Source organism: Anopheles funestus, chromosome 3RL, assembly GCF_943734845.2.
Source record: "Anopheles funestus chromosome 3RL, idAnoFuneDA-416_04, whole genome shotgun sequence".
Taxonomy (NCBI): Eukaryota; Metazoa; Arthropoda; class Insecta; order Diptera; family Culicidae; genus Anopheles; species Anopheles funestus.
In genome coordinates, this window is record NC_064599.1 from 4,347,200 (window position 1) to 4,419,288 (window position 72,089).

Below are 72,089 nucleotides of genomic sequence, written 5' to 3' on the forward strand. Positions count from 1 at the left end.
CGCGATAACGTTGTGCATACTTTTGTTTTGTATTCTAACTGCACCTATTTCGCCCACATGCTTCGTTTTTCGCTTTGCTTTTGTTGTGATATAGTAGTATTATATTTTTTTGTTCACTGTTTGTTGTGCTGCTATGCACCCCGACAGGAACTCTAATTGCAGTATTGCTGCTGCGATAATTGTTGATTTTTAGCGAAGGATTAATTAATATTTATTAGAGTTCGTTTGTGTTGCGTTGTTTTTTTTCTCCCTGTTTCGAGCTTTGTTCTCATCCCCCTTTCGAAAGTCACACCTAATTCGCGAATCGTTGCGGTTCAATGCTGACGTGTGCTGATGTGATTGTGTGCAAGTTGGTGTGCATTGCATGCATTCAACTGCGTTTGCAACCATGATGTGTTGCAGTTTGCCATGGTAAGCAAAAAAAAAAGGATTGTGCTAAGAGCTGGTACTATGATATGGGCCAATTAATGGGAAAAAATGGCGAACTGTTTTTACATCGTGTAATCGCAGTCATTATGAGGCTTAGTGATTTTTTACAAATATTTTTTTAATGATTTTTTTTATTATTTTGTTCATTTTTAATAAGTTTTTAAATAAAAAATATTTAAACAACATACAAGATATAACAAATTATGACAAAGCATTACCTATCGCTAAATTGAATAAAACACTCAATTATTCCACATCACAAACCTCAATATATTGCTTTGAAATTTTTTGTTGTTGTACAATCGTTTTAAAAACACGGCTGTATTCATTTTGTATCATGAATAGAAGGTAAAACAACAACAGCGCTCTGCATTCATCTGACCGCGATGAAGCGATGATAGCATTTATGCAAATAGCATAGCTTATAGAAGCTTTAGTACAGAGCGCTGTTGATGGTGGATTATTCTGACAGCCAGTGCACATCACAGTGTTGGGGGGCACCGTTCCATCCAATGGATGGGAGCTGAAACTATCTATTAACGAGAAAACTGATATGTCATGACAATGGAAAACAACGGCGAGAAAAAAAAGTAACTCAAACAACAGCATGAATGAAAGTGAACAGGTAGTAGCAATGTTAGAAAAAAAACCTCCCAAACATACATAAATAAAGGAAAACAATGCAAAAAAAAAGTAAGAATAGAAGTACGCTAACACATTGTTTCCATAATTTATAACGTGCTAGACTGACTGGACTGTGTGGAGATGACGCTTTATCGACACACAGGAGAAGGCTTCACTCTGCGGGTAATCTGTCGACACGCGGTGACATAGAAGATTTCATAACGTGTGGACTGCTTCAGAGCTGAAATCAATTGTAAAACCACTTCTGAACACGTTTCTAACTGACGTGCACCGGAAGTGTACTAAATACGGTGTTTAGTACATCTCAAAGCCTATACTTTTTTTATTGGCTGTAATGTGTTTTTGAGAATGATGAAACTGCAATCGAAACGATTTAGAAAAGGGAAAATGCTCATTCTGGTTATATGAAAAAAAAAAATGAAGAATGTTGGTTGATAAAATAAATATGGGTCTTAGTAGTTTAAGATGCTCAAGGAATTTTCAAATATTAATGATTGCATGGTTATCAATCAAATTAAATAATATTTCTTAAGAAAATTGCGCATATTTGGTAGCAAAATATTTTAAAAAAACCTAACAGGTGTAAGACCGAAATTAATTCAAACTTCTTGTAGTATGTATTTACCGAACTCCCGTACAGGAAAGCTTAAACTGCATCAAGTAATTTATGTTTCTTATCAAAATTGAAGCATCTGTGCAGCGGAGAGTAGCAGCGTATGTGTGATTTTTCAACAATGAGAGCACGTTACAGTTGTTGGTTTTTTTCTTGCCTTTACCTCGATATGATTTAAGATGTTCACAGCTTTCCTGTGAGCCTGCACTCGTTGGACGGAGCCGATTTGATCTACAACAATTTCAGCCACCTTGTCTCTGTGCTCCCTTTGTGGTGCTTGTGCAGGGAAAATTATGCTTTCTTTGCTTCGTTCCCTCCGCGCTTCCTCCATTTATGCTTTTGAGGTTGAATTGAAGGCAATGCAAACCAATCCTCGCGATGTAATATTCTGACCAAGGTAAAGAAAAGCGTCAGAAATTGTAAAAGCGCTGAAACATCTGACGCACAGCCAGCGCACAGCGTACGGCACTATTGCTGGCGCAGAGGTCTATTTTAGTTTTTCCCGTTTCCCTGCCCTTTTTTTATACGTTTGTGTCTGGCCAAGCGCACTGGCTTAATCTACCATTAATTCGAATACCCCGCGGATGGGCCACGGGTCATGGAACGGAACGGAGGGCAAAAGGAAACGCGACCGCTACTGGCGGGAAAAGGGCGATATTCGAAGCGAACAAATTACCATATACATCGACTGTACACGATCAATTGAATCTACTTTTACGCACCACGTACGGTATGAAATGTGTGATGAGAATATGTGTGAAGGTTGTACTTTTTTCTTGTTGTTGTTCTCCTACTGGAACTCTTCACTTCGCTCGCTCAAAACGCAAAACGCGAAGGAAATGAAAATAAAATCTCCATTCGTTTGGAAGCCGTACGCTGAAGCGCGTTAATATGGTGAGCAGAGAAACAAAAACTTCCCTACCGCACAAAAAGCTGCGATATCGAATTAAGAAAATAAAAAAAACGCTAGCGTAAGCGACGAACGCATACGCTTCGATTAATGCGTAAGGTACGCAAGAGTGGCAAAAAATGCAAACACACACACCAAGAGAACTACACAATCATACAGCCGGGTTTATAAGGTTTGGTCCGAAAAGATCAATGGCCGGAAAATGCTTTCGGGCCGCAAATATGTACCGGGCCCGAAAGAAAACCCAACCCAAACTGTGCAGAGAGGGAAATTGAGTGCAATGAAATGAGAAGAAAACGCAAAAAAACATCATTTGCATGACAGACGAGGAGATCAAACTGCCATGAGTGTGTTCAGAGTTTTTTTTTGTTCTTGTTTCGAGCATTAACAGTTGGAGGACAATGAAGAGAAATGAAAAAAATTGTCAGTTTAATACCAAAAAAAAAAATTCGTTTGAAAGAACCCCTACACGGAAGGAAAGTGTAAAGGGATCCTTTCAAACAGTTCCAGATGCAAATCAAACGTGTACCGTACTGAGCAAATTAATCACAAAAAAAGAGTATGAAGAAAAAAATGTATTGTCAAACGATTCTTTATCACATAAAAATATAAAAAAATTGACATATGAAAAAAAAACATGTCCTTTAAAATGGAATAGAGCATGGTAAACAAAAAAAAAGAGAATGCATTAACTCTGGGAAAACATCTTGCACTTCACCGACTAATGTTGCAGTGACACGCGAACAATTGCGCGTTAGTAGTTTTCCCCTTTTTTTGGGCTCTAACTGGTACAGGATTGGGTCTCCTGTTTCACATACACACATTGCTGTTGAGGAGCTCAGTTTTCTTTCATTTCTTTAACCAACGCTAACCGAAACTGATGAGTATTAAGCAGGGTCAGATTTGCGATACAGTAAACCGCATTAAAACGAGGATGGGTTTTTTTGGTTATTTGGTAACATAAAAGTTGTGTTTTGATACTTCCCTGGGAACCCTCACCACAACTTGGGCAAATGAAATTCGTTCTTTTGGTCTAAACAGCGGAGGAAATCATTTTATGGTAACTGTAGAATGTGTACAATTCACATACAAAATCCCTTACTAACAAACTTAATAACGTCACTTTTCAATCTCCAACTCTTCTTATTTGAGGTGCAAGTTATCAACTAAACAAATTATCTTTTCCCATTCCTCACTAAAATCCAAATTTGCTCAGTAGGTAATGAACTTATCCATCTAACTGATGCCTTACCATTGCATCGTCAACGAACGGATTCTTCTCAATACCAAATTTACTGTTCCATCGATAACTCCATCCATCATCAGCTTCACTCAAACGAGAAAAGCTACACACGAGACGATCAGCGCTCGTGTGTAGACCAGAGTTAATGAAGGCAAATATTGGACACCGGAACGAATCGTCACATACGAGTTTTATTCCATCCCAGGCACACTGTCTTCCTCGGCATAATGTCCTGTTCCATACTTTAACGTCCTTTTTTCCATACCGAAGAGGCTGGTCTTGCTTTGCCCCAAAAGAAGGAACAATTAAAAAAGTCTACTCAATGTATGCTTTCTCCACCGAAGCCCAACTTTTCCCCCCGAAGTATGAGGAACACTAAAATACGTGTACATGTACCTACGTTAGTGCGAGTCTTCACTCCAACAGATGGACAGATGGATGATTAATGTGCCCCAAGCTGGTCGACACTGAGATTCGTCTTTTCGAACTTCTCCGGGTTTTGTGGATCGAACCCGATGCTCATAAATCATGCCTCCGTCAACGAAGGCGCACGTTCACGCTTTAGTCTACCGGAGTGTCCCATCGAAATGCATCGCCCGGTTGTGGTGAACCAAAAAGAGGAGGCTGCAAATTGGTCCAAAATTTTTGGCAGATTTTTGAACAGGTTTACAAGAAGGTATGGCCGTTTCCTGCCGTTTGTTTCTGCTAAACGTAATTCATTACGCCCTTCGTAGATGGTGCCACAGATGCGAAATGTGCGAACAGCCCAGGTCCAGGCTGGGACTGAAGCTCGTAAAGAAAGGGGTTTTCAAGTGCTTTAAAATAGGCACCTATAATTGATGCTATCATGCAAAAGCGTTCAAGCCCCGAACGTTTGCCCCCGGGAAACCTCGTGCCCGCACGGAACTCCACTGTTTTAAGCGTACCATTACGAGGATAACCCCACTAATAAGAGCTAAAATGAGGGAGTAAAAACACCACGGGAAATGGAAACAAAACGAACCGAGCGACCTGGCACTTAGTTCAGCTTCCCTCCCATTTGCATAATGAGCCCAACAATCATCGCCTGATTCGTGTTGCGACGGGTGCATTTTTCCACTTTTGCACTTCCGCTGCAAGTTCCACAAGAATGCGCGCCAGTAAACCTGACAATCTTTTGGGCAGCGTTGCAAAGACCTGCGGTCACCAAAAACCTCCCACCCCACGGTTCTCCTTTCCGCCGGCAGTGGAAATGAATCGATGGAATAGAAAATTGTTTTGTCAAATTAGTGCCTTATGTGCCGGGGGATTCTTCCCGGCCACCCGGAACTGAGTGGGTGGTGCGTGTGACAATTTATAGCAATCTGGTCGTTGTACAGGGGTTTGCGAGTGGATCTGAGAAAGTTGAAAGGATATCTGGATACTTGGTTCAAGTTGTACTAAAATGTGATGAAGTACATAAATTTGAAATACTTCTGGAGTTTCTGGAGTATTGAAGATTTCATTGCAAAAGATTCCAAATCTACTTCAAAACTTCAAAATCAGCAATTTGAACTTGAAACCCCTGTAAGTTACTTGAGAAGGTACAGACCACTAACCCAATAATCAAGTACGTCAACCGGAGCAAGTTTTTAGTACAGACATGGGTAGTCATTTTGTAACTAGTACTTTTTCCCTTTGATAGTGAAACTGCTCTGTGGCTAATGTGTAGTTACATTGTGTTCTGTAATTCCTATTGGTTAATTCTAAATGAAGTCTGGTTTTTCAAAAATCTTTTCTTTTAATTTGTTTTATGAAATTCCTACAAAATTAAAATTGATTAAAATTGATGCACATTTGCTCCTCCCAAAATCTATGGAAGTGATGGTAATGAAAAGTTGATAATTTTTTATGCTAATCATTTGATGATCTTCGTAACATTTTGTTTGAATTATCGATACTTAATAAAAACTAATTATATTTTTCGTCATTACAGAATTCGTTTACTTATTAACCGCGAAGACCTATCTGTGGTGTATGCGTTTCATTAACTCATAACTTCAACGTACACCTTCATACGGTACGATACCGTTGCGAACGTGAATTCCTTGTTGCTTCCACATCCTGTAAAATGGCAGGATTCGTCATCAAGCTCCAAGTCATTCGGTTACCGGCGGTAATACGATGCTCATGGTTTACGTTCCGTTCTCTTAACCGAACAAATCGAATTTAAGTCTCCACACCTTCACGAACGTACACCGAGCGAACGTCCCTAAGCCCTCGAATGAGCCAGTATCCCGGTATGGTCGGTAATTGCTACTGTAAAATTAATAACATTATTTATCGACTACGTTCGCGGTCGGTAGCTGTAGCGACAAGCAGCGCAGCAGAAGCAACAGCACAGCTTCCCGAAAACTCGCTCAGTACGCTCAGCGATCAAGAAAACGATCCCGTGCACGGAAGGAGTAGTTGATGTCGCAAAAACCCACCACCACCACCCGGTACAGACAACCGGTGCAGTTCCTTGATGGTGGCAGTATCTCGCACCACTCTTGCACCAACTGCAGCAATTGCATTATGCACGGTGATTGTTATTTACGACTCGGTCCGATCTTTCCCATTTCATGTTCGGGATCGCTTTCGGGCGTGTTTGTTGGGTCGTAGGGTTTTTTGGAAGTTTTGCCCACTCCCGGGAGGGGATGTCAGAGTCTAGTGCGTCCAAAAAAAAAAAAAAAAAAAAAAAAAAAAAAAACAAAACAAAACAGAAAGAAAAAACAAAGAAAACACAACGGTCAACACTGATCGGTGCGATTACGCAAATTGGGAGAATTATACCAATTTGTGACCCCAAACTAAAGGTAAAACATGCTTGAGAAAGAAACTCGTTTTTCGGAAGAAAATGAGCTGCAACAGAAATATTCTTACACGAGTTCGATAAGTTGTACGTATGGTCAGATGTTAAGGTAATAATGAACCAAGTTAACCATTTCCTGGAATAGCTTAATAGGAAGTTCGAAATGGTTTGTACAATGCAAAAGATAAATTAAATGTTTCACTAACCTGAAGCTCTCTAAATGTGAGTATCATCTCGTTGAAAGCATTCGCGCTAAATATGTACAAACTTCCCATTCCAGCAAACCGAATCCTTGCCTTACAAATACTCTATTGAAATATAACATCTATTCATTGCAAACTCATGCATAATGTTCAATATTTTCACATTTGCAACACACAAAACGAACGCACGCAAAAAGATAAACCAGAATAGCATCGGTTTTGAATGAATTGTCCATCCTCTGGGTGGAAGTTCCCTCACAAACAACTGATAATGGGGTTGCTCGCATCAAACGTACATTTCAATGAATATTTACCATGGAAGTACACTTGGCCACGATATTGATGCATGAAAACTGGAGATCTCACAATGAAGCGAACGGTATGTGAGGTGTCTAATGAATAGTTTCAATAGGGTATGTCGGCTGATGTGCATTCTAGTTCGACCAAGGTTAGTTAATGGTGCTATGAATCCTTTCGATCGGTACCATTCAATGCTTTGATACAGTTGTACTATCAGCAAAAGGAGTTCACTCCCTGGGATGGTGGTGTAGATTGGTTTGCTGACTATTCATTTAACACGGCTAGTTAGTTAGTTGAACCATACAGAGCATGCAAGCATAAAGTTTAAATGAGAGCGAAAGGTACATCACACAATGTATTTAAAATATAAAATTGATTGAGACTTTAGCTGTAGCAGATGTGTTGAATATAAAAAAAAATCATGAACAGTAAATTACATTTTTATTTTAAATTACTGTTGTTTGAAACGCCTATTGGTAGTCAGAAATATTTAAAATTTATTATTTTGATTTGTAGTTTAAAGATACTTAAAAAGAATTCATTATTTGTACTAAAAACCTCAGATGTTCCGTGAGATATTCGATCTTTACTTTTCATTTTGTTTCCTCCATCTTTTTATTTATTGGAAGTTATTCATTGACGATTTATTGGAAGATCCAATAAACAAAATCTTCCAAACATTTATTTCGCCATCTAGAAGAATCCCTTTCAAAGTCTTTTTTAAAAGCCTTTCCAAACATACGATGCGTACAAGTGAGGTGTGCTTTCACTCTCACCGGAAAGGATTCCACGTTGGCCGATATCGCCGACACCAGCTACCAGCTCCCAACGTAAACGACGCACCGTTTCAATAAAGTGCACCGGAATTGCTTTATGATGATTTGATTAGCGTAAGAGGCTCGGCCTGATGCGTCGCATCGTTCGGTTCGGTACCATCTTCACCGGAATCGGCGGAAGTTGCTCCTGTGCGTATCCGGGTGTGTCCTTGCTGTGTGATGTGTATTCCATCCACAGCACGTACAGTACGCCTGAAATCAAACCCTCAGCCTATGGTTGCATAAATGATCATGATAAAACTGGCCCCCGGGTTGGGTACCGGTAATAGTCTCGGGTTTTGAGGATGGGAACTGTGATGAATGAATGCATGCGCTGCAGCTTGTTGCAGCAATTGCAAAACTGCCGAAATGTTTGGCTGAGCGGGCAAAGGAAGTGGCTATGCTTTTGCCCCAATGCGCATCGTGCTCATGATTCATTGAAATGAAAATTGAATCCGCTTTCGTTCCGGTCATACGATCCTGCTGCTGATAAACAATGCATGGTCTTTGTGGAGGCATTGGAGGACTTCATTCGATGCCTCGTTTGTGTTCGGTGTAGCTTAAACTAAAGGAGGGATTTGCAAACCACTCACAAAAGGATGTAGTACGCACTGTTTGAAGTAGGAGTATAATTTTGTTATAGACACACAGCCGCCCGGTTGCAGATAGTGTCAACGAGACGGACACCCAAGCGTTGCTTTCAGCATAGCTGCATCTTCCATCGGGTCATAGCAAAACAGGGTTATAAACGTTTTGGGTCAACTCAATTTGCAAATAAAAGCTAAGTAACTGTTCGGTAGAAATGTGCAAAGTGTATGATACAGCGTTGACTTTCCGATTCGTACAAAGTAACAGCATAACTACCCTGCACCTCCTCGGCCATTCTTCCATCCTCCGACCGGAACTGATTCCATCGCTAATTGTGGTCCTTTGCGATGTCTTCATTGTTTTCGGCAAAATAAAATAATAAAACATAATGATAAACTAAAACAAAACCACCACCAGTTAGTGCTGGCGAGTCGGGTCAGTTTTGTAACTGCAGCATCGGTGGTGGTGCAAATGCAGTGGCAGAGAAGATAATAACAGCCTACCGAGAAGGTTCCGGACATTGAGCAGAATTTCTACAATTGTAGCAATTCCACCGATGGTGGTGCAGACGCTTGCACCATGTATGTATGTGGCTTGGTTTGTATTTTGATGACGACCGGGGCCTGTGATCCCTGGGGCGCACGTGCATACACATATTACTTTGTTTGCCACATTGTAGCGTGGTCAGGTTTACCGTTACCTTGCGATGGGGTAGGATGTAAATCGGTTCATGATTCTACTGGGAAAATGGTGAGATGTGAAGTGAACTTTATGCTGTGGAAGCGTTGAAGTGAATTCTCTACAAATATTTGCCACAACTTAACATTAAGAAAGTATGCAATTATAGTGTGTAAGGATTGTTTGTTTCTAATATGACATAAAATTAAATTTCTTTTTTTTTCTTTTTATTTCAATTCACAGCTCCACATCTTTCAAACAACTCAGCTATGGAGAAGCAAACTCAATAGTAAGGTAAGACTGTTATTATATTTTTTATTTATGCATTTATGCAGTTTAGAGTAATCGACAGTTTTGAAAACGAATTGTTCATTTTTTAATAAAAAAAAATAATTGATACGTAGTCCTAGAAACTTCAAGCATCACCGACTCTGTACTCCAGTAATAGGACAGTAGTATATAGTAGAAGTTAATTGAAAAAAAAAAAAAATATTCGAATCAGACAAACCGCAGCGTAAGAGAATTTTAATTAATTCTAAGAATAAAAAATGGAAAAAATCACTAAAAACCACTATCACTACAAGAAGCTCAGTTGCAGTCGTTGACGCTGGGAATTCCTGAGATAGTGAAGAAATACAAACGACGAAACCGCTCAAACTTACTAACGAATAGCTTGCCGTGGCAATGCGTTTCCGTTTATGCTTGGAAGGGCGTTTGGTTACCGCATTTTGCAGTTGCATTTAACATTTGGTCTTTTGCCCATTTGGACAACGGACGGAAGACAAGTGGCACGCAAAAACGGAACAAAAAAACAATCGAAACGTTGGAAACATACATATTTCCCCTCCACGTTACGATGCCGGTCGATGGTTGCGGTTGATAAATGTTTGCTCATCTTTGAAACATTATGGTTCGCGATATTTGCTGCAGTTTGAAGCTGCTGTTTGATGATTGCAGAAGGAGCGGGAAATACATTCCGATAGCGCCAAATGATGCCGTGGGTGAAATACCGTTTCTTTTATCTCATTTCTGTGGCTGGTTTTTTGTTTGTTACTTCATTTCTTGAGGGCATTTCTTACTAACCCCTTTTTTGGGATGGATCCCCAGCTGGTTGTAGCAAGGGCAGCTTCTCCTTTTTTTTACCGTATCGGACAACGGAGTCCACATTCTTCAATATCAAACTGTCAAAAGACATTAAAACGTATCGCACCTACACGTTAGCTGACCGTGCACATTTATGGTGTGTTGCTTAAGCACTCGAGCACTTTCCAGCCATCGACACCCAAGCAACTCTCTAAAACGTCTATTTTATTAAGTTAACAAACACACTAGCTTTCAGCTAGGCTCACACTCGCCCTTCTTGCCGATGTGTTAATGTGAAGCGCTTTCGTAGCAGCCAAGACGCTACCATCGTCTCGTTGGAAAGCCATGCGACCGAAGCGTCTGCCTATGTAAAGAACCATCCGCGCACAGCAAACGGACAGAAAAAAGGTTGCCGAAGGTTCAACACTCAATCTTAGGCTGAGGCAAACACTTAACCGCTCCTAAGCGCTGCTGCTGCTGCTTCGGCTGCCGATGCTGATTATGTTCTCAGCAAAACTTTAACGACTGACTTTCATGATCGGTTTTTACGACCGATTACCAGCAAATAACGTTTTCCTCGCACGTTTCTTGCACCGGTTCGTACATTTGTTTGTTTGCTTTAAATGAGTCCCAACGAGCCCCCGTGCAAGTGCCCGGGAAATGGGTGTATGTTTTTCCTCCAGGCAGTTCTTTACACCCTGACCGCTTCTTCCACCTTCGCTGATCATCTTCTAACTAACGAACAAATATCTGTCCGTCGGTTTTTCCTTACACTTGGTGAGTTTTTTTGCCCCTTGCTCGCGGGCAATGTTACACTAATTCATCATTTAAAATAATTAAAGTCAGCCATCATGCCAGGCAACATACATCCCCTTTGTGACGGGTTGTGACGGTGTCAGCGAAGGTGCGGCGCATGGTCCGTGCTTCAAGGTCCGGTTGTGTTGAAAAATGGAAGTAATTAAAGCGCTTCCGTGGCCCAAATGCAGCTTCCCACTCGGTGCATCTCATTTGCGACTGCAATGCGAATGTGTCGAAGCGGAGAAATTGTCCACCCCGGGAAGGATCTTCGTTAACGTAATTTATCGTGTGATCGAGTGATCGCAAATGTCGACGACTTAGAGGAGATAGTGTGACGAAGGGGTGGTTATAGATGGGTTAGAGGGCAGGGAGTTGTTAGAGATGCAAAACTGGGCGGATGCTAATGATGGATGTTTTCGTTTCGTTCCACTAACAACGTGCTGAAGCAAAGATTGATTATTGTGGTGGATTGAAAGGATGAAAATAATGTTTTTGTTAGTTGATCGTTGACTAATTTCCTCAAAACAAACAAGCGATAAATATCTAAATGCTTTTAACAACGATATATTTATTTATTTTATATTGTTTAATTTCTTTGTAATACAACTTTTAAAAAAAACAGAGGAAATACTCTTTTTTTGTCTTCAAAATAAATTAAAGTCTTTTTCCTGCAGTTTAGGGCATTAAAAAAATTCTCTTTGTTAACTTAAAAGAACATTCCAAATAATTTAATGAGTCCGCTGGTTGGAGCGATATAAACCGCCATATATAATACTGAAGCAGGAATAAAAACTAATGACAAGAAGTGATCGCGATTCGAAACGAAATGAGAGCAGAAGCTGGTGAAGATAAAACAGGGAAAGCCGTAAATTATAGCACCAAATGTCCAGCTTACTAGCCACATTCTTTCAAGACGCTCCGTACGATAGTAGGGCAAAAAAAAACAACGACCACAAGCCATACACGCACTTTACTCATTCGATGAGATATTTCTTTCACCACTAACAGTTTTGAAATCCTTTCTTCTTGTTGTTGCTGCTACAGCACGACATGAAAGCACTCCGGTCATCTTATCATGGGTGGCTTCTTGGGACAGAAAAAAAAGGCAAAAACCCAGAGGCTAGTAAAACCCCATACGAAAAACCTCTTAGCAGCGAGCGATGATGAACTTTTAAATTGTTTATCTATCGAAGCGAACTATCGGCAATGATGAGTGTGGTCGGCACTAAGATACACGGGAAATGAAGCTTATATGTTGCGGCCACCAAAAAGCCAGTCCAGCGTACAATGCGTGCGATAAAAAGTCACAAAATTAATAGGTCGCTGAAAATCGGACATAAAACCGCTTTACGATCATGCGTACCTCCCTCCCCCTTTTTTAAAGGGAGGTTTTTGTGCTTTATTTTTCATCGGGTCGTGTTTTAATTACGGTTCGAGTTGAGGTTGGTCATCGGGATGGATTGAATGATCGTTTAGAATAACATTGAGATAGCCTTTTGCGGGAAAATAGAATTATTTTTTTGTAGTTTCGTGTAAGTTATTTGGGTTTTATGGCAATTCGTTCGTCGATAGTATTTATTTAAGAGGTGCTATAGTGATGTACTGGGAGTGGTATTTCTGCACCTTAGCAAATTCAATGTGTAAAATGGAAGAGGAATAATCGTACGACATTACGATTATTTCTCACTGCCATAAGCTAAACTTCCTTTAAAGAATGTCTGTAACAAATTGACGAGTTCCTAGTGCGTATGAAGCATAATATTCGTTTTCCTAGCGCTTTACGGTACGTTACTTATCTTTAACGATTCTTTAAATGCAACAGCACCACCAAAAGTGGCATTAGCTTGATAAATATTAATCAACACCCCCTCACCTTTTTGTTGAGTTTTTCCAGCAACTAGCAAACTGCATGCCGTTTATGTCGGTTTATGTTGCGTTGTTTATCAACTATTCACCATTGGATGTGAAAGTTTGAAGGCGCCTGGATGATGTACGCTCTGCGTAACCGAACGATCAAATAATGCTAATATACGGTTTATGATTTCCTGCAAAGGCGCCGGTTTACCCAAAAAAAAAGCCGGAAAATGCCAGAAATGAAGCTATATTCAACAGCTCCTGGGAATTGCATGAAGGGGGTGCTGCATTTGTGTTTTTTTTTTGGTGTTCGGTGCTTTAAACTATTCCATTTTCTCATATCTAATCCCAGCCCATTAACGGCCATTAGAAACAATGATCACGTACTTAGGCATAACCGCCGCTGGCCACTCGTTGGGAGCGTTAAAGGTTTTTGATGAATGTTCCCGTTGGAGTAAATGCGTTTGGGTTTTTATGATATGTTACCAGTATGCATAATCAAACAAACAACTGTGCTGGAGAGTTGTTTTTTTCTTCTTTCGTTTCTATTTCCTAATGTTTATACTTATGTAAAAAGAGAAGTATAAATTTTCTTCTTAGCATTTGGAATTATTTTTTTTAAATATTATTTTATTGACTTCGGTTATCTGGTTGCTTTATTTACTCTTTATGTGGGTACTTCAAGTAATTGGTTTTTGATTAAAATATTTAATTCTTATTTACATATTTGATCGATTTTCATTAATTTTTTTTCTTTTCCATTTTTGTTTAATAAGTTGTCTTTATTTCTCTTTTTCATATTTTACTCGTTCTGCGGCACCTATTATGTATTAGAATTATATCGGGGAATGTTTTTGTTTATTTTATTTTCCATTTTCCTAAATCTTGGAAATTAATTTAAAATTCATGGACAAAAAATCCTTGTTTTTAAATTAACTCCTGTAGTAATGAGCCATGAGAAGAATTTTTCTTCCGGTCACCAATTCCAAGCACAGAAGTGACTGTCTTTTTATTACATTGATCTAACTTTACTCAAGAAATCGCTCAAACGTTTCTGTTGGATAGCTTACATTTACATTATGCGAAAATAAAACACTTAGCCCAAGAGTCGATCCAAAAAAGGCAAAAATGGCGCCTTGAAATTAAAAAAAACCATTGAATGAATAAGAAGAGTTTAACAGGATTGTAAAATTAATCAAACAAACAAGATGAAAACGTGGAAAATGTGCACCCGTGGTGTTACTCACGTTAATCAGGCTACCAAACATGAACCCGACTCATAATACTACGTGTGCCCATTAATCAGGTGTCCCAAAAATTGTTCAATCTTAAACAAAAGAAGAAGAAAAAGAATATACACACACTCAAGCACAAAACAACAATTCCAGGTAGCTCCGAAGCCCACGGGAGAGGAACGTGGATTAGTTAATTGGTTTTATAGGGCTCCCAGCAGTGAACTCGGTAGCGGTCTAATCGGTTACGGGCCCTTTCCGAGTCTACGATCAGCATGACGCACATTATGGTGCAGCTAGCTGGGATGGAAGTTCGGGAGGGCAACAGCATAAGTATGCTACCGCTGTGCCGGTCCGTCGCCATTAGTAGTCAAATAATTTCCACCCCGGGCCGCTGTTCAGCATTTTTCGTTCCATTTTCTTCCCTGATTTCTTATCAAAACGTGCGGATCCGATGTATTATTTATATAGAGGAAGGAATGCGCTGCCAGTGTGGGCCCTGGTGGTTTTGCCACCGAGGTACACCCTGCGTTGGTACAAAAAGCCCCAAGCTGGTAAGTGTAAGCTTCGTTGCGTATTGTTCTTCCTGGTAGCATGTGGACCTTGCGGAGCAGCCGGAGCAGTCCGTCAAGAGTCGGAAGGGTGTGCAACACGGACGGTTAAGACAAAAGATTAATGTTTCGCCCCATTTTGCACACTCATTGGGCACTCGTTGTGTTTTGCTTTGTTTGGTTGCTGCTGCTGCTGCTGCTGCTAGTGGACGGTGTGAGGTTGTACATTTTAATTTATGTAAAACCGCCCATTCTATCCCACCGTAACACTGCCATGTGCGCACAGTTTCGTTCAGCTTTTCCATTTTTACACATTTTTCAAACCAACTTCTTCGACCGTACACTGTAAAAAGGGGTATATAAGATGGGCACGAGGGTGAGTGGAACCTTTTTGCTTATGATGAGCTTTTATTACTTTTATTTGAATTTCTGTTGCAGATGGTTTTGGTTTTTTATTTTAGTTCTCGTTGTTCTCTTGCTGTTCCTTGTGTACCCTTTTATTTTGCATCCCTGCCCACATCGATTGCACCAGTTTTTATCAGGCGATGATGATGGGGCTACGCATTACTGCCACTGCTTGCATATATAAATGTGTACTGTGGTTGGCTTGTAAGAGCAGCGATAAAAATCACCTTGTTTAACGGACGCGCTCGGGAAGCCGAACGAACCCCGACCTAAATGACACCGGAACCTCAAGAACCCAAGGGCCGGACTTTTCGATGGAAGGCAAATGACCAGAAACCCCCGTATTGGGCGAAGACAACCAGCACGGAAAGGACAATATTAAGCGAAAAAGTAAACCTTCTTCCATACATTCTTTTACCTTCCGGTGTTTAATAAAATAAAAAAGATCAAAAACATACTTTTTTGGTTCCGTCCCGTGGTGCTGGCCCGGGCCCGTTCACATCACGCTTTCTCAAGATTCCGGGCCAGGGATCGTTTCCAAGTTGGTTGTTTTGTTTATTCATTTTCATTACCTTTATGCCTACACCATCCAAGCGCCACCGTTTCAGTTACAAAACAGGTTCCATGTTAATGTTGGCAGTGCATATATGTAAATATCGTGTCGCAAGTATAACCATCATAATCACACTCGAACCAACCAACCAGCCAAGTCGGGGTCAGCCTACACAGGCCCTGTTCGGTGGCTGCAGCTTTGCATGAAGATTTTTTTTTTGCAATAATTTTCCTTTACCGCTTTCTTTCCTTCCCATCTCACCCGCACGTTCCTTTCGCATACCCCAAAATGTAGGTAAATAGGATACGAGAAGGTATCCATGTAGGTGATGACTTCATGTCGCGGAAGAAAATTGCATCGCTCCGCTGTACACGGTATACACCGTTTGGGAAGCGATTGTTTTGCACCAGAACTTGAGCGGACAGCAAAGACACTTACTGAATGGAGAGAAGAAAAAAAAGCTCTAGCAGGGGAGAACAACAACCACTCCATTAGAAGACATTGGCACTGGGCAACGAAGGAGAGGGGTTTGAAATTATATACCTCACAAATCTCGTGTTTATTGTTAATAAATTATACACCGTACATGTATCAAAAGTATTTTTCATAATATTGTTACACCACCGTTCCGCTTTCATGTCCTCTTCGGCTGCGGACACAGGGAGCTTCCCTGCCACCAATCGCCACACCCATTCGGTTGAATAGTTGGGGATTTTTTTTTTCGTTTCTGTTCCCGTTCCCCGTGCTCAGTGAGTTAAGGTTCGGTGAGTGAGTTAAGGTTTGTTTCTTAGTTCTTTTTTTCTGTGTGTGTAACCGTCTCCCGATCATGGCTAGAAGAGTGAGAAAAACGGGCGTTACAGTTTTTCACATGTGAGTTGTTGGCAAGATTCATGCTTGATATTGATTATCAAAATGCAGTTTTAATACTAATTCCATCAGTCATCCATTCGTTCAAATTGAGCAGCTATGCTCTTATTAGTTTGTAATGAATCGTGACTCTGACCATGAGCATGATATTTTTGATAGACATCTGAAATAGGGTTACAATAACAACATAACAAATCTCATTAAAATTCTCTCATTGTCTACCATCGGTTTGAAGTATGGAATTTCGATCAACATTGATTGGAAAATCATTTGTATTCTAATTATGTAGGAGTGTGTAACGGTTGTTACACGTTCACACTGAAAGACATGAATGAATTGAAATGAACAGCGAACCAAAATTATTGTTTTGCTATTTTCTATTGCATGCCAATTAAACAATGTAAATGATAAAAGCATTCATATATTCTAATATACAGTTAGAGCATGAGAATGTATATAATGCATCATTGGAATTATTGTAAAAGCAATCAAAATGAAAGAGAAATCTAATCAAACAAAACAAAAGCTTCGCGTATTCAAAACAAAACAAACAAATGAATATCTACTAATTTTTTTAACTAATACGAAGCTTGAAAGCATTTGTTTGTGGTATAGATTGTTTTAGTATTGCATGGTTCGCTATTTTTTTTAACATCGATCTAATCGTAATGGAGTCGCATGGTGTCGGATGGTATTTAGGACGGAAGTAAGAAGAGGCTATGAGGCTAAAACTTAAACATTTTTTTTTATCTAAACGGAGCTAAGTGAAATTAATTCAACTGTTTAATTTTTATTTAAAAAATGGAATTTTACACTTTAAATTAAAAAAAAAAAACAATTAGTTCCAAATTTTAGCACACTCCTTTTCGGAATATACGGTTTCAAATTTATTTAATAGGAAAGTCTAATTTCGGGAATTCTTTTCAAACTTCATTTAATCAAACAGCATTGTGGGCTACTCTTTCGAATCGTTTGAAATTGAATTCCTAACCCTTGATGCCACTCACCCGGATCTTGCGCCTCTATCATTCTTACATCACATGCCAACAGGTTAAGGTTATCGCCAAACCCGATTCGTAAGCGTTCCGCTACAACGCCTTTTCTATTTATAAAATATTTAGGCACCAAACTATTACGGACGGACACTCCCGTTTGTTAAGTGATTGGCATTGATGGCACACTGTGCTGCAAGGTCACCGAGCAACAATCCACTCGCGAAGGACTTGAAGTGGTACGATGGTCCAAAAGCACACAAAAGCCCACCGTAACCGGTTGTACTGAACGAAGGTATAAATAAACTTTGATGCTCTCGTGTGTTTTAAGAGAAAAGATGTTGGGGAACGGTCATTTTTACGGGTAAGGGAATAAGGGTGGATATATCAAACACTTTATATGCTGTGAAGTGTCGAAAAGCTGAAAAGTTTACCGCTTGAGGGGTTCGAAAAAGAATGGATGTGATCTTTAAGAGTATGGCAGGTTTTATTGAAATTGTGGTAAATGAATATACTGAAGTATTGTATCAAGCAACAAGATACATCTTTTTGATCGCGAATATGATCTTCTTTAAAGGCTTACTAAATAAAATTCACACAAAAACAGGAAAAAGTTCCTCTTTTAGTGTTTGAATTTTGAAATACCCAAATTTGTTTCATTGCCTTCCCATATTATCTTCCCAAATCCCACAGGTATTGATTCCTGCCCCAAAAAAATATCGATGAAACTGCTTCATTATCGTGCGACAACTTTCCGATCCACGACGAACGATCGTAAATGCACGAATGATGAAAAACCATTAACCGATTTATTTCGGTTCAATCCAATTAGATGAATTACCCCAAGGATGGGGTGATATCGGGAAGAGCGAGGCACAATTTGTGAGGCTTTTGTGATTCACAATTTTATATGTGTGATATCTCTGAATTGCATTCTACTTTAAATAGCAGGTTTTTGGTAATACTTTTTTTTTGTTTGATCGCGAATCAAATGGAAGTATCCAAAAATGGAATATTTTAACAACGATGCCATAAAGAATTCGTTCGCGAGGATCGTAAAAACACAAAGTGTTTTTTAACTGGAGAAGACATTCTTTGGAGTTTAATTTTGTATCGCTTTACTTTCCAAAATGCATCATGCGTTATCACCAGCAAGGTTTCAGCAAAAAGAAATCTAGCAAGGAAATAAAGCATTTAAAAGATAGTTTAAAACAAGAAATCGTTTTGTAGCGGAGAAAACGTAGTGTCCTTAATATTGAGTAGCTAAAATATTACAACAATCCTGCAGTCATACGGAGACTCCACGGTGTCCAATCTGATAGAACAGCATGGTTTTTGGTGTATGTTTCGTACGCGACATACAGAGTCGCCAAACAAACAATATCACCGAACTGTAGGCGCCCGTACCGTGGCTCGTTACCTAAATCATTTCCTGTACCACTAGCATATGGGCAAGAGCAGAATTAAACCAACCAAAAAAATTTGGTGAAACATCGTCTGAACAAAACCAAAAAAAGCAGGGAAAAAACATCGAGAAGGATAGCAATTCCAGCAAGCCAAGATTCAACAAGCACCTTCCTCAAGAAGGCTTCAAAGCAAGAAAACACGCTCACAATCTCTTCATCATATTTTATTTTATGTATCATTACTTTTTATCGTTATTTCCCTCTCAAACCCACCCGTAACGCCCGTCTTCTCTTCTACTTTATTGCCATTCCCCGGCTACCCGGTTCCATTTCCATCCAATCACACCATTCCCATCACCGATTAGGTCCCGATGCCCAGGCTTTCATTGGAAGAATTCACCACTACGGGCCATACTTCTTTTCTCCCATTTTCGCTGTCTTTTCACTGTGAAATTGATTAGCATCCACCAAACGGGAACATTGGTACGACACAAAAACCGACTCGGGGGCACACAGCGGTTGAACCCGGCAGAGCCGAAGCGCACGGAAAGCATTATTCGGGGCCCTCGGCTCGCCTCATTAACTATTTTAATATTTTCGAAATAAAATTATCATATTTTGCTAATAAATTTCCTATCGCCATCGACATCGTCGCACGTGAAAACATTTTCAAAAAAAAAAAAGCGATGCGGACCATGTCGGTGTGCTGGGAGTTGAGCCTGCCACGGAGTGTAGGAGAAAATCCGAAACCGCACAAGATAAGACACACACGGCTGAAGGCGCAACAGGCCATCATCATCATACGTGCGGAGATTCATGCTGCGTAGTCAATTCCGTGGACGTACAAAAAGATGGCCGCGCAAGGGATGAGGGTGGTTTCTGTTATGGAATAGGTAAAAAGGCGCATAGAATCGTACATGGTGATCGTGGTGCTTAACATACTGATTCCATAGTTGAGCTACCTTTTGCTTCTTTCACGTCGCTTTTGATCGTATGGCGGAATCGAAAAGAATAGAAAAGCTTTACGAGAAGTTTAGCTATTGTTGAGAAGCTTGTGGTTAATCGGATGATTAAACTTAACCCTTAAACAAGTTGATTGCTTTTTGCCTGGGAATGCTAAAATTAATATAAATGTGTGCATTAGAAAATGATCGGTTTTTGTTCGTTCGCTAGTGACAGCTTGATGAACGTGCAAGAAGAAAAAAACTGTCTGGGGCACGATCGATTATTGTCAAATTCGCCAATCCATCATCATCGGGCAGCGGTAACAAAAGGGAGGGGGGGATACCATAAAATAGCATATAAAATCAACAAAACTGTGATTGAACGATAATGAAAAGTCAGCAAAAATGAAAAAGGCAATTAAAACTATCAGTTTCACCATCAGCAATTCAAACACCTACATTTAATGATTTCTGAATGAATAACTCATACCGTACAAAATGGTTGAACTTTTTTTTTGTTTATTTATTCACTATTAAATGGATGGAAATTATTCCTGCTGACTTTTTGTGTTGTTCTCGGTTCCGTCGGTTCACCCAATCATTAACGCAACATGCGTTAAAACTATTCGGGACCTCATTAAAAGCAATCAAAATCAACCGAACAAATAGTTCACCAGAGAAGCAGATAGAGAGAGAGAAAGAGGGAATGCAAATAAAATTCTAAAAACACAGCACAGAAAAACAAAAAGCCCATCCAAATACGAACGTTTTGACAACGTACGTTCCGAGCGAGCATTAATTAGCATTCACTCAGTTTGAAAGCGTCGCACGGTCACATCAAAACCCCAACAGGGCTGCCGTTTTGCCAATCGCTATCTCCAAACCGTAGCCAATCCAATAAGCAACCCTGGCAACGGACACAAAAACACCCTGAAACACACTGACTGAAGTTTGCTCCCTCTGGCCATGATGGGAGGGCTGGTAACGGAGGGATGGAAAAGGGGGAAAGACGGGGAGAAAAAAAAAACAAGGGAAGCTTTGCAATGTGTATGTTTTACTCCCTTCTGGAAGGAAAGTCATTCCGGCATGATGATTGAAAGCTAAACATGTCATATTTTGATAATTAGTTTCTATTTTCAGCGTACAAGTCGTGATAGGGAGCAAGGTAGATGTAGGGGAGCATGTGAGGGTAGGTACCAGGGAGTTTAAAGGGAGTAAAGGAGTATAAACTGGTTTGTTTGTTGTTTTTTTCTTTTCTTCACAATCCCACAAATAGTGAGGAGATCGTTTGCGTTATCTGACCAGCCAGAACAACACACTTGTGGTTGTGAGGCTATGTGAATGCCAATAAACAAAAAAAAAACCTTGAACAGTTAGTACACTTAATCAATTTATTTTTTATTACTTCTATGCAACGAAACGCGCTGTAAAGAGGGGTAACACGTTATCAAAATGAAGCCTGATCAACGATCAGGTTTCGATTCGGGTCGCCATCCAAAAAAATGAGAAACGCACAAGGACTCCCAACCCAGGTCAATGCCACCGTCACCGGATGTGCCCATGATCAGTCACCACCATTAGTCAATGTGTGTGATTTCTTCTTTATCTATCGTTATTTATATTCGCCTATTAATCGTAACATTGATCCAAAAATAAAAACCTACCAAACGTGTGCTCCAACTATGGGCAGGACCTCTGGGCGCAACTATTCGAACCGGCCGATTAGGTTTTTTCTCCTTCGTTGGTTTCTTTTGATATTTTCCTTTTTCCTTTAAATCTTCTAATTTAACTTTACTACCCTTCGTGTGTGTTTGATTCGCACTTTGCTATTTTTGAGGTCCCCGCTGTGAGAGTTGTTAAGAAAAAAATTAGCTTCTAATATGAGCTTTTTTGTGGTGCAGCTGTCTGTCTCTTTATAGTGAGGTCGTGAATTGTCTTTACAAACAATGGAAAAGGTATGAAAACATGGAATAGCTTTTCGTATTTTTGGGGTTTTTTATTAACTGAGTCATCTCACCACATTTGGCTGTTGTTTTGCAACGATGCAAAGCTTTACGCCGGGCTTACCATCATTATCACCGATTCGATACGCACGTTCTGGGAATGTGCGACTATATTTATGGATACCGTTAATAAGTACACTTGGGTGCAGAATTAGCTTAGGATTGGTGCGAACAGACGGATGCTAAACAGAGGCCAAACAATGCCAAATGGATGACACGCTAAACAAAATGTGAATTGTTTGCGCAACATTGTGACAAAACGTTACTCTTTATCATAAGTTAGTCACTGGTTTTGTGTTAGGAATTCTTAGTAACAGCTGCAAATTAAGAGTAAATCTATATGAGTAATAATAGTAAATACACATTGTTTCAATGCACTTTTATAATCACTCGCGTTTGCTTCACGTCACTTCGCCTCGATGACAAAACGGCTATCCAAGAGCACGGTATGAAGTTCCTACAAAGTTTAAAACGATTACCGTAGGAACTCTATACCTCGCTGATGGCAATCGCCTGTAAATGGCTCCAGAATATTACAGTTGATCGTTGGTCGCTTACACTCATTTCACAGATGGGCCGTTCAGCAAACGATCGAACCTTTCCGATTGGAAACATTCCGTTCGGTTTCACGATTTACTTACCCACACCTGAAATGTAAATGATCATTAAGTTTAACTTTCCTGAAAAAAAAATTTATTCTATAGTTTGATTTTTCTCTTCTCCAAAATCTGGACACATAAATCATTACTCCCAGGTTTGGCACCTTCAGGGGATGTTGGCTCCAGGGAAAGAAACATTAACACGACTCTAAATTAATTATGCCAATTAACCGACACCTTTTTGAAGCCCCCGGCACGTGAGTGTAAACCGGGGCACCATACGAAGAACATCAACCGATCCCGCCACATAAGCGACGAACCTCTTTCCACTTTTTCGAGGGTTTTTTTTATTTTTCATTTTTGGGGGTAGATTTTATTTCCAACCTCGTAAAATGGCCCCCAAAAACCCTAAAATGTGTTTTTGATCACCCGAAAATGATGCTTTTAGATACGGTGTGGAACTGTTTATGAAGGGGAAAGGAGTGAAAAAAGGGTGGTGAAACGATTCACCCTTGCGAGTGTGACGAGCGAGTGAAATACTGAAATACCATCAAAACCGAAGGGTATCTCCAAGCCCTTATCTTATCCCACTCATTTAATGCAGCAAACTGTTTTTCTTTTTTTTTTTGTTGTATTTTGTGCGATCTTCCCGCCTTTCTCGTTCGATCTTAATTATCTGTTCAGCACCCGGATGCCCCCAAAACGACCCAACAAACACAACCTTCCCCCGGGGGCGGGGCGGAAACATTTGAAGAATTCGTCCGCATACACCGCCACATTATGTCGGTGTCAGATGAAAGGGCGAGAAATTAAACATAACACGAAAAAACAGCGCAAGCTCTAAATAAAAATCCACCACCGGGCCACAGCCAGCGCACGCTGACGATCGCAAATTCCGTGGACATTCCTCACGGAAACAGAGACAGAGAGAGAGAGAGACAGATTGGGAGGGAAGGATGCAGGCCAATGAAATAGATGTTATTATTTGCGCGTTTTGTGTACCACGCCAGCAGCAGCCGGCTCTTTGTGTGCAAGTCACTTTTTCTTTCGCCGCCAGAATGTGATGACTTCCCGTCATTGGTAACCATCCAGGGGACGAAGTGGGAAATAAGGGGGATAAAGCGATAAAATAGAAGATCGCCGGAAGGTGGTTTTAATTCCATCCTCATGGAGTTGCATTTGGAGTGTGTGTGTGTGTGTCGTTTTATATTTTTCCTGCGGCACGAGCGCTCACTGAAGCCCCGCGCAATTAGTACGGAACGGGCGGCATCTTCTAAACACTCGTCGCTCCGATTGCCGCTCGTACGATGGATGGGGTCGTAAATCTAGCAAAACTGGTTAAAATCCCATCACTAAAATTTTTGTGCAATTTTATTGACCATCACGCATGGGGGGTGGATGGGCGGGCCGGACGGGGTGGGTGTGTTTTCTTATGTTGTTTGTTTTCTCAATTTGTTCCATAACGTTTTGGATCAATTCCGCAATTACGAGCATTTAGACCGGTGTGGTTCGACAATGATCGCGCCATAAATCTGAGCCGGAAGGGGGGTTGAAAAGCACCCAGCGACCCATCAAACTGTTCAAGGCAAAAAAAAACGGGGGAAACAATAGACCAAAAAAAGCCCCCAAAAACTATGTGAAAGGGTAGTTAGTGTCGGTAGAAAAGTTTTCCGAAACACCCGCACTAAAACAATTGGATAGTTAAAATTCTAAACACATAAAACTCGACTCGCACCTTACTCGCACCGAATTGCGGTGAACCATCCAATGGCACTGAATATGTATGACAATAAACTGACGCATCAACCTGTCTGGCTGATGCGGTTAAGCTGGGAAGTAGGAGATGTGTGTTTTTTTTTTTGTTGTTGCCGAGGTGAAAAACTTCAGCACACGGGTAGGATTCACCTGCCACGAATCATTAACCCTACCAAACGGTCTATAAATAGATGGCGATTGAAAAAGAAAGAAAAAAACAAAGCAAAGAAAGAAGAAAGCTTTCCGAATGGTTATGGTTGAAGTTGAAGGGAAAAGGCCGAAAACCATAAAATGGTAGATGAGTTTGGAATTATGTGAGTTTTTCTTGTATTCTTGATGCCTCTTTCACTCCGCTTTTTTTTTGCTCATCCGTTTACAATCCCAATAGTTATCATTATCATGTTTAACTATGATCGTAAAACAAAATCAAGAGCTTGTGCGTCACGCAAAACCGACTGCAGAAGAAAGCAATTCATAAAAGCAATCAAATAAAACAAAAATAATACGAAAAGGATACACAAAATGGGGGGAAAAAAAGTTTGACAACATCATAAAACAGTGTTCTAAAAACAAGTCAAAGAAAGAAACAACATGTTTTTGAAACTCACCATTTCGTTTCAACGTGATGCAATACAACCCGTTTTTGCTAATACAATGTTTCACTCGAATGGTAGGCATGTGCGTTGATAAGGATGTGTACAACCGTGGGGTCAACACTTATCGGGAGAACGTGCTGCTCGGAACGCCTGGCGGTATAAGTTTATCAAAACATGTCAGGCAAAAATTAGCAAAAGATTTTTATGCCTTTCCCATTGCTGCTCGGTGCGTGTGTCCTTGTCGAGCAGGTTGTTGTGGTAGGGAGGGCATGTGAAAACATGTACCACTTCGTGCTTCTAATCGTACCGGTGTGGGTTTAAAAGTAGCTTTGAAAGAAACATAAGCCATTTGGTCCTGACCGCTGATTGTGCTTGAGTGGCAGTTATGGGCTGTTAATTAGTATAGCGCACTGTTGAGTGTAGAGATAGCTGTAGAAATAACAAATATTCCTTCTAACATTTTAACAAACAAATGGTACAAATATTTGTAAACAGAAACAACTATATTTTGATACACCAATAAACATTTCAATAGAGATGCAATCTTCATGATTCTTCCTACACGAGAAGTGATCGTAATTGTGCTCTATTATGGTAACTACTTCCTGATGTTGTTTACTCCTCTACAGAAAACCTAAAGCTATGTGGATCCAACTAGCTGCAACACTGAAGCAGAGAGAGCAATTTTGTCAGCAGGAAATCAATGTTTTTGTTGCAATGAACTTGCACGTCCAGCTGGATTTGAATGGTGTAATGCAGTTTCGAAATAAATTTACTTCCCATTACATTCATTTCCCACACAAGTAGAATGCACCATATCCCGAATGGATATGTGTTTCCCCCATTTTGGAAAGAATTTTCATCGGAAACCGATTTTCACGAGTAAGTCGTGAAAATTTATTGTTCAAAGCGTCATAAATTTTCAACACCCCTTAGTTGCGTCTATGGTTTATGTTCGGTTTCGGAAATTTTGGGAACAAGTGAAAACCAGAATGCACTCCCGAACCGAACAGTGTCCAATGCCGTAAAACAGCCGGCAAGAGACGAGCGAAAGTAAAGCTTATTTATGGCATCTCGAAAAAAAAAAACGGTTACAAACGGTTGAAGTTTTGTGCACTCCTTCAGGCTAGGAGGTTCTATCAGCGGAGGCCAATACCGTCCATTGGCTTGGCAACAAGAGGGCTCAATTTCAACAACTTGTCGAAGTCCTGAGCACCGCAACAATTGAGCCTAAAACGAACCGATGTCCAGAAACGGTCGTTACCATAGACCACATGGCCACTACGGTCGGTCCTTTCAAGCGGGACAAACAAGAGACAATAAATTTCCCATTTTATTACCATTTATGACTTAATTTGGAGTAGCTTTTTTTGCATCACTAGCTGCTCCCCTTCTCATGCACCATTTAATCGACGAGAAGCGAACTGTTGTTGTCTAGTGGTAGAGCTGGAGTGCTTCGTTACTCTAACGGAGAAGTGGTCCCCAAAATACACAACAACAGCGAGGCAAACCACGGCCAGGTATTAATCATCGGCTGTAAGCCCATCTCGCCATTCCCGTGCTACACGAACCAGCCGTGAGTACTTGCGTTGGGGAAACAATCATGACGCACTCCCGGTGCTCGATGGCGGCTTTTAATGGATAATGGTGTGTTGCAAATTTGCATCATTCAGCTTCCCCTCTCCATGCTGGTGTTATCTTGTCACATTTTTCATCTCTGGAAATGGGACAAAGGAAGACGTCATCTCACCCCGAAGGTAAGGTGAAAATCCAGACCTGTTTGGGTGTAATCCTTAGGATGCCAGTTAGAACGTCAGTGTGGTGAGTGTTTCGATTCTCTTTTACATATTTATAACAATAATGTAATAAACCCCGATAATTGATGACTGCCTTCAACACTATCATCTAAGTCGAGGTCATCTCGTGTGAGTCGAGAGTTGATACCACGTGACATGTTTCAAACTGATCGTTGTGAGTAGCTTGTTTGTGGCATAAGTAACTAGGGAAATAACACAAAACTAGCTCAATATAGAACGCATTTTAAATAAACGTCAAAGCGTTTTTTTATATGCATTCTATTCTAAATCACTTCGCGTATGTTCCTTCTTCAGAACACATCTCTCGAGAACGATTATTACTAAGGGATTTAAGGATTAAAGCGCCACTACTAGTAAGTCTTTGGCCCATTTCATATTGATTTTCATCGAATCGGGGGCATTTCATATCGCACGTCAGTATGTCAACTGTCCATTTTGTGAAGCTCTTTTCACCCATTGAGCATTATTTGCTGAAAAGATTTGGAATAACTATAAGCTCTACCAAATGAATTCCTTCTCCCCGGGAACATATCTACTGCACTATATTTGTCGAAGGTTGGAACTCTTGACAATCTGTCGCTTTCGGTTGCCCCTTTTTTTTTGAAAAACTTAAGAGCAAATATGTGACACTCTCGAAATGTAGATTGCCTTTTTCACCCTGAAATCACGACTGATAATCCGTCCACTTGTGGTATGATTTATCGAAAGAAGTAACTGTCAAGCAAAGAAACTGAACTATTTTAACCAACCCACACATCAAACATGCTTGTCGTCGGCACCGCAGCAGTTTGTGTGTAACTTTAGTGCCAATGCTTAAGCTTGCGTTAATCAACCATCAGATAAAATCTTTGCCAAAGCGATTTGATTTTTTATTCGTGTCCTCTCCGTCTACAGACATTTAGTGATGTATACATGTGGGTGCGAAACTTTTGCACAACCTCTGCAGCCTATGCTAGCGATACGAATTTAGATCCCAATTTTTGCCAAACGACGATACGTTTTGCATATGAAGCATAAGCGAAAATTTAAGAATACCTCTGAATCTCATCCGATTTGGAAATAGAAATAATAAGCATCCTTCTAGAAGCAAACTCGACGTGAAGAAATAGATTTAAAACACGTACGAAGTTTATCAGAGGTTGAAATCTTTCGCTAGCTTTAGTTCCTAGCTAAAAGGCATCTCAACCAAGCAGACATGTTCGTGTCCAGGATTTGGAGACAGCTTGGGTAGTTCGAAAACCGGCCCGAGAACACAGTGGGACCACAAGTGGTGGTTCCTTAATTTTATTGAATTTTAATGATGTGAAGAAATCAAAGCCCGCTTCACATACGCACGGGTTCGTGGTAACGCGACGGGCAAAATTTGAATATTTTATGATATCGAAATCGATCGTAAATTTCTTAAACCACTGCCACGGTCCGGGAACGTCCGCAAGGGAATAATCGAAAGGATCGTCCACCATTTGGGAATAGCTGAAGACTTGCGATAGAAGACGATTAGTCCATTAGAATTTGGTCAGTCGGCACCGTAAGCCGAACCGAATGGCGAAGCTGGGATTAAGGTAATAAAATTTTATTGAACAGGTTTTCACAATTTTGTGGTTATGATCGTGGCCCGGGGTTCAAGATCAACGCCAAAGAACCTCTTCTTCAATCGTTTTGGGTTCGCTTTTGAAAACGATCTCAAAACTCCGCAAAGGAAAAGAACGCGCACGGGTACGAAGACGGTGAAGATTGAAACGAACGCGTAGGTTCTGTCTTGCTCTTTCGCATTGATATAAAGGCGACAGCCGACGCCTTGAGGAGACTCCGATCAAGCTGAAGAAGCGTGATCTTCGATTACATTCGACCGGGGGTGTCCCGCTCGTTCCCAATTCCTACACCGAAACTTCCTTCCCGGGGAATGGCTTCACGGTCTTCAGGTTACCGATTGAGAACCGGCACAAGGAAGGAATGGACGATCGCGGCTAGAAGGAGGAAACACATGTCAGCATCAATGTCAAGAAAGCATGAAGGAAACACGCACGCGGTGACTAGACGCAGCAGTGGCGAAGGCGTAGCGCCTGACCGAAACCAATCGAATCAAGCCCGAATGCATGACCTCTCTCTCGCTTTTGTGTCCCGGAGATTCTTGGATGAAATCGATACTTTTCAAAAATAATCACCAGCCAAAACGGAGCGTGTGATGGTGGGCACATTCGAAGGGTCCCGAGGATGGACCTTTTTCTGCCTCGACCCGGCACCATGCTGGAACCATAGCCGGAGAATCGACCATAGCCGGAGAACCGCTTGAGAATGGGAATAGCGAATGGGAGTGCTCCCCGTTTTGCTTTACCGTCTCCGAAAACACTACCAAGGACAACTTTCGTACGGCTTCACCTCCTTGTGACGTGACCCCCCGAAGGGCTACATTCTTTTACCCTCAGCAAATTTAGCATTTTGACCGTTTTGAGTTCTGTTTTTTTTTTTTGTTTCACCCGAACTCAAACTCCCAAGAACACCACTCATTGAGAGTTGAGCCGAAAAAAAGAATTGCGCGAAATTCCAAACCCCCTCTCGAATCCGAAGTGATGTCCTTTAGGTGGAATTTCCTCCTGTTCCTTCATGTTTTCTTGCGTCACTATGTTGGTGGAGGGCTCTTGATGCGGTTCTTTTATTTCTATTTCTATTTCTGCTCGCTCTGCTCCGTTTTGCCTATTGATTCCATCGGTTGATCACAATGGTTGTTTTTTTTGCAAGATTTTCATAGTCAAGCTGTTGGTGAAGTTTGTTACTTGGGGGGATGTTTTTGCCCATTCTAGGGACAGCTGTTAAAACCCATATTTGCCGGACGTACCAGTTTCTCAATCTACCAAAAACCAACAAAAAGCGAAACACTTCTCTACCCTTCTCGAGTGCCCCGGTTTGGCTTCTCGATTGCGATCAAGTACACACTTCAGAATGGTCGTCTTTCGTAGCATTACGGCCGTGTTTTGTTTACACTCGTGTGTAGTGAAGCCCTCCCACCGTGAGGACGTCGCACGCCAACGCAGCGAGAAGAGCATCGAAGAGCGCGCCCATCGGGACCGATTCCGTAGCCGGTAGGAGGCCAGTTTCGTGCGGTTTGCGCTTAAAAATATCATCGCAATTTAAACGAACGATCGCTTTCGTACACACCCGTGAGGGAACGCTACGCCGCGGCGGTTGGGTGAGACAGTCATGTCGTGAAATTAAAATTGTCTAACCCTTCGCGCTGTACCCGCCGCCGCCACAGTTGCGGCTAGATCATATTTCGTGCCGCGTGAAGCTGCTCAAACAAGGGTAAGAAACCCTTTCGCTACAGGGCATCTGGATGTCTACGGCTTCGGTGATGGATGTCATCTCCACATGGCTTGTTATTATAAGACGAATACGCTTTATTTGTTCCTAGATTGATTACCGCTTTCGTTTGGTGGAATCTAGTTTTCTTTTAAATGGGTAAGGTTTCCATTGGGCAGTGCCGAAAGGAAGAAAATGTTAATTGAATCGAACACTAGGCTACCTAGGCTGGACTATGTGAGGTCTCGGATGGACTACATCGAACGGTAGCATATTATGCTTGTTAATGTCAGTGACAGAGCCTTCCCGGAAGATTGTCTTCCTTTAAGGCTGTGCCGTCGTTCAAAAAAAGGAAGTGTAAAACATTGAAGGTAGCGACAATTTTTAGGTAACTTTCAGGAAGCACGCATCCATGGATTGCAATAAAAACGTTTTATATCATGTTCGTAACCACTCTACCAATAAAAGGTGTTAAAATATTTTTGAAAAAAAAATCCCAAATCTTTTCTCATCACCATCATATCAAACGAAAGTCACGTTCGGTGATCATTAGGCTCTTGCACCTTCACTTTTTCGATACATCCAGTCTACTCCATCAACCCTTATTTTGATCTTCAACCCCGACAAGCGTTAATTATTCTTTCCCCCAAAAAAAAGAAAAATTGTTTCTCCCACACGCCGAACGATCCGACCGTTTATGACTTCGGGTGTCTACCATTCTGACACGCAAAATCCCACACCAACCGAACATGGGAAGGATTCCGCCACATCATCGAACATTAATCAGGGTGTGTGTGTGTTTTTGTCCTCTTCTTCTTCTTCCTCTGCTGGAGCCTTCTGAGACGCCCACATACGACACACGGACGACGACGTGGATGGCGTTCTGATGATGAGAAACGGAGCTGATGGGGAGCACACATCTTCGAACCCGTCGATCATTAGAACGATGGGTGAAGCCACGCTTTGTACGTTGTACTCATCGATCGAAGAAGAAAAAAAACACAGGGTGCGAAAATGAGCACGTGGGAAGGACGCTTCAGAGGTTTAACTCTCTTGCCGTGAAGTAGTCGCCAGGCCTTTTGATTGGTGGCCGGTCCCAATCCGGTCGCACCTTTGCAAAAGGATCCCGCCGGCTATTCGCCGTGGCACATCAACGCCACAGCATAATGATCATCATCGGTGAGTGAAAAAGTGTTGCGGAGCGATAAGGTGGACGGCCCCACCATTTCATGCTCCTCGGGCCTGGACAATAAATCAACCACGTGGCAAATGGGTGGTACGGGGGGGGGGGGGGGAAGATTAGGCTTCTCGTAGACGCTTCCATCGATATGGAAATTGGACGGTTTTATGGACAATGATCAATCATGCACCACGGCTCTCGACCTGAGTGAGACATCAATTCGATCGAGCGCCGTTGGAAAAGTGGTATCTGCAGCGGGCTTTGCTGTCTAAGTCGATTTATGGCAACGAGTGAGTCTTTTCGCGTATATTGAATAGCTTATTTATGCGACTTCCCTCGCTTAAGCTAACTCCCTATTTTGTGTTAGTGTATGTAAATTTCTATATCTGAGATATTCGTTTTACATATATTGATCGTCGCAATATTGTCAGCAGCAAGATCGACGTAAAAATTGTTCATCAAAAAGTCAACCAAACCAAGCACAAAATTCGAAAAGAGAAAAACTTCTCACAAAAGTTAAAACAAAGTACCTCTCCTCGGTGGCATGCATCCGAACTGAACGAAATGTCAAAGATTGAGAAGCAAACGGCGCACATTCTGCGCCCGAAGGAATGCAATTGGGCGGTGCATTTTTACCCCATCCCGCCAAGACCCGCTTTTGGTGCGTGCATTTTTGCACCCCCCTGTAGAAGCGAACATGAAAACATGATTTGACCTTTTCAAAATGCACCCAAGAATGGGAAGGACAAAGATTGCTACCGTTGGAGCAGGACGGTTGATGAGCTCTCGTTCGTCCTGTTCGGGTGCATGCTAGGATGCCCCAAAAACCACGTTTGCGTGCCGGAAAGCAAGCAGCAAGAAATAGCTTCGAAACGAATTTAAAAATTTGTAAACGCAGCAGCAAACAAAAGCTCGCGAAATTCCAATGTTTTCTTCTTTCTTTTTCCCCCCGCCCGTTTGGTTTAGTTTTCTGGTGGTTTCTTTTTTTTTGGGGGGAAGGATTTTATTTTCACGAAACGCTTTTGAAGCTCTCAACAACAAAAAAAACGGAACCTTCAAACTGCTGTTGCGTTTTTGGTCGTTTTTTGGTGGCTAAGGGACGTGTCGATAAGAAGCACTGTGACTATTTGACCGCACAACTGAAAGCCGATACTACTCCTCGTTTTCCCGATGGCTCCTCATCCCCTCCCCCGGGAGGCCTCGGAATGTCCTGAGTGTGCTCATAATTATAGGTCAGTCCGGGAGCTCCAGAAGGAGATTTTGTATTATGTTTTTCTTCTTTTATTTTCATGTTTCGTGGCTGTCCGTGCGCTGATGATGGCAACGACATTCGATACATATGTTTTGGGTTTCGTGTCCAAGTCGCGGTTCGCCTCAAGCAGGAGTTCGGTATTTTTTTTCGGAGTTTAACTGGTTTACCTTAAGCCCGTGGTTTCAAGTGGGGGGAAATTAAATGTTCTTATGCCGACTTCAGCAGATGTTTCCAATGATTGTGAAGAACTGTTGAAACTGACTCTTCATGGTGCCTAGAAGGAGAGAGAGAGAGAATAAAAACACGAGATTAGTTTGATGTTTGATCAATGTGTGATGAAGAGTGCTTAACATATTCGTTCAATTGAGCATAATGCAAACTTCAACTTTATGTACACGACACATTTTACAATGTGTGACTTTATTCGACTGGAATGTGTTTGCCGGGTGTACGCATCTTTCGTCACACTATTTTTGTTACATTTGAAGCATACAAAATGACGACACACGCAACCCCACCCGTTTTGCCCGCCCGTCAGCGCAAAACACCACAAAACATAAACTTTATGTGAAATGTTATGAAAAGTGCAACAAAGCGCACATTTATTTTCATCCGACCGGGTGCTGGCCGCACCACAAAAACGCTCGTACGATGACATTTGATGCTTGCCAAATGTGTTTTCGGTGTGTTACGCTTCTGCGGACGGTGCAAATGATTCATCTCGACAATTTTATGCCACCAAACTTCGCTAGGTTTCGCGATCACAGTTGCTCCGGCTTGTTGGTTTGGCATCATTCCAACGATCGTTTTCATCAAACAACGCGGCTGGGTTGTTGTTGTTTGAATTTTACTACCCCAGATGGTGCCGCTACGTACTACGGCGCCAACTCGCACTTTATGGTGCGAGCAAAACTACAGCGACCGTACGGCGAAACGATTCTGCTGTCGCCGTCGACGTCTCCACACGCGGATGACGATTGCACTGTTACAAAGAAGAGCTGCAGCAAAGTCGCAAGCAACTCTTTTTTAGTATGTTGCTTTTGCAGTTTGCAACTTTTCCAAAACCCTGTGCCAGTGTTGTGCCCGGATCCCTAGAGAATGATCGTCGGACTTCGTTACCAATTTACTGGTGGTTCGATGTTGGTTCCTCCCTTAATTTACTTCCATTACCTCTCGATGCGCATTCGATCGTGGGCCATCCTGGATACTCCCAAAATCACGGCCCGAAGGGGTCGCGGGTTGCGCGATAACAGCAGCATGGTCTGGGCTGCTCCGGGGGGAAGGGTTTCGGGAAACTAGGAGCTGGAAGGGGAAAACCAAGCGAGTGCAACAAACCTTCCCAAAAACACAAATAACCTCCATCCGCGATCGCGTCTAATGGACTCTCGGAAATTCGAAATTATCTTCCCGCGTGCACCATTCGCTCCGATCGGTCCGATGGGCCTTCGGTTTGCTCATAAATTTTTACCCGAGCCCAGCCTCCCCGGGGGCCCCAGCGGCAGCAGCAGCAGCAGCAACAGCAGCCAGAAGAACATGGGAAAGCAACGATGCAAGTAACACGCTGCTCAAAGTACGACGGCTCACACAAACACACGCACCCGCGGAAAAGGGTTTGTCCGTGTGTACGCGGGTACGCTTCTTCGTATCATTCGATTCGTCTTCATGATCCGTGCACCGTTGCCCCGACCCCGAAAACCCATTTTCGGAGCACAAGATTGTTGTAGCTTTGCGTGGTCTTTTTTTTCTCCCTTCTTTAGAATTTTTGTTAACCATTCTGTCCCTTCTCGCTGCCAACGAAAGCGCGTTCTCCCACGTCGCGGTGTGTGCTTGATTCTAAGCACGTAAAGATCGGTTTCTAGAAAAGCAAAAAAAAAACCGGTTCCAGATTAACCTGCCTTCTTCCCAAAAAGTAGGAAAAAGAAGCACACAGTTGAGTGAACTAAAGTCCCGAAAAAAAATACATAGAGAAGAAACAACCTGTAACTCCTAGGTCAGCACGGGGGTTGAATGAGGTTACCGTGCAACATAACCATCATGCGGGGCTGGTGCGCACGATAGGTAAATATAAGTCTGTAGCTTGGGTCCAACAAAAAAGAAAAAAAAAAGAACAACATCCGATCTTTGACTACGATGTTAACGATCGACCGTACTACTTTCGGTCGTCTGGTGTAGTGCGGCCGTTTTCCACGCAATCGTGAGCGGGCGGGACGTTCTAAACAGGTTCTTCGGAATCTTGGCTCGATTTAGATTTCCATGTCGCCGGTAATGGTGGAAGATGGGACGACGCGATCTAACGAAACATTTTTGCTCAGACAAACGGTCGCTGATTTGAATAAATTAATTAACGGAAGGCAGCTACTCCGCACAGGCGTTTATCGTGATGCCGGTCTCGGCGATCAAGTAGTCAGAAGAAGTTTTCAGTATTTCGTTAATGATCGATCTAATATTTTGAGCTAATTTTTACTACTCGAAAATAGTGTGTCATTTAAATTGCATGGAGTATATTGCATTTTAATCTCATCTTAATATCTCTAATCTCATCTTAATAAAACTAATTGATAATTGATAATAATAATAATTGATATTTGATCTTATGATTTCTCAATCAAGGAATTTGAAGAACTTAAAACCATGCCTATACTACTCGTTATCGTCAGTATTGGAACTCATCTGTCAACCGCGTCTATATCTTTCATTTCCGAGTAATCCGAATGAACAGACACCTGGATGATCGAAGTTCCGTTGCAAAACGAATGGTTCTTCTATAAAAAATTGGAATAGCTACAAATACACTCAACCATCAGCATAAATACTGGCTCCCAATTAGGGGAACCAGAATGCCCCGATGTCCAAACGCTAATCCCTTGCATGCAAACCATTTCTGGTCCGCGTGTGTTCCGCTGCCCAATGCGGTATTAGAACCCCAAATAATCGCTCTCAAAATGGCAACAACAACAGCACAAATTCCTCGGCTGTTTTTATTCTGCCGAGAGACTTCCATTCGTCATCCCGGTCTTATCACAGGTAGGCAATCTAAAAGCCATTCCGAACCGTTTGGTCTAGGGTGGGCGCAATAGCAGGCAACACAACTACTAATAGGGTGAGGGTGACGAATAAGCACGAAACCACAACAAAAAAGTTGACGTCTATTTCAGCCAAAATAAAGGAACTAACCCCTCTCACCGGTAATGGAAGTTAGCCTCAGCGAATGGTTGACCAACACGAAGGGTAAGGTGTAAAATGGAAATGTATTCGTCACCGGTCATCATCGGAGGCTTATAATGGCGGGGGTAGGAAAAAAACTGAAACCAGAACTAACACATCCACCAGCATTATGTTTTTTCCCGCCCGGCGTTGTCTCTCCCACTGGACTTGGAGAGAACCATGCCCGTTCATTCGATATTATGCTGTCGGATCGAAATCGGGCGTCCATCGTGGGTTGCTTTATCGCAGGCATACATAAATTACCTTTAGCCCTGCACCTACCAAGGCAAGGACTAGATTGCTTGCATTAAAAGGTCCCTATCACGCTACACCGCGCGGGAACACAGCTTTGGACGCTTGTTTGGGATTGTTCGAATATTAGCATCATTCTACCGTTCACAAGCGTACCGGTTCAGGTGACCATTCAATGACACCTTTTTTTTCGTTAACTTCCTTTACTCCATTCGCCCCCGGGGCCATCGTTATACACAATCGCGTCCCCGGAATCTCGATGGCAGGAAAATTGACCGAATAAATACATACTGATAAGATCCCGTCGGGGTGATGATCCTTTCCCGCGGGTGGAAACCCACGATAAGGTGCAATGAATTCATCGAGATTTTCCTTTCTTTCTTTATAAGAAAAAAAACAGAAAGAGAAATCTAAATAATCCTCCCCGGGTGCATGGTGAAACCGTGGACAGAAAATTAGAATCTCATTTCCCATGCCGACGGGATTGGAACGGGTCGAGTAATATTTGCATCACAATCCCACCAAAAAAAGCCCTGAACTGAACGTTTAGGACCTTCGGTAATTTTTTTTCCTTCTTCTGTGCTTAACATATGCGCCAAATGCTTAGGAATGTTTCGGTACCAGTACGGGATAAACGATTCGGTGCGGTACTTCCGGCTTGATTTGTGTTTCGTGTGTGAGTTTTTTGTTTAACCTTTCCTATGTTTCCAGCATTCACCGCTAGAGTTAAGGGTAAGAACCCCTTTCTTCATTCTCAAGACATCTAGAGACCGCCAGCCGCAGACCCTTCGCTTCAATTCCTCTCACATTCGCGTCCGTTAAACATTCGATCGAAAGAAGGGGAATTTATTACCGAATCCACCGAATTCTCGACGGTGACGGTGTGCACACTAATCGAAGCAGTGGTGAAAAACCTCGAAAAGAAAGCCAACCACCGTTTTATCCGATTCTTCCCTGACGGGTGTTCCACGCCAATGCAAATGTCTTCCGTCGGCTTATCCTTGCCTTATTAGAATAACGCCTCTGGATGACGAACGGTGCACCAAAAACCATCCCTTGGTGCTGGTGGGAAAGCAGATGTTTGGCCAGTCGTTACTAGTTGCTCGCACTGAGCAAGAGCATGCCGGTGGCTTTTCATATTCAAATCAGTAACTCCCTGCGTTTAAACGATTTTTCGTGAGTGCATTGGGAACTGTGGAAATTGGGGAGTTCTCACGATCATGATGATCACGTCTCTTTGTGTTGCTGCTGCTTTCAAGACTGTGCTCAAGACTCTCCAAAAACCATTCCCACGGGATTAACACGGGGTAGGAAGAAACGGCCTGTTGACGTTGACAACTTACTGCACCCGCTGCAGGTGCAGATCCAAACATTAAGCAGAGAAATGTCAATTCATCTTGTTTTGTGGCTTCTTTGTCGCGGCTTAATGAGGCTCCTATTAAAATTTTATTAATTTGATTGCTCTCATTCGCATTGCATCGGTGAACCAGGGCAGACCACACATATTCGTATGTGTCTTGGATCGGGTTCGATGCATCTGTTCGCAAAGTCACCACACGGATGGATCCTTCCAAGAAATCGGCCAACATGCCAGAGATGCGGTTCTAGGAAAGGTTCGCGAACGCATTGTCATTTCAAGCCATTGAAGATATCGTAAGACAACATCAACATCGCCGCGGGTCAAATCTTCAGCAAAACAAAAAGGAAGCGATTGTTTTCGGGGTAGAAAATTAAGACGGCAACATCATTCCCTTTTACAGCCGGCGCTAGGTGCACCTGTGTAGTGTAGATCAGCGATCGGAATCACATTGGATGAATTTGGACCCGGCACATAAAGATGCAAAAACAAAACGAGGGAAACCTTCCTATCAAACACATCAAAATGCCGCCAAAGGGCATACTCGTGTTTTCCAATTTTTAATGTGTCCCGTGCCAAGCGGCGAATGTAGAGTGATAAATTTTCAAAACATAAGCAGGGCGGCTTTTAGAAGTCCCTATTGTTTGATCTGTTCGTTTCATCTGGCTAGCTTTTGGGTGAGGTGAAAAGAATAAAAAAAAACCTTTTTTGTGGTTATATTTTTATTCATGTTTCTCGTTTTTTGTTGCGGTTTCAAGCCGAGTAGCCTGAAGGTGCTAATAGCGAGTGGCCCGTTTTGCTAACCGATGAGTGCAACATGAGCAGTGGCACCTTTCACAATCTAAAAAAGGCGATACAAACGAGCCCATTCCCTTGTGGCAAAAGCTGGGTAAAGTGAGTTTTAAAGCTAGCAAACCAAAAATAGCGACACTTAGCGCTTGTAACGAACGTAAAAATTGGTGACGGTCGCGTCCACAAAAAAAACCCTTCTCGGAACGCAAAAGCCAAATCGGTTTTCATCCGACAGTGGGGTCCCACGTGTTCGATCCCTTTGCTTCGAACCGGTGTGCGGGTGTGGCCGCGTATGATTTACGCGAGTTCGCCCGATACGCCATAATCATCGTCGCCCGCTGATGATGATGTCGATGTCAATTGCTAACAAGGCGAAAGGGCGCCATCAAATTCGAACGTAACGCCACGGGTTGTTCTCGCGCGTGATAACGATCGGGCCCATTATTAGATGAGTGCCCGACACACCCCTTGGGTTGGTATTTCAAACGAGCAAACACACCGCGCAATGGTGGTATGTATATGCCGTGTCTGCATCGAGAGATGATGGTTGCAGTCGATTCCCTTCCCTCCGTTTTGCTGCTTGTAAACGTGAAACTGTGGGTGAGGCTTTGCCAGTGGGTGATGCACTTTATGAAATTACTTACCATGTGTGATGGTTGAAATGACAATCTCGCAGTTATTTGGGGCGTCAGCTGTGGATGAAAATGCGAAACAAAGGGCGATAAATTAGATTTGATATTTTAATTATATCGGCTCGTCGATAAATCAATTGCATCACAAAGCATTTTTTCTAAAATTATCATGGTTAACATAATTAAAATACAAAAATTCACGTTTGCCACTAAGAAAAACTACAATTAGTAAAATTTTTATTTAAAGAAAGGTGTCCAAAGAGTATCTTCTGCTAAAAAAATAATATTATTTGCTTATCTCTATCCTGACCTTTCACACCGAAGCACCACATTGAACTCTTGCCTCATCAAAAATATGTTGTTTTGCTTCCGTTAACGAGGAAACAATAAATCGCTACCCAACGGTTTCCCCATCCCCTGCCGGATGCAGTTGCACTTCAAGACAAATGTGCAACATATTACTCATGATCTGTATCGTCCGGTACTACCGTACCTTAGCCACGAACGCATCGGTGGACAAATCGACCCCATACATCAAAATCGGATGCTCACCGTTCGACGAATGGGCACAAAAATTGAACCAAACCGACCGATAAATTGAAAAACAGCGCCGTGTGTGTGTTTGTAGAATGACCATTCAATACCGTGCTGGGTGGTTTCTGCTTGGTAGAATCAGAAGATCCAAAGCAACTCACCTGAGCCACCTCTATCGATGGTGGAGGTTCGTTTTTTTTTCTGTTGTTGCTTGTGCAAGTCACTTTTTGCTTCTACTGCTACTAAACCGATCTTGCGAATCCTTGGAGAAGCTCGCGAAGGAACAATTTGCTGTAGACGATAGGAATATTTCATGCAGTGCGTTGTGGGCTTGTTTTTTTGTGTTTCTCCTCCATGGACAGAGTCTTCGCACCGAGCGAAGATGATTGCAGCCAGCCAGTATGCTTCGACGGGAAGCAATAAATCCAATTATTCTCCAAAAACTGCTCCCATATGACCAGGAACATATGTTTTGCGCACTGTGTTTTATATTTTTCTCCTTTTGGTTTTTTTTGTTCCTTCCTGCCATTCTGCCAGCGTGAGGAAACCACCGAGTTAGCGGTTATTAAATGTTATTTTTACTTATCTGCTGCTCGTGCCGTGGGGTCTTTGCGCACCATCCGACAACACAGCGGACGGAGTAGTACGAACGTAGCCCCACGTTCTGTGCCATTTTTCTTTTTGTTTGGGATGAATTTTTCACTTTTCGTTTTATTGCATCGACAGCGCCAAACAAGATGCCAATCGAAGTTGCACTTAGTGCACGCCGTGCACGAACACTGTCGAGTGTTCGCATTTATTGCAACACTGGCGCGTTCACTTCACTTTGCACCCTCTAATGAAGAACTTTAGGGTGCGAACGTACGAAACCGATGTACAAAATGGTGATGGAAAAATGAAGAAATTTTTGCAACAAAAAAAAACCGTAGGCATTTTGTGAGAAGTAGTGCACATCTTATCGCGATCGCCATCCCGTCGGTTATGATGAAGCGATTGCAAAAGGAAGGTGAAGCACATGAAGAACATGCTCTTCCCGGGATCATCTGCATATCGGGGTTGGGTTTTGCAGTGAACTATAAAGCATATGCGAGTGTTTGTCGAAACACCCAAAAAAAAAAGGATAATCGACCGAGGGGAGAATTTATGCCCCCGAGTGACGTTTCAAGCATTGCGAAACAGACATGGCGATTCTTCGCTAACCGACGCACCGTTCCTGTACGGACAACCGTTATTAATGATTACATTTTGGGGCGATTTGAAAAGTGTTGAAAAATTAGAACCAAAATTGTGCGATCGTCCGATAAATGGTTTCCACTGTGCGGCTGTGGTGTCCAATCGAAACCAGCTGTGAGGAGTAGGTGAGTAAAGGTAAAATTTGTTTGGTTGAAAGGAATGATTCTTGGTGTGTAGAAGGAAGAACCAATGAGATTGCAACTCGAACCAATGAGCGCAACTCAACATATGTGTTGATGTCCTCCTCCAATTCTCATGGGATCTTCCTTCAATTCTCCAATAAAATTGTTTGCCCTCACTGGTGTAAGCGGTACTACTATTATTATTATTTTAAACAGACATCAAGTAGTGAAGTTTAATTCAAGGCTAGTCGGAGCAGAACTTAAACCCCCTGATCAACAAAAAAAACATTACATAAACAAATCAGGTCAAAGAAAGGCATCCCAGCTGCCTTTTTGTCCAATAAACACACACTCAACCTCGCGGGGGAAAGTGCATCGCTTCGGTCGGAGATTTTAGTTGCAGTGCCCGTGCTATGTTTCGTAACATAAACAAATGTCCCCTTTTTCTGGCCAGAGGACCAAAATAAATGCATTAGCCACAAACAAACAACAGCGTCCAGCGTCGTGTGTCCGCCAAGGGCTCCAAAGCAATGCGTGTGTTGTTTATCAATTTCGTTGATTTTTTGTTGTTGTCCCTGGTTTTTTTTTTATAGAATGATCGCTGCAGTTAAGCGATCGTAATGGTTTACGCGCACCATACTGTTGGTAGGAGAAAGGGCTCTGTTTACTTGCTTTGCTCGAGCGATGGTTCAGCATCCTTTGGGCAGCTGTATAAGCTCTTATGATATGTATAGATGCATTGAAGATGCATTGTGGAGTTACAGGGTTTTCGAGTTATAATATCAAAGTCAGAGCAAAGTATGTTTGATCTGGAATTTTTGGAAGTAAATCTTTCTTTCAGCCTTTTTTTACTTGACTAATGGAACTGGTGGAATTAATGATTAAGTAAACCACGATGTTCTCCTCCAAAATTTTCTTGGGGATTTTCTATTTGGTCCTGAAAATTAAATTGCAACCACAAATGAAGTGTAAAGTTGCTCGTAAACTGTCACCAACCGGTGTAAACCCTGTTCTGCTTTTAGTTTTTTGTTTGGCCCAACAAAACCCATCACTCAGTCAAACGAAAGTCAACAGAACAGGCGTCCAACATTAGCATTCCTGAACGCACGCCGGAAAAAAGGGTTTGTGCGTGCATTTGCGTATGTTTCTTTTTCCTTTCTAGCTCTACTCAAGCTCAATCTACACAATCACATCACCCACCGGGTGATCATTATTCTGATGGTGTTTTCAAACGTTTTTCAATACTTTCCACTATCGTGTTCCGTTTCCTCACCTTGATGCTTTGGGCCAAAAAGAAAGAAAATTGAATAGGCACTTCTTTTCACATTTTATTTCACTTACCGGAGAGCCGAGCGTTTCTCTTCCGAGGGTTTTTTTTTAAATGAAAATAATATGTGAGTTGAAATATGACGCTCGTGTTTTTTTCTTTCTTTTTTTGTTTTTGGTTTGTTCCGTTGGATCATAAGTTTCCCCAACCCCAAGCGGGTAGGGGGGGAGAGAATTTTTGGGGCTCAGCACCATCTTGGGCCGTTTGTGCATTATTCCCCTTTCACCCCCTTTTTGTAACCCCAACATGGCACCGATCGTGTTATGGGCAATGGACGTTTTTAGCCGGTAGCAAAGTGAAAGAGTTGTAAGTTCGTGCCGTGAGTAGATAATGATTGAACCTTTGCTTGAACTTCGCTTGCCATCCCCGTTGCGTCCGGAACAAACAGTCCACGCTTGCTGCTTCCCCGGTGCCCGTCCGACGTTACGGCCTGGTAGCACATAAATCATTATTTCGGTTTTTTGTTTTTTCATGTCGCTACCAAGACAAGTGACAGACCCCCCGAAGGGGGTTGGTTTCAAACCGGTGAACGGATTCGCGAGCTGACGGGTAGAACTCATCTACCGGTCGAGTGAAAGGAAGCACCCCCTCCCGGCCAGTCACCGAACGTCAGCCAGCGAAGGAATGCTGCTAATTTGCATACAAAGGAAAAATGATGACGATGATGGTGTTGATGGTGGCCAGTATAGGATGGTCATCGGCACTGCTACACCACCGCCCGTGTTCGGTTCGGGGGGGGGGTTTGTCAGTGTGCTTATCTAATTAATTTATCTTTCGTCATCGTCGAGTGCGGCGGCGCACGTTGGAGAAATGGACGTCATCGGTAGGTTTAGTGTGTGTGTGTGCGTTTTTTTTGGCACAACCGGCCCATCACATCATAAAGGCTGACAGTGACAGTCACCTGCCGGCGCAACGTTGGAAACTGCTAATCGTCAACATAAAGCAGCTCGTTACAGCAGAATATATGTTTTTCTTTTTTGTCAATTTTCGTTTTTTTTTCTGGTCAAAAAAAAGGGAAAGGCCAAAGGTGATTTATAATCGAGTCTATAACAAAAACATTCAATTGATTCAAGTGAATGTAAGCCAAACGGTATGAAGTACCGAATAATTGTGTGGTAACAAATGTCTTTAAATTATCAATCAATTTCTGAAGTAGCTTTTCCAAAAATTCAATACCATTTTTTTTGGCGCCCTCTGCTACAGACAAATGCTGGTACGGGTCTTGTTAAACATCACTTTGTCTTACGAGAGAAACCAAAACAACACTCAACCCCTTGTAGCCCCCTTTAACCCGCCCGTTGACCTCCATCTGGTACCGAGGGCACATCATTTAGCGTGTAGAATTGATTATTACAAATAAATTGGTCTCATTCGGCGTTCGAAACGGAAAGCGCCATGAACAGCACACACACTCACGGGGGCAAAAGCGTGCAAAGGAAGAAGGAAAACAGATGCTTTCATGCCGGGCGTGGAATATAATTTCGTTAACTCACCCCTAGAGCATCGGAGTACCCCGTCCTAACCCTAGAAGACGGTCGTCCCTGCTAGGAGTCGACCGCCGGGGCCAACATTCGATACGGTTACGTACATTATTAAGGTTGGACCCGACGAACGGGTGTGTAGGGTTTTTGGTTTCGTGTGCATTCTGTCCCGGGGATGGGTCTTTGAAAAAATAAAATTGTGGAAAAGATAAAATAAGGCACCGGAATGCCCCGGGTTGCTGGTGCTAGCCGGCCGAGCCGGCACGCACGCCGAAGAAGCGCGCAAAGATGTGTCTATTATTATTTAATTTAATTCTAATTAACTTTAATTCATTCCCTCCGAACGTGCTATCTTGTCGCACCGACAAATGGAGGACGCATTTATGGTTGGGGTTTTTTGTTTTGTTTTTTGCCTTTCGGAAAACGACCGACCAGACCGCCACCGTTGATTACGACAGATCACTGATGGATGGTGTGGCCGCGTAAAGTCTAGTACTTTGCCATGCCGATCCGCAGATGATGATCGGTTAATAGATCATTTGTCAAAAATGCGGGGGTAACGAATTGTTTATTGATTGGCTAACGAAGCTTATCAATAGGGTTCGGCGCCGGGTGAACGATGCGATGCTCAAGTCTTTCAAGCCTTTTTAATACGATTAGTGTAAGCAACAGTTTTCTTTTTGGCAAGAAAAATGTATCATATTTTTTACATTTTTTACGATCGTTTTTATTTTTTTTATAATTCATTTTGGAATTTTTGAAGGATATAGAAGTCAATCTAAAAACTCTCAGACAACCATTTCCTGTATAGCAACTCATTTTTCGTCTCTTCGTAGCACCGATTTAAGTCTTTTGCAAAAACGGACAGTGCATCCATGTTTTTCCTTGCCTGCCCTTTAACACAACAATAAACTGTCAAGTTTAAGGGAGGTGGGCCCGTTTTAAACGAATCTCTCTGTCTCGCTGGCGCGATCACGTCCAACTTTGCAGACAGCATTTCGACAGCTTGTTCCACTGCCAACCGCCGGGAGTTTGTTTTTTTTTGTTTGACGCACCAACTTGATAGGCATGGTTTTTCAATTATTTAAAATTCTGGTTGCACTTCCACCAGCAGCAGCAGTGTGTTAATTTCGTCGAGACAAGATGAGCAACAAGAAAGCTGCAAAAGCATATTGCAATCAAACGTTTGCCACAATAATCCACTGAACAACAAACTCAAGGAAGGAAAGCAAAAACAACTCTCGGTGTGCGATCGTTGTGCGAAGAGGCGACCAAGTGTATTTTATTACACTTTTGTTGGTCGGCCGAAATGATGAGCCAAGGCAGCCGCCGACGCGCCTTCTTGAGCGCGAATCGAGCGAGAAAAGCCAATGAAGGAACAAAACAACAACAGCAAATAAATAAAAAAAAACCTTTCCGAACAACTACACAATTTTTCTAACATTTTAATGCGCACCCGTCCCTCCCTTACCCTCTGTCAATCTCTTTGCGCGCGAACCAACCAAAGAAAAAACTCCTTCCTTCCTGATCCGACATCCCTTTTTTCCCGAGCGATATTTATTCCAAACGCAGGTTCACCCGGCGACTTGGTCGTGGGTTGAAGTGGTTCTGCTTGCCTTCCTTTCATGTTTCTTGAAAGAAGAAACAAAACACACACACACACACACACACACACACACACTACACTCCAAATACACTCAACGCTTCGAGTTGCGAGTTGAGCTCTCGCGCGCGCGCGCCCTCATGTTCGCCGCCGCCGTTTCCCATTGCGTAGTCTCTGGGCACTCTAATCTTGGCCTTCTTCTAACTAGTCCTTCCCGCAACGGTCCCTGCCGTGGGGTTTTCGTCTTTCGCCGCACCACTTTGCCCGGTACTGCTCACATCACACACTGTGCCGTGTGTAGCATTTTTTTGTGTGTGCTTATTTCTTGCCTTCTTTTGCCGCTGTTATTCGTCCGCGTATTAATGTGTGCCCAAGTTCTTCTCGCGGAAGATTTCTTCGTTTGCCGCGCTTCGTATGCTTTTCAAGATTTCTTGTGTAGTTTTTTGTTCCCCACCTCAGTTTTCCCTCTGCCAACATCTCCGGTGTCTGAAGGCTTATTCTTTGCGTACCTCAGAACGTCCCTCAGGTCCTCTCCACCTTAACCCGTGGCCAATCCTTTCCGCGCTTAGAACGGTTTAGAACACAACCCAGGGCCGGCCTGTTGCTTGCCGGTGGAGAATTATTTTGAACGTGTTTTAACTCTTTTTTCCTCTCTCTCGCTGGTTTGATGCGCGTGTGAGTGTGCTGCTGCTGCTGCTGGAAGCTGAACGGTGGTGTGGGAAGCGCGGGAAAAAAGGTAAGATTGTCTAGCCCCGAAACGTGGTCCAATCGTGGCCACATATGGGAACGCAGGGAAGGTCGAAAATCAGCCTCGTCGAAAAAATGTCTGCACGTCTTCGACGGTTTCCTTGGTAGGGGAGATGCTTTGGAGAACACGTTGTCGAAAGACAGAACTTCGAACAATAAAAAAAAAACAAACCCAACCAGCAGCAAACGTGAGGAAGAGTCCGGTGCTCGATTGGATTTTTTCCAATTTTTTTTTCGTTGCTTCCAACCGACCGATCGCGAACGGATTGCCGCCGCCTTGGGTTGTGATCTCCTCCACGCGTCTTCCCTTTCTAGACACACACACACACTCGGTAAGAACGAAATCACTCGCACTTTCCAGCATGCGAGGGAAGAAATAAAAGTAGAGTTTGAAGCATTAAAAACCCCCCGGTCTCGAAAACAGCTCTATCAGCATCTCCCACTACTATCTCGCCAGTTCCTTCTGGGCGGGTGGGTGGAAGGATGGTTTCTACGACGGGCGACGAGGAGGTAGAATCGCGTGTGGTAGCATGGAAGGCAAGTTTCGTCGAGACTGCTTTAGGCCCCGCTGATTTCATCGCTACTGTTGCTGCAGCGGTTCCAGAAGCAGACGATCGCGCCAACGGTCTGTGGAGCGTTCGTGTCGATCTTGCCAACATGATAGGCATTAGTTGTAGCGTTGTAGGTTTCTTGTGCGCTTACAAATTTGTATTTTTTTTTTGTTTGCGGATTTTTCTTTAATCACAATTTGGATTCTTTGCAATTCGCGAAAGAATGAGATCTCGACTGGGATGAGATCTTAACGAATTATTAATCTTTCACAAGAACTCTCATTTACTAGCCAAAACCTAGTGTTCTAGAGGACTATCTAGTATTCTAAAACCACTAGAAACTAATCATCTTGATGGGTTGTATTTTTCCAATTGTATTCAATTTTGAAGTTAAATAATTCTCCCGTAGTTAGTTCATTCTTGTATAGTATGAACTCCACAAAACACTACTCATCAGAAAGTTATTTGAAACACTCTTCAAAATTGTTCAAAAATAGAGTTCTCATTAATGAATATAAGAAACATCTACATCGCAAGTTGAAATATTTACTACGAATTCCACTACATCTTTTCACGCAGAACTCAACTATTAAAGACACCTCTTTGTAAAGAAAACAACAATAAAGGCAATGTATAAATTACATTAAACATGACAGACACACACACAAAAACCCCTATAACGAGCAAGGATCGCGCCATAATCCGGCATTTCATCCCCTCGAGCCATCACATGCCACTCATGTTCATTGTTCGCAGGAAGGATATCATTTTGACACTTTTGTCGATAATTTGCTTTCCAAAGTTTCGTACAGTGCCGCAGGTGCATCAGACGGATAGAGAGCAAAGTGAAAGAAAAAATAACAGAACTATAGCATACAAAACCCAGGTGAAAGCCGGAACGGAGAAACGTCCCTTCGGCTAACCGTTTTTTGGCGTATAGACGACTTTCGCATCCAATTCGTGTGGCATCTTCCACAACCTAATCGAAAGGTTTCGATCTGCTCGGAACGTGTCGAGCCTCTTCCTTTCCTGAAAGCCGGAAGTGACACCAACAAAGGGTGACATACACACAAAAGTGATAAACACATACACACACGCACATTTACCGTACACAGTGTATACAGCCACATCACATATGGCAAAAATACGGGATGGCAGGTGAAATTGAAGCGCCAGCAGCACCTCCGGTCCAATACGGAATGATGGAGTAACGTATCATTGCACTTGCTATAATTAACTGGCGCGTGTTTTAATTTTTCCTTTTTAATTTAAATAAAATAATAAGATGGTTTTATTTTCAGCAAAATCATATCCGGTGGTAGCGATGGCCACTCCCAACTCAGCAAAGTTTTAAATTCGTAAAACAAAATTTTGAAAGTGATCCTAATCTTGTTCCAACACAAATAAATGAATTCCTTTTTTTTCATTCGTTGCACTACTTTTTTTCAAAACCTCCAATAAATTTTACAAAACGTTACAAAATTTTAACTTTTTTTACAGAAAAAATTCTTACCGTCTCAAGACATTTTTCACTGCATTCACAATTTGCTTCGGTTTTTCACAGACACTCGTTCAAAACACATTGCTGATACTTAGTTTTTTTTTCGCACATAACTCAAGTAGTTTTCAGATCAGTTTTATAGTACAAGCAGCAAAAGTGCAACTTAATTGTTTTTTTTATTTACTTTTTCCAAAGCATTAATCAATTTTTTGGAAGTTATAAAAAATCTGTTTCATTTCTAATTGTTTTGAATGAATTTTCAAGGCAATTTTCAGCCACAAGTTTGAACAGTTTTTCTTAACTAATTTGTGTGCTTTTTTGCATTTATCCTAAAACGCGTACTAAAGTGTTTGGTCCTCGCCACATTCATGTTTTCATCACAATTCGCAAAACGTCACTGGGATTGGGAAAAACTAAAAAAAAACACACGCGAATTTTCCCGCATCGAGTTCGGCATATTTCGGGTTGAAGATGGCCGGTGTTACACTGGGTACATACACTTCTTAGCGCGTATTTCACTATTTTATCTATTTTGTCAATAAGGCACTCAGTGTTCTTCGCCGAAATTTAAACATCACATCATTACCGATACGCGAACTAAAACATTTTTTTACTTTCAACTACCCGCAGTGAACACACAACATAACACAACGACGAAAAGAGAAGAAAAAAAAGGTTGGAAAAATTGCACGCAATTTTCCAACGCACGGGGAAAATAAAATATTGCTTGCTGGAAAACAAAAATCCTAAACGCAAAACGCCACCGCTTGCAAATGCACGAAAAACACGCAACAAACACGCGACATGCACTCGGCGCTTTTTCCCGTTTCGTTTTCTTCTTTTCGGGCTTAGATTTTTCCTTCTGCTAATGACCACGAGTGCGTGTGTGTGCGTCCGTGCGTGTACTTCCTTGTGCAGGATGACTTGGCACACGGCACACGGTGCGTTTGACACGACAGGAACGACCCGCCACGGCGACCGAACGGCACGAACGTTTGAAATAAAATAAAATTTCTTCCCTTAAGCTGCTCGCAAGGAACGTGCTGCTGTCGACGGTGTTTGCGAGCGCTACACTCACGCCCTCTCGCTCGGTCACCCACGGCTACGGGCCGTACGTTCCATCTCGCTCTGGCACACAGCGTGCCAGCACACGCACACACCTTCACAAAACTCACCCTCTCTCTACTAGCGCACGATTTCCCTTTCTTTCATGCGCTTTTCCACGGCTAGCTGGATGGTGAGTTCTTTTTCACTCTCACCCGATCTCACCCCCAATCAGACACACACACACACATGCACACCTTCATAGCAAGTACTCGTTGTTACTCTCAAGGGGTGTTTGCGAGGGCAATTGCATTTTGAATGCAGGCGCATGCGTCATCGCGCGCCTCCATAAGATGATGGTGATGATGTGAGATGGTTGCTAAGGAACAGCCGTTTCACTCTGGCTCACTATGGTTGTTTTTTTCTTTGCTGTGTACCGTGTGCTGGAAACGCGTGCAAAAGCGTTCACCGAGTGGCGGGAGTTCGAGGCGCGCGCGCCTGTGTGTGTTTGTGCGCTGATGTAAAACACACGCAAGGGTGTGTTGGCGCAAGTAAAAACGCAACCCCACTCCCTTAGCGGATGGCGTGTACGTATACGAAATTTCATCCCTTCCAGGGTGTGTACTATTGCGTCGCATTTGCTTCTGGTGGGGGAGGAGTACCTTCCGACTCGCACACAATCACACCACACACACATTCTACTAGAATGTGTTGTACAGAGAGAACTAAATACACTCTCTAGTGTGTGGTGGGTAGCCTAACAGTAAAGGCGAAAGAAAAAAAATCTGCCTTGCGCAATTTTATTCCCCGTTGGTGGAAAAGAGACCACCGATAGGAAACGGAACGAGACGGAGCAGAATGGTTTTTGAGCAAAAGAGGAAGAAAAAAACCTTACGTGCGTCTCCATTCCAGCTTTCCTGTTTCGTTCCACACACATACACACACGCACACCGGGTCATAACTAATACCAGAGCGGAGGGTGTTTTGGGGGTTGAAAGGGGGGATTACAAATTTTGTCCGAAAACGTGGCAGATTTTCGTCCGTCGCGGTTTGCAATTCAGGGTGCATCGTGTGTTGTGCGCTTTTGCATCGTTTGCATCATTCGCATCCGAAAACAATCACTGCACCGGGGGGTTTTTCTGGTTGGAATTACAAAAACCTCCCAAAATTTACCCCCCTCCCACACGTACACATGTGTGTGTGGTGATATACGAAAAAATACCGCGGATTGCTACGATCCAGAACGTCCGGAACGCGTTTCCAGAAAATCATAACAAATGATGCCTTGTATTCGGGGAGGGTTGGGTTGGTAGGTACAGAAATAGAAAAGAGAAGTCAATTTAAACCCAAAAAAACACCGGGTCAAAGTGTATCAAGCGACGAATTGTGCTGTCGCTGATAAGGGAAGATTCCTCTCCGCTTTTTCTCCCTCGTTCCCCCGTTCTGTTAAGTCTTTAGTTATTTTATTTTTATACCATTTTTAACGGCCAACGAACCCTCCCCCCGTTAATGTTTTGTACCGGTCATGACATTCCCGGCGTTCCCTTTTTTGTGTGCTTTTTTGCGTTTGCATACAACGCACAGTTGATGCATCTCGATCGGACGGTCATCATGGCCGATGGCCTTGAGAGTATGTTTTCTAGGTTAGAAAAACTTTCATCCCTCCACCGCTCGGTTTCTCTGTTTCCAGGACAAGGACACACAAGCACACACACGCGTTGGTCAAGGGGTCCAAGTGAGGGGATTTTAATTTTCACCACAAACCCCTGATAGAGCGATTGGCACCAACCAGGGATGCGAGAATGTGTGTGTGTATGTGTGTCTAAGGAAGGAAATAAATACCAGTGTGCGATCAAATCTTGCTAACGGTCACTGCATGAAGAGATTGTTATTGTTGATGCTGTCCGTGTGTGTGAGTGTGTGTGTGTGTGTGTGTGTGTGTGTGTGTGTGATTGTTGGCATGTTTGGGTATGTGCTGTTATTGTTATTATAATTATTGCAAGCACTGTTTGCGTTGTAATTACGCAACGTAATTTGCATATCAATTCGCAATGGTGGAATATGTCCGGCTAGCAAAGGGTTGTTTTTTATGACAGCTTTAGTTGCGAGATGAAACATACTTGTGGCTGATACAGACTATCATAACAAAGGAGGTTAACTATGATACCATCAACCGAGTTTTTTTTTTGGTTTATTTTCCTCCCAAATTCTAATTGAAAATGTTTTGATCAACTGCTTGTTGTGATTAAACCGAATTTATTATAAAATGTTTAAAAGTAATATAATTTTACATAATAATTTCATTAATAAATCTGGAAGAAACTACTCCGGTATTTACCGTCTTAATATTTTTTACTTTGAACCATAAGACATAAATTCTATCATCAATTTTTGGGTTTTTTGTTGCTTGTTGTGTAAAAAATAGAGACCTTGTTGTTCATTATGATTTGTCATACATTATTTAAACTTTCTCGAAAACCATAAATTTCACGCGACATTCACGGTCGGGCACGTTACTTCAATCACATTTTGTGGCTTCATAAAAGCACAATCAATGCTAATAATGCTGAATAATTAACACATATATTGATGAATGAACGGTGGTTAATGATCGCTGCTTAACAACGCTGAAAAAGAACGTTTTTTTTTGTTTTATTGAAGCTGGGATTAAATGCCACCACAGAAAAGGAAACAAATTAACACACACACCCTGCACATACAGTGAATAATTAATCTCATCCTTCCGAGGTAGCTAAAATAGCTTCTTTATATTGTTTTTTTTTTCTTTGGTGTTTGTGTGCATGTTTTGCCTTCTCCTTTTGGCCCTCGGTTGTGTGTTTAGTTCTCGCATCAAATCATACCATCCATGCCGCGCGATTAGACGCGCGGGCTCGAGCCGTGCCGATGATGTCACCACGTCACAAAACGCTTCGAGCATCCGTTTTTGCCCTCCTCCCTCTTTGTTTGATACGGCGAATGATGCTCATACAAACAGACGGTTTTACTGTGGAGAATCTTTACGAACAAAAAAAAAAACAGAAAAGGAAAAGAGAAGCTACGATCGATCGGATGGATCGCCAGAGGAAAAAGCAACCGGCGGTCGGTGGTGGTGATGGTGATGGTAGGCAAATAATAATCATACTCAGTAAAAGCGTAACCCTCACCGTACTGTGCAAAGATGACAAGCTGGACACGACTGATGAGCCTCACCCAGCCGATTGGCTAAATGATGGCGAAGGCATAAATTCAACAGTTTGCTGCTAAAGATGACACAAATGTATATAAATTTCGTTTCTTGCTTGTTCGCGTAGCTTGTTGTGCCCTTTGTTTTTTGTTTTCGATTTAAACATCAAGTCATGAATTTTATGATGAGTGATGAGTTTATTGGCTTCTTGCAAAAAATAAAAGAAATAAAAAACTATCATCCCAATCATATGCGTTTACTCAGAATGAGATAATCCTTCCACTAAAGTGTGGTGAATTATTTCTATCTCGAGTGCACCGTTAAAAGGTTTTTTTTCTTTTCTCTGCAGCCAAGAAGTGGTCAAAGACACAATTTGATGCATTTGTAAGCGATTGACCTTTATGTGACACCTTTTTTTCCTAACTTGTTACTTAGTACACACGCACTACACCATTATTATTTGTTGGTGCATTGATGCACCCAAAAAACACGTGGCATTTTATGTGGGGGTTTACGGCCAGATACTGTTGTGCTGCTGTCATATAAATAGGTTGCGCACATACATATTGTTACAGTCGCAACGATCGCCACGGCTGCCTCCCGTACGAACCAAAACGTACGATCGTGAAATGGCGTAAAATTTCGCGCATCTTGACGAGATGACGCAGCGGCTTCATCTCTTTCGCCTGCGCTGCATCCACCTTCCCGCCTAACTTCCATTATGCTAATTAATTATCGTTCTCCCTCCCCCCTTTTCCAACACCACCCCAAAAAACAACCCAACCCGGTCTCCGGTGCATTGGTGTTGGTGGTTATGAGTTTTCGAGAGTTTCCACCCTTCAGACCGACGTGCCGTCGTCGTCGTGTGCGTGGAGAACTTTCGTAGTTTCGTTGCACTTTTTATCAAGCGCTACTAGAATTAACTGTTGCGCCACGATGAGGATGCGATGTAGTGGTTTTTTACGTCTCCAATGTTTAACAACGCTTGGGTTCTATTTTACCACACGGCCGAAAACAAACAAAAAAAACACCTTACCAAATGATGGATGTACACACGTGAGGTACGTGTGGTGATTAATTAGAACGAAATCTTCTCTTTTATCATGCGTTTGATTTGGATGTGGATGGTCAAAAGTGAAATGGCAAGAGCGAGGGAAGAGAAGGATGACTTCCTGGTTGATGAGACTTGTCAGAAGGAAGTAGCAGCTAATGGTGTTTTACTTTTAGAGCAACAGGTTGAGCTTGTTGGGGAATTTTTCCCGCTGAGAAGAAATTGTGCATGATTTATGCGTATTTTAATGCGTAATTTATGTAATAATTTTAAGGAGAAAATTTTCTTTTAAAAATAATTGCAAATATTGTTAATTTTTTATTCAACTTTTTACACCAAAAATTCAAACAAGGACGCTATGCTAAAAATAAATACGAACATAAAATAAAATTTAAAAACAGTATCATAAAAAATAACTGCCGAATAAAAAACTTTTCGAAAGGGATAAAAATACAGCCTCCCAAAATAAGAGAAGAGAGAAGAAAAAACGAATCTTAACGTACGCTGAACCGTACGAAAACAACCCAAAAACTAACAACCGGTCTAACCGGTCTCCCGGAATGGCGGTACACACTGTTTTCACGACGGATCGTTTTCAACCCGAACCGGGACCGGGTTTGTCCAATTTTGTATTCACTCTGTCTTCTCTTATTTATTTTTTTTCTGTTTGCCTCACTATCAGTGCTGGTGCGTACGGTTGGAGACGTTTTTTTTTATGTTTGTTGTTTTTCTCTGCCTGAACCATCTTTACCCGGCAGCAAGGGTTTGATTTTAAATAAACAACAGTCATGTGGTTGATGGGACATATGAAAATTATTTTATTATAACAGTTAGAACAGTTTCATGTATTGTTTGAATAAAATCCTTGCTTCAAAAATAAAATATAAAAATTTAAAAAAAGCAACATCATTTGTGCTTGTTGGATCGAGTGGGCGCTCGTGCGCATGGTTAAGCGGAATCCTTCCGTTTGGCGCAAATAAAGAGGAAACAAAATCCCTCAAACGAAAAACCCTATAATTCATCGACATAATTCGGTCTTAACCTTTTCCCTTCCTGTCCCATTTTCCGCTTGCAATTCTCCTTCTCCTGGGACACATTTTTAACGTCTAATTTTCCACACAAATACCCTTGCACAAGACGATCCACCAGCTTAGACATTGAAAACGGAAAGGGACTTTTGCTTTCCTTTCCCAAAAATCCTTTACCTGAATTTGGTATGTGTTTTTGAGGGTTTTCGACCACGGGGAAAGAAACATTGTAATTAAGAATTATTTATTGGCCCGCGATCGAACGAATGCGAATGGTGAATGGTGGTGTTGCTTCCCATTCGCCGTTCGGGCAACGTTCCCTTGTGGAACAGGAACGAACGGATCGAATCGAGGTTTTTGCAATTTTTGCAAGCCGTAGGGAGTTCGGCATCGTCGGATCGTTGGCTAATTTGGGTTTTGTTTTTACCTTTGCAAGAAGGAGAAGTTTTGTTTTTTCGCTCGAGCTTTTAACGTACTGCTTCGCTTGATAATGTGTATCATTATTGTATCAACACGATCAAGCGGATGAAAAGGTTGGCCACTTCTTTTCCCTGTAATCCAGAAAGCTCAATGCGCTTTGATCGCTAATGATCCCATAAGCCAAGTGCAGTGAGAATTACTAAGTAAAGAGATTTTTTTTTGTTATGGTAAAAAACAGGTGCAACATAAAAAAATTATTCCCATAAAAAGTAAGTCACAGACTGATTCGCGCCAACGCTCGCTCATTTGGCAAAACTCACCTTTAGGCTTCCTCGTGGCACACAGACAATCCAACACACATAAAAACACAAAACAAACAAACAAAAATTTGCCAACAACGTCGTACGGGAAGGGCCACCGGCGAGCGCGCACTTGATGCGTAGTGGTGGCTTATCTTATCTTTACTGACGCCATTCGGTCATTCCGGAGGCCGTTGCACTTGCACTCTTCGCACCGTGATGCAATTGTGCGGCTTTGTGGCTTTGCTTTGCACATCTTCACTATTATTTATTATTCACTTCAGATTTCACTTTCAGTTAGAAAATTCAAACGAGCCAAAGTTTTCGGTGTTGGCACACGTTGGCACACAAAATATTATTCTTTCGGGTAGTTCGGTTTTTTTTTCTGTTATCATAGTTGATTAAAAATAAACACACACACATACAACACTATTGCCGATGTTCCTATCCAAATACCGGTTCCGTTTACTTTCACTTACTCCGTGCAGAAGCCACCAAATGCGGAATTGCTTCCGGTGCGTGCAACACGATCGAACAGCACAACTGCGGTCGTAGTTCGTACGCCGTGACAGCATTGCCAAAATGAGCTACCGTAAAAAGGGTGTCTTCCTTCTGTGCGGCAGCCATCAAGCGACAGCATCCGGAACGTTACTCTCCCTCTTTTCGCTATCCCTTCCATACCGCGCGAGGCACAGGACGAATGTGTGCCCCTCGACGGGAATGGAGAATTTAGCTCGCTGGCCAACAAAGGTCCTTGTTCGATTCGAAATTCGAAACACTCAGTGCACTCAATTTCGGTGCTGAGCTGTCGTTAGATGTGACATAATTTATAAATAGATTAGTCGGTCTTTTAAGCTGGAGTTCCTAGGTGTTTAATAGTGATCAACCGTTTTATTGTAAAATAGGTTAAACTTACTTATCATTTCTGTTCATAAAAAATTTGAATGCTATTTCTGGTATAATGTCCATCGTCCAATAAGGATAAATGCAGTTGATAAATCTTAAATTCGTCGTCAAATATGACTGCTGGATAGAATAATGTTACACAGCGCAAAATACATATGGCATGATCCAGTGCGCTAGTATTGTGAGCAACCCAAACCGGGCGTATGGTATTGGTGGGAACCTTCAACACTTATGCAAATGAGTCAACTTTATACCGTGTTCGCTTGCTCTTTTCTCGCACCATACTTTTTCTATGTTTTTGTCTCACTTTTAAGTGTGGCGAAAACTTCCCCTTTTTTCCTTTTATTTCACATCGATAAAGGGGTAGTGAGTGATCGCACATTACATTTAGGGGTGGTTCGAAACTCAAAGCAAACTTCCCCTAAACTTGACCCTCAAGCGTACGCTAGTGGAACTCTTTGCCGTTCATCTGCCGTCAAGTGCTGCCATTTGGATAAAGCGGCAGGTACCGGTACTAAGAGTCGCTCAGAGATTGCATAGTGGTAAAAATCAATTTTTGTTAAAGTCAACGTTCTAGGGTGATAGGAATATAAAGGACGATTACAGTAAAATCTTTGAGGATATATATTGATGTTAGTTTTAGCACAAAATGCTTGGTTTTTAACCTATCAGTGCTTGAGAAAATATCAAGGTTTGAATAAAGAATAATTTTTCCTAAATTTTTACATTCTTATAAGCTACATTAATTATTCTCGTGTAATATTACTCTCATCTTGAACTTTATATTAAAAAACCTTCGTATTCGTGATAGTTTATAAGTAGATCACACTATTTTGTTATCAAAATACAAAATTTTATATTACTCTTAAACTATTTCGATCGAAATACACCTGTCATTTCATTTGCCGAAGCAATACATTTGCCACCAATCGTTTCATTAAGGAAGAATGAAGACGAATCATAACTCTTACGGCCGTTATTGTTGTTGCCGGGTTATTCTTCCCGAACAAAACAAAAAAAAAACGGGCACTTGTGGCAGCTTTAAGTACGAAATGGAATTTAACCGATGCTGAACAATTCATCGACAAATTGCAGAAATTATGAAGGAAGCAAATGTAACTATAAAAAGACACGTTCTCATTGATATCGACTTGTGAACCGTTGGAGCATAAGTTTATCGCCGTCGCATTCATAAGACGTGGGGAACCGTTTGCGTTCCTTTGCTCCGGTGTTGGTTTTTGGAAAGTCATTAACGTAACAAACCATCAACAATACGATCGATTGCCGTTGTCCGTTGTCCGGGTATGGATCGAGCCTTTTCCCTACCCGTTCCTTCGATCAATTTTGGTATGAGACGCTTTTGTGCAATAAATCAATAGCAAATAAGTTTATTATCATCCTGCCTGTGGGGCCCATCCAACGGATTGGTGGATCGCGGATGCGTTCCTGAGTTCGCGAGTCATCCGTGTAAGATAACCCAACGCTTGGTGGGCGATAGCAATAACCATGGTCCAGCCGCACAAAAGCCACCCTACTGCGAGAGAAACAGCGAAGATGCACGCTCCGGGGATGAGTTCGCATCAAAGCAAAACGTTCAACCGATCATTTGTCTTGCATCGCTGCACACTCACTGCAACACCTTTCAATTGGCTGTCAAACTCGTTGCAATTTCCACGATCGTTGATATGGGACGCAAACAAAAAAAAAGGAAAGGAACAAAAAAGCAGCCATAACAAAAGCAGTAGACAAAATAAAAAGAAGTAGCAACGCAAACGGAGAAGTCAAAATACCGAACGGCACTTGACGCGAATGGCTTTGCGATGGGGTGTTTTCGCGTTAGCGTATGCGCTTTTTGCAGTTCCGCGAAGCAATCAAAATCTTGGGACGTGTGCGAGCTGTCGAGCAAAACTGGATAGACGATAGTGGAGGCTATCGAACTCCCGCGAAAAAAAAACCCCGAGTGTCACAACTGCAAATCGTGGCCAACATACCCAAAAACGGTTGGTAACAAACCCAAGCTGGAAGAGACACTGGAAAAGGAGGAACAAAACAACATCTCCAACATCAGGAAGCCATCAGGAAGAAAGACATTCCGAAACGAACGATCATACCATGGAAGTGCGATCGTGCAAAGTGTGTAGCAAAAAAAAAGAACCGTTTCATCAAAAACCCTGGAACAGGGAAACAGTGTGGGGGAAAGCGAGTATGAAGGTCTGCAAATGGGCGCTGGCTTAATATGCAAGTGACAGTGTCATCATTATATTTTATTACCCACACCATACATGGTGGACTTGGTGCACGAAACGTCTGCTACCGTTGATGTTGACCCCATCGCGATAACCATCGTGCCCGGTTTGGCACACTGGTACACACGTGAGCTTTGCCGCGGTGGACAGAATTCGCCCGAAACAGGTGGTCTTGGACGAAGATATACGATCGTGCACTGCAAAACATTTCGTGCTAGTGAGCAATTACGAAAACGATGTAATGAGATTCGATCAAGTACGACCTCAAGTGTCCACGGGAGACATTTGGGATGACATTTTCTTCGTCGCTGAGTGGAGTTCGCCATGTTGAGTGCTAAGACCAATGCCTAATTCGTATTAGCATGAGGTGTGTTCTTCCATCCTCGAAATGTGATAATTAAGATGATTGATGTCACAAATGGTTCGATCAGATCACTTCGGGAAGATAGTTTAGTGTCGTTGCCAGGCGTTACTTTGTTGCTGTTATCAAAGTGAACAAAAATTGCGTTAAATATAATAATCGGTTAAATATGCACTTCCCGGCTGATAGCGATCATCAGAACGATGTGACTTTGTCGAGCCTTAATGTCTGTTGATCCTGAAGGACACTGTAATGAGCGATGCACAAACATTTACTTTGTCTTGTGTCGATTATTTTAATTAACACTCCTCTGGTAATGGTTCTTTGAAGAGTTGTTTTTCATTAATTTTCGAGAATGAAATTAATTTAAAACACGACAAATGTGTTTTGAACGAAAACGGGGAAAGAAAATAAAAACTTAAAAAGTGAAATTAGAAAAAAATAAATCAAAACTTGTATTTATTATTCGTTATACAACTCACATGAAAGGCTAATAAAAAATTAGCCATAATGGTTTTTTATAGATTTAATAAAAATTAATATAAAAAACAGAAGACTTGAAAAAGCAACAAACATTATAGAAAAAAATGAAACAAACAGCTTTTAATATCCTCTAAAATTTGGCATTCACTTACATTCAGCTGCCTCTCACATTAAATGTTGCTTGAATGTCGTTTGATAGTTGATCGAGACGCTCTAAACGGCTGAATGTCGCTAAAAGTCGCTTTAAGATCACTTTCAATTTTCCAATGTCCACCTTCGCACACATCACTCGCGTATGCACTAAAACGCAATCACTTCTCAATGCACCGCCACATTCACATTCGCTTCACCTTACATGGGCGCATGAGCGCTTGATCGATTGGTACCGACCAATGTGACATTTCGTCAGGGAGTTGTATGCGCGGAGAAACAAATCCTTCTCCTAACGCGCAAACTTCATCCCACACACGCACGAAATCGCACCCAATTTAAGTGGCACATAGCTTGTACCGAAAACCTGCCCGAAATCAAGAACTAGAAGCTCGTCACTACGTCCACTCACAATAAAACCACTTCTCAAAAGGAAAACAGAACAAAAAGCACACACTCGTTTGCGATCCTTAGCGATCGATATTTTTGCAGCCTGGCATGACATCCGATCGTCGGCAAACTGTCCCCGTTACCGTTCGATACTGTAGGCTTTTATACGTGTGTACACCACCCGGTGGTAGTAGAAATTGCAGAACTTACCTTCCCGTTGTCCGTCTCTAACACTCGGTGCTGTGAAGTTGCACTTTATCTATTGTGCAGCGCTGAAGCAGTCGAGCCCGTTTGTGGAGTGGATCATATTCGTACGTATGTCTCCCGGTTCTGTGAGCCACCGTTCTGCTCCGTAAGCCCTTTACTCCTGCTTACCACAAGCGCTCATTCACCAAAGGCTCTGCAATAGAACGGAAACTGAAAACGGGAGGCTCGACTTGCTGCGACCCCAAAAACCGGTCACCCGGCAATTAACCCATAAATGCACATTTGACGCACACTAACGACAGGCGACAAGTATTGGCACTCAAGGTGATATGCGGTACGCGCGCAGGGATACGTGAGGAATCATCGAGAGCGCAAACGCTATTCCGCTAAATGACAGCTGAAGGTCATACACAACGGCACAGCTCTCGCACAGCCCCGATCCTCGATCGATCTTAACTTACCGCATTTAGAACCAGCTTCGACGCAAGCGTGAAGAAAAGCATCAAGTAACAAATGGAACAAAAAAACGCTCAGAATCTTGTCAACCCCGCGACACATATGTCAAAGCGCCCGCGCGAGTATCATTAAGATGAGTGGTGGTCATGTGTGCTTGACGAAACGAAACTCCTGTAGCAGAGCGCAGGCACTTGCAAACGACCATTTCTAGCCCAGAAACGGCCACTTTGGTGTCGATGCGTGGGAGACTTGGGGCCGGTTAGATACGGGTTAAACATGGAACCGTTTATCTGAGGCTGAGTGCTGGGTAAAGCTGTGAAAATGATACGCCACGATAAGGATTATAAATTATTCAGCAGCAACCGTCACGGGTCGCCTTATGTCGAAGCTTATGTCGATAGGATGTATGAAAGTGTGAAAATTCAAATGTCTTGAAGGTGCTATTGAAATTCTGCTAAAGGGGATACCGCTCAACAAAACAAGTAAGATTAGAATGATCTAAGTATAATAAAAATGTGTTGAATAATATTGTTGTAAGTGTACTTATTGTTAGTACATTAAAATGTTTATTTTTAAATTATTCGATGTACTTTTTATTCATAGAATCTCACATTAAGATGTGGTTGAGTTGTAGATATTGTAACAATCCAAGAAATATAGGAATCCGTTTGATCAGCAGATCGATAGACGTCAGTAGTCCACAGCTTCACGAGATCTTTTATAACTTTATTGGATATTGTCCAACTCTTGAGCTCGTCTTTGCCTCGTCACTGCCACATGTTTTATTGTTGGGATTCTAAGTTCGGCAACAGGAAATTGAGTTCTCTAGACAACTTTAATAGCTCGAGGCAATCTCCTTCTTCAGAGGTCATAAATGTTAGATCATCTTATATTAAAGAAAAAAAAAGAATCCAGCTGAGTTATCCGTAGAAGTTTATTGATTGTGCGAATATCTTATACCTCGTGTCTTGAGGTTTATGCACGATTCATCAGATCTACATAACTAAGATATTATCAAAGATAAGGATAGCTTCAAAATCGTAATCTTGCATCATCTTCTGATCAATTTCTACTTTGGTCTAAATCCGGTAAATTGTCTTTAAAATATTGATAATCACTCCCCTATTTTCGGAACTCGCTCTGTACCCACGGATGTAGTAGCCCAAACTGTCGAGAACTCTTTCTAGACCACTTCAATTAACATCTTCTTCACCACTATAAGCATAGTAAACTATTAAATGACATCTCCTGGAAGATCTCCAAGCTATAAAGTGAGTGATTTACTAAAATGTATTTTTAGAACCTCACTTAGTATTTAATCTCACTTTTCTTTATGCAATTTCGTCATCTCACACCTCACTGCATGCATTGTCCTCAACAGCACAGAGCAGTTACTTTGCGAACAAAATTATCGTTGCTTCCAGCAACCACAGAGTGCCGCCAACACTTCAGAGCGGCACTTGCACGTATGTCACCAGGCGCATTGATCACAGACGATACAATCTCCCACGATTGCGGTTGGCGTTAGACACATGTTCTAGGTCAGTACGCGAGTGAAATAGGATGCCGCTGTTGCTTCGGTCCCACTAAGATGTTCAGCCACACAAAGACACCACATGTGCTGGATCGCTGGAACACATGCAACCACTCAACAGGTGCAAATGGAACGGAATGGAATGTGCGATGGAATGAGATCACACGATCGTTGTACATCGATTGCAGCGGGACGCGTTTTTGCATGTCTCCATCGGTGCACCATCGGTATGGCTTAATCAAACACGACCATTAATTGTAGTGCCTATTGATTAATGACAAATGGTTCGTACCATGGGTTCGCGGGTCCTATTCGTACCCGAGTGTCCCCACGCGTATAAGATGGTGCACGCGAACCGTAACACATCACTTCCTTTTGCGGCCCATTGATCGGTCGATGCGCGGGATGTGATAATTCAAATCGAATTAGCTCCCCACGGTTCACGATCGCACTGCCAACAGTGTGGTGTGGTTTTTTGTGTGTGCAATCGATGCAATTGCATTGAGGGTTTTATTCGCAAAACAAATCAGAAAAAAACACAGTGCGACAAAGAGCGATGACACACTAAGCGACATTAAGTAAATTATGCTTTTTTTGTTGCGCTTGATTTTCTACTCAATACTCCATAACAAAAAAGGCGGAAGGCAGTTACCAACCGTCCGATCAACCATTGCATCGATCGGCCGCTGATTAACTGTACTGTCTTCATTAATTTTCGCCTAATGAACGTTCGAACGAGGCAATCGGGCCCTTCGACATCGAAAAGGCTTGGCATCATTTTTCAACAGACAACTGAAACCGACCGGGAGACAAGGATCGTGTCACGACACGTGATGAATGCTTGCCACGGTTGGACGGCCCCGGATCGATCGTCGAAACGGGAACACTGGAGGAGTATGTCATTTGCGTGGTATCGTGGTATCGTGGAGCAACTCGACCAGGGGCCCTGTAAGATGCCGAAGTGCAGGCTAATGATCGCACTAATGTGACCGGGCAGCCATTAGTCACGGTGACTTCGGGAGCGCGCCCTTCACAGTTGGGCGTTGGGTTGATAAAGAAAAAGGAAAAAAACAACCACGGGTTGATTAGCAATCGATTTGTTCTCGTTTAAAATTTATTGCCCCGCCAGCAGTGTTTGGTGGCTGGTTTTTGTATTGTTTCGCCGTCCCCGAGTTTAGAATGGTACAAATGACTAATGTGTTGTGCGACTTAAAAATGGTACAAGGGGGGAGGGAACCTATCCCGTTGGAGTGGCTTTGGAAGCATGATTTGTCGCTGTAAAGTGGTGTGCTAGGAAATGTAATGAATTCATATGCTTTTAGTGGTCCGGTGATCGGCAGCGTGTTATCATATGTATTATTTATTGCTAGGAAATTCCTTTTATTGCACCGTCTAGTCACGCATGCCGTCTCGTTTGTACGGCGGGATTAGTGCAAGACAATCATAACTTATAAAACAATGATTTATGTTTGATAGCTAGCGAGATTTAATCGAAATATTTATATACATCCGAGATAAATTTCAAAATTATCTCAAAATACCAAATTCCAAATAAATATGAGAAACCTCACATCTGTCAACCTGTCAACCATCATCACACTGGAATAGTTGAATTTCTTACAGAAATAATAAAAAACGTAAAGAAATCATGTATATAGTTAAGAAATTAACACAAATCTTTCGATTTTCAAAAGCTAGGCATTCAAAAATAATCCCTAATTTGTATAAATCAATAGTGTACAAACAAAATGGTAGATTACTCGCGACGGTAAAACACCAATCTTTTCACTTTCGATGCAAATCTCTCCGGCAAATAGCTATAAAAGCGTCCAACCGGCACTGCAGGAAGCATCGCAATGCCGTGCTTAATTGCGTCGGATGGTAATTTATGGACAATATATTGCCACGCTGTATCGAACGCGCTTAGTGCCATCATTCCGATCGAATAATCATCCTAATTAACATTCAGCGTGGAACGGTAAAGTGCCCGATGGCCTCTGGTTTCGCGCGTGGTAGCTGTTTTTTGCTAGGATTAGTTTTGCCTTAGGTAAGCGTAAATGATCGTAAATTTTCATGACCGATGTCTATATGGATTGGAGCCCCGGTTGGCGTAAGGAAACATCAAGTCCTTTGGAAAAAAATAGTTATTTTGTTTATAAATTCTAATTGAAACTTAATTAAAACCCAAACAACTACCTTCACTGGGTAGTTAAAGCTAGAGAGGGAGAGAGGGAAAGACTTGCAGCAAAAGCACATGAACAAACAAATCGTATGCAAAAAACACAAAAGTGCTGTAGGTTGATGCTGAAGGTGACATTTGAATTTATCCGTTGCGTTGATTTAGCGCAACTAATTCCCGGCTGTTTGCGATTTGCCAGGTGAAGGTTTTGGTGCCGTGGGTTTTTGCCTAGAAGCTGACATTAGGCATGCATTCCAGCATTCTAGTCGGCTGTAACTGCAGCATACAGCAACGACGGGAAGCATAATGTCGCTTAGAAGGTTCGATAATGCGAAGGTCACCGATCGGCAATTGCATTCCAGGCAACTGTTCTGCTAGAGAAACAGAAGCCAACAAAGTAAGAAAGAATAGAAACAACTGCATTCCTACAGGTTGTAGGAAATATTTGAATTTAGTTTATTTTTACAACCCGCACCCGGGAACAAAATCTCCCCAAAAACAGCGTGGGACGGGAATGTGAAAAACAACACACACACACACAACCGCCATTACGTTAGTAAGTCACCCACCAGGCAAACCAGGGATATAATTGTAGGAGGAATGTTAAATATGCTGCTTGCTGGTGGGTTATCGATTGCACGGGACAGCGGCCTGTTGTGCGCCAACACGTGTCCACTAAACACCTGCATTTGGTGATATATTGTGGGGTCAGTTATTAGTGGCCTTAATGTCGACGGGATGGAGTGTTGTTACGATCATGATCGGATACATGCGGTTGCAGCTTATGGAATGCTCATTAATAATACGGTGTGGGCATATCTGGGTTGTAAAATAATTGGAATAATTTTCGCACGATTCTGAAGGTGGATTGGGCGTGTTTTGTTCTGACAAGATCGACACTTTGCTTGATATTGAGGAAGTTGAAGAATAAAGTAATATTAGATATTTTAAAGATAAGTTCTAATTTAAGATTAATTTCTTAAATTATGTATCTGAATCCCATCTTTATTAGGACTTCTAAATAAAAGCATTGATCTTCCGGTGATCCTCCGTCAATTTGTTGAGGCCATCGGATGTCCTCCGTTTTCACCTCAAAATAGTTGAAGAAGTCAGAGGTTTGACTAATAAACTGTTGTAGGTCGCATTAATGAGCCAAAAGTTTGATATCTTCAATATATCGTCTAAAACTATTAATCAAACACAAAGCTTTTCTTCAAGCATGCTCAGGATTGTCTTGAGGAAGAAATGATTATAAATGCCAGATCTCGCATACCTTGAGGATACAAAATCTTGTCTAACTTCTACAAAAATGTCTAACTTCTTCCCCTGGGTAATGCCTGGGTGGAGTTTGAACCCGCTTAGGATTCTCTGCTAAAATCACTCATGCTTCATCAGTAAATTATGAAGCATTACGATATTGCAGGAGTTGTTTTCGTATAATGATATATGAAATATGATTGCAGTTAAAAACAAAACCCTCGTCCATTATTCAGCTTTTGCTAATCACCATTAAAATTTCTTCACGATCAACACATTACACCGGACAGGCGCCGGCAAAAACTGGAATAATCAAGCAAAAACATCGCAGCGATTGAATGAAAACATCGCCATTACGCACCGCAAGAAACCGTGAGAGAAAACATCCACTTCTTTCGATTTTGCCAATCCGCTTGCGCGATCGTTGGCGATGGTGATGATGATAATGTCGATTAGCGCATGGTAAGCGCATATTACCGTATGCAAAACGCATCGGACCGTCCACCGTTCCACCTTCCCACGGCACCAGTTGGGTAATGCGTTGGGTAAATTATTTGTTTTCGATCAATCGGTGTAAGGCGGCATGAAACGGTGTATGGCGGCACGTACCGCTGTGGGAAACGGATGATCAGAAAGGAATCTGGTTGAGAACGGTGCATCCAGTTCGCGTGCATATGATGCACCTTGCAGAAAGCGGCAGAAGCAAGACCCACGCGCGTAGATTAGCCATTCGAAACGCAACGCTAACGAAGTAATCGCCGAGGAGGATTTTTAATCGGGAGAAGCAATAAAATGGCACCGGCGTTAGGGATTTGTTTAACGCTGCGCACTTTAGCCGCGCGAAAGGTTCCGAAGGTGATCAATTAATCGATTACGCCCACGGGGCGAGTGATTGTAAATTAAAGCCGCTTGCAAGTACGGTGGAGACACCAGTTTGTAAGATTTTCCTGGCGCTGGCGTTTTGAGCGAAGGCCATCGGTTAGGTGCCACCAGAGATGGCACTGATTAACTGTACGGCATTCCAACTCACACGAGCGAGTCGAAGCGGCGTAGTGAATGGAAAGAACTGAAAAAATGAGTGAAAAATTAAACATCATATTTTTTCATTCTCCGAGAAGGTAAAATAGATTGCAGCGGCCTCTTTTGAGTAATAGGAAAACCACTGTACCGTTTCGTTAACGGTAAGCTGTAAAATATCCCGCTGGGAAATGATAATCCTAGACCGTAACCGGTAAACCGTTCATCTAGCAAGGACTAGAATCATCGTCCTGGTAGCTTTTTGTAACCGCGGTTTCCCTAGAAGCTTTCGTTTCGCTACCCCCTAGGACGTTTGATCGAATGTTTCATTTCCAATCAAAAAGCTATGACTGGTCCTTGCGACTGGCTCTGTTTCGTGATGGAACTCCTCCCCTTGCTTGCGTTTTGTACCATTCTACACTCTTGTGGCGTGCGTTTTAAATGCTTTTGTTATGCTACCGAGAGGGAAGTTTTTCTGGCAGTTGTACCCTTCGGAAGTGGTTTAATTGCTTTCATTCATTAATTAGCAGTCGTGTCATCAACACGCATCGATTGGGAGGTGAATAGAGCTAAGAAAAATAAACCTTCATACGTGTGAAATTGGCAAAAGTTACCATCAGTTTTGTTCAATGTTCTTTGTGATACTTTTTAATAAAGTAGTGCATTTTTTTGAAAACAGTTAATGATGTGTTACAAATGACGACATTATTTTGTGATTGTGTTAGTGTGTGTATTCTTTTAAAAATAAAAATAAAGGAAAACTGTTCAAAAGTGATTTAACTACTCCAAAGTTTACAACATAAGCAACAGAAAAGTGACTAAAGAGTGATTGAATGTTAACAATATTTGAACCGGTTTGAATGTCCAATGAAACGCAATAGAAGTAATCTTAATTCTAGATTAATATCTTAAAAGTAATTAAATAATATTAACTTGTTGGTTTTGTTCATGTACGCCTGGTATCCCACATAAGTTGGTTTTTTACGTTACAAAGTTTAGTTAATTTTTTAAATATTTTTAACGCATTACATCAATTTTTTTGTTTAATTAACTCTTGCATACTATCAATCTTTTAACGCAAAGAAGTCTAATTTTTATTTATTTATTTATTTATAATTAATTATTACGGCTTCGGCCGTATTGTCAGCCTCTGAAGCTGAAGAAGTACATTTTTCACAAGGCATTCACAAGGCAAAAATCTTAATAAAATCATAATTTGATAAAACTAAAAACTAGTAAACTATCGTTAAATGAAACGCTTACTAAAAACTGAAAAAAAATTAATAAGCATAGTATTTAGTTTTAAACAATAGCCATTCCTTGGTGAATAAAAAAGTAGAATATTTAAATCAAAGAAGTATAAAATACCAACAGTGTTTGAGCAAAAAGGCAAAGCAGTGAAGTAATATGTTCTGAATTTTAAATTTGCCATGTACAAAAACCATCGTTAGTTCCAGTAACTACTATATGTTAATAGTGTATAGTGATTTTACCATAAAAGAAATAATTTTCTATTGAACATTCTAAAGCTAATGTATAAAGAGGAAAAATCATGGACTGTTTTTTTCCCTCAACTAACTGGAGCCATTGGGGAAATAACATTCTCTAATGCCGCATCTTCGCTTGGTGATCCGATGAGGGAATTGCGTACACAGAATATTGATAGATGATGCTCTCGGGGTATTGATTCGAGAATACATTCCCCCGTACGTACCCATTCGCCATTTGCATTCTTACCATCCATTACCCGATCGACCGAACTCCAGCCCTTTCAGCAGGCATTTGGACAGGAGGGTGAAGCATGGAATGCACATGTTTGGATTTTTTTTTCACTCCCCCTGGATAACGCTTGCAAACTCCGTAGTAGCATTACTAGTAGCATTACACATATCCACGGTCGAAGGACGCGCACACGCGGGTACATTGTGCAAACACAAACAGTCCAAGCGCAAACTCGTACGTTTCGGTCGTTTCCACGCAGCACATGGAAACATGGAAACGGCAAAAAAGGGGTTCATATAAAACCTTCTTCCATCATCATCTTACGCTTTACGCGCGGGCGACCAGTAGACGCTCGCTAGCCCTAAAGAATGCTTCTTCCGGCAAACACATCAAATTTGATAAAATATGGAAATGTAGAATCGAGACAGCTTACAGGCAGGGGTGTGCAAGCGGTGGACAACCATTCCCTAGACGCTGGAACGCAATAGAAATCCGGTGGAAAACTCCAAAAATCGAACGTGGAAATAATTGTAGCGAACCGCGTGTACATACGTGTATACGAAGAAGGTGAACACCATACACACAGATATCGCTGCGAGTGAGAGGATCGATCGTATACTCAACGAAATGAAATGTTCGTCAGACATCGTAGATGGGGGGATCTCCCAATCATGGTTTTCCCTTTTGAGCAGGGAACCGAAACCGAAATGGTGGCACGTGGGTGAGTAATGGTGACACACGGATGGAGAAGGATGATGCCCTGGCTGCTGTCGATGTCGAGAAGGGTATGTGAAAAAGATTAGAGAGTTGTCACGAAAAGGGGGTTCTGGGCGATGGGTATTGATTGACAATTTGTTGCATCAAACCCAACGGAAAACATTGTTGTGATTTGGGAATAATATGAATAAAGTTTTGAAGAACAACAAAAAATGGTTCTTGCAAAGAAGAGCAGTGTGGACTTTGTTGATTTTTGGAAAGAATAAACTCGGTTAGAGATATCCTTTTCTCAGAGTAAAACAGTTTGTTAAACTTAAGTAGGTATGTAAAACCAAAAATGTAATGTTTAGCTTAAGATGCTATCAAAAAGATTTGTATGAAGTTCTTTGGAAATAATTCTAATTTTTATTTCGAATATTTTTACCAACACTTTTAATATTTTCGAGCACTTTGAATTGAAATTTAAAATTTATTTATTGTATATAACAGAATCATATTTTAATAGTAGCTTTAGGTAGTTAACGTATAAAATTAGAAAGAGATACTGAATAAATTACAGATTACTGACATATTTGTTCTACGGTTTTGACAACGTTTGCTCTCCTGGCTACAAAAAAGACACACATCGTTTAAGTTCATTCTCCTTTCGCCCTGTTTGCACTGATCCGGTGTGCTACAGATAATAATCTTCGTCCATCAAACGACCGTCTGGCTTGGCCGGGTGTTAAGTGACCAGCATTAGTCTGTAATTATTGGTGTTAAAACGCACTCTCTTCAACAATTGCTACTTGCCGCGTGCTGGACCACTGGACCAGAAGTTCGTCCAAACGTTGTTATGCAAACTAATTTCCCTCACTTAAAGCTAATACTGTCAAACGAGCTGCAGCAATTAGGACATGAAGCGGAAACAAAACGTCCAAACAGGGATAGTTTGGTGCGCAAAAGGTGATGGCTTAAACGGAGCCAAACAGATGGTTCAGTTCGTCCATTTGTAATGGATAAAGCCGTTGCGCTGTGTTGATGTTGATTGTTTGAAATGCAGTCGTGGAGGAGAGTAACTTTTTTAGGCAGAACTGTTACTGTTGTTTAAGGTTAATATTTTCAAATACTTTGTTCAGTGAATTTAAAAGATTACGTTTTTCGATACGAAATATTCCAAGATGAATATTTTCTTTTCTCAAACAATTCAAAATTTAATGTAAGAAGATAGGCATAATCCAACAATTCTGCTGGTTCATTTAAATGAGGATTGCTTTTTTTGCATGCGAAAATTGTGATCGTACAACAATTTCTATTTCATTATACGAGCATATTATGCCTTCAACATAACTCGCCTTTGAATCATGGATACCATTGAAAGGCTTTTATGCTTACGAAGTGCTTGGAATTCGTACATCGATATCGATATGCAATCCTTAAGAAGTCAGGCTAGTGCTTCAGCTATACCCCCCGAAAAACCGTTCCCGTTTTCGTTTTGTTCTTGCTTTATCCCCGCATACGTACATTCGGCTTTCCACTTGTAGGCTGCCAGGCATGGAACCTATTTTCGTTAAAGCTTCAAGTTTTTTTTTCTTGGGTTTGTTTGCCATGAGCCATATAAGAAAAATACGACAGATAAGCCTTCATGGTATGGAGCCTTCAGTACGGGAAGGCACATTGGTGGAGGTGGTATGTGTGTGTGTGCCAGCATTCAATTTGGCATTTTCCGTAAATTGAGCACTCGTCGGTATTACGGTATGCTGATTTGTAATAAGGTAAGGTCGCCTGCTGATTGAAGTACTCGGTAGCTGATGGGTATGGGAGAGCCAACCATAACCGGTACGAAAGCGTATTTCTTTCGTTGACTGGTTCCTTTCGGTGACGGTATTCACGTTTGTCTCGCGTTCACTAGCTAAGGGTGTTAACCATTATGGGTTGATCGAACACCTAATTCAAGTTTAACCGGAAATGCAATCATTTTCCTAATAATCTGTGGTTATAATTTTTAAATGTTAAGCTTTAATATTTAGTCCTTACTATTTCCCACCCAAAAATTTGTTTCGATCTTTATGTAAAAGTTAAAACACGAGCTTTGCTACCAGTATACGACTCCCTTACCCAGTTTAGGATTCACATTATTTCTACCAGCAAACGCAAAGAATCAACCACTCTCGATACCCACCATTTCTCGGCGATTCCATCCACCGGTTTCAAATCACGCTACTCGTCTATACCGTGCGCCAATATACCGATACCGTACCGGCAATATGTACCACTGCTCGATCAGTGAAACGAAAGAGAATAATAAATTCAAATCCATAAACTAAATCTAAATTGAATTTTCAACCCTTTTGCTTTGTGCGCCAGCCCCCCCCCCCCCCCCAAACCAGAAGGAGTTGTGGCGTCGATTCTAGAATCCACGGCACTGGGGACGGATAAAAGTAAAACAACATCAGGAAAAAATGCTGCCACGCTGCCGTTACGCCTGATTTTCGATCTTCGAAAAGAGAGCGGGTATAAGAAAAGAAGCTTTCAAGTGAATTGATTTCATCGAAGTGAGTTTCGTACTTGGGTGCAGCTATGCAAAAAAAGGGAAGGCAAGATCTCCTCTTCAGTGCAGTGCTCCAGTTTCGTAGAAAATGAAAAGCACTTTTTCCAGCACCAGGATCGTTGACATATTAGCTAGTGGGTCCTTGTGGGTACAATGTATGCAGTTCGGGAAAGCCTCAGTAAGATGTGCTTCAACAACATCGACCTGTGTAATGGCTGATTGGACGAGTTTTTATTTAAAAATGTTCAAGTCATTTTCTTGACAAAAAGCTACCACCACCGTCCGGTCATTTGTCAGGATGTGAGGTTATCTTGTAAGGAGAAATTAATTCACCCAACAAAAAAAGGCGCAACATCATGGTCCTGATTCGGTGACACAGGAAACCAAACCGGACTGGTGAAGATATAAATCAACTCCCTAAATAAATTCCGCAATCCCTTGGCACAACATGAGCAAGCGAAAATGTTGATCGTTCGACGTTCGACTGGCGACCCAATAGTATGCGTGCACAATGAAGCAATAAAATCAATCAATTCCCGTTCGATCATCATTAGTCCAGCCGGCAGTAATCCTGCTCCATTCAGAGGGATTCCCTCTTTTTTTTGTCTAGGATAATATGGCAAGGTTTGTTTGCTTTCCGGGTATCGTGTGTATGTACGCATGTGATTAGTTTTGTCCTGTTGGGGATGTGCGACAAGAAACCCGTGGTAAGGAAGGTATTACGTACCCTTCTACTTGACCTAAGGAAGTGGATAAGAAAGAGCAAGAAGCGATCCCAATAGGTAAACCATTTCAATCACTGTTGCGTGACAGATGACAGGAAAAAAGACGATGTATTTATATCATTCGAAAAAAGGAATGGAGTTTTCGGACAAATCCAAGGGCCCCGGCCGTAGAATGAAAAACAAAAATGGACAACAATGTAAATGCGCATTTTATTATTATCTAGCATGGCTGAAACATGTGTATATAAAGGATTTGGCCGGATTAAACCCCGCCGAGCCGCGCGTCCCCGGGACGTCGTTTGAATATTGGAACCGTTTGCTCCAACCCATGCTGAGCTCGCAAAGGGGCGTGGGTCAGCTGGATGATTGGACAAAGCCAGTTTTTTTCCTACCTCTGTATGGGTAGATTGCTATTATTTGCCAAATA

At 41.9% G+C, this 72,089-nt stretch overlaps 1 long non-coding RNA gene across 1 annotated transcript; it reads right to left on the bottom strand.

The window, feature by feature from the left end:
- Window positions 1-29,359: 29,359 nt before the first annotated feature.
- LOC125772201 (uncharacterized) lies at window positions 29,360-48,390 on the bottom strand. The gene is made up of 3 exons (XR_007419448.1): window positions 47,769-48,390; window positions 38,670-38,717; window positions 29,360-32,694 (listed from the first exon to the last, which is right to left on the bottom strand). It is a non-coding gene; the product is annotated as an uncharacterized LOC125772201 (long non-coding RNA).
- Between the last annotated feature and the right edge of the window lie 23,699 nt (window positions 48,391-72,089).